Below are 72,089 nucleotides of genomic sequence, written 5' to 3' on the forward strand. Positions count from 1 at the left end.
CAAGCGGAGGTGTACCCCGTCCCGGGCTGCACGACCAGCCCGAGCATCCCCTTCCTGCAGGATGCGGATGAGGCCAGAAGTTTAAATGTGTTCAGAGAGGGATTACACAAATCCATGACCTTCACATCAGGAAACCTTTAACATTGATCATTAGAAATTGGAGGAAATCCCTGGGACACATTGCACTGCACTTGCTCTACTTGTTTTTCACCCTTTCCCAAAGTGCACATGTTGGCCAGAGGCAGATTACCAGCGTCTCCGAGCCTTGGGCTAAGCCAGCACAGCCGGCCCCACCTCCTTCCCCCTTACGGACGGCTGAGAAGGCAGACTAGAGTTACTGCAGCCACTGCCAGGGCAGCAGAAAATAAAAAATGGCATGGAAAGATGTTTAATAGAGTGAAGTTTCCAGAATAATAATTGGAGTCTGGGGCAAAAAGGGACATATGCTTGCCCAAAGCTATATTCATACCTAATAACGCTAAGTGATAAAGAACACGTGAAACATACTGCGTACATTAACAAAAGCACTTCAGCAATTAACTGCTCACCTCTTACAGCAGAATTTGCCTCCTCCATATCCTTTTATTTGTCTTCTTCTCACACTAGAAATCTTTAAAAATGCACTACCAGTTTTTATTCATTTACATAGCTTAAAAAAAACCTTGTTCCCCTCATGAATCATGCAATTTTTTATATTTTTTTTTGCTTTATTCCACCATTTTCCAGCATCAGGTAAGAAGTATTTAAAAAATAAAATAACTGATGATAAACTACCAAGCAGGACACGTGTGGGTCCCAAGTATCTCATCAGATTCAGCTAGCTAGGTAATGAAGTGGAACTGATGACCAGCTTATTGGCCACAATTAGACCAAAGAACAACAGGAATGAAAGAACCTCATACACTGAAAACAGGATAAAATTTATATATGTAATGCAGGCTAGAGAATTAGCCGGAACTATTCCACTCCCAAATCTTCCCAAGGGAAGACTGTCCAAATTGAAATAATATATTACCCAAAACATTGTTGTAATCTTCATTTTCAAACCACTTGGTGGTTGGCTCAACTTTTTCTTTTAGAGTACATCAGACCAGAAGTAAAAATGAGGAATGTATATTTGTCTCAACAAAAGCCAAATGCTCAGTTCCGTAGTTTTTACTCAACAGCAAAGGCTGTCAAAAGGAGACCTACCTGAATGAAGGCTACAAGATGAGGCCCACGGAATTTAAATAACTTCCTTATCTAATAAAATATAAAAACTTATAATAAAATTGTGGCTATAAAAAAATCATAGAATTAATCTATATTGTGTCTTTACAGTTTTGCTTCAATAATAGAAGTAAAATAGATTAAGGTTTTAAAAGCAGTAATTCTGTTGCTCTAAGATTTGGGTCTTGCATTTTTATGCCTCGATTAAGAATTTCCTTAATTTGCTCGGTTCAGGTATGCCCCAGTCTCGTAGGCTGGCCATACAAAGACAGAATTAATTCAGAAGTGTTTTAATAAACCTCAGAAACTTTTTACAAACCTTACAGATAAAACGTGAGTCCACAAAGTTTAGTTCAGGCTTCAAACCCTGCCAAGCTGAGGCTGAGACGGCATCTGCTGCTGCGGGCTCCCTGTCTGCCAGGCAGGCGCAGGAGAGCGTTTTCTCACACGGAGGGATGCTCGGATCAAGAATCTCGGTCGTGCCAACATCGAGTCCAGCAGCTCGACTTGTGCAGAATCGAGATTTCAGATGCAGTATGCCCAAGAGAAACCTCCTAGGAGGCTTCAAGTTGGGCGAAAAAAAAGAAGGAAAAGATTATGCACAATAAGGGAGCAGAAGAAAATCACAGACCTAATTTAAACTGGGGTTACCTTTGCATCAGACACCATGAAGAAGGTGTACTGGGACCCGAGTGATGGATGAGATGCGAAGAGGAAGCGCAGACGCAGCAGCCCAGGAGCCGGAGTGAGCAGCGCAGAGATGGGAGGAGTGCGATGCCCAGACCTGCCTCCACGGACGGGAGATGCTCGGCGCCGGCAGCGGGGCCTCCGCGGCAGCAATTCTCATCAGCCAGGCTGCTGTTTGCGCCCCAAACAAAAACCATCAAAGCCTGGACGCTGCTCTCGAAGTGACACAGACCGCCTGACTCTAAGGTTTTCGCCAGATGGGTGTTCGGCAAAGCCGCTTGTGTCAGTTCAAAGGTTGGTATTTCAGAGCGCACGTACCTGATGTGGCTGAACAGAAGCTACACCCGGGACGCGCGTGTAGCCCAGCAGCATTCTGGACACATAAAATAGTAAGTAAAGCAACAGCAAAAACAAACACCTTAGAAAAACAAAGCAAGGTGCCTCTACATAATTCCTGAAAAGGATTTATAACCTATATAAACACGGATCATAAACCCATTGGCAAACAGATACAAGCTATTTCAGAAAGCTGCTTGGTTTGCAGTCAGAACTCAGGACTCTGAACGAGCGCAGGGTGGCAAAGAGATCGACTCCCGCTTCTCAGGACAGAGAATACCGTGGCTCATGAATGTACGAGCTTTTCTTAGCAGAGACTTGATTTTTGATCCTTTTCAATGCTTGGATTCATGTTCAAGGACGGGGCACTCAAGTAATCTTATGAATGCACTTTGTGCTATATGTCCGGATGAAAGATTTTCCTAGAAAAAGAAGCTTACAGCATCTGGCCACTCGGCTTCCATTCAGCACACTACTGAAGGACTTAAATGGAGATATATACTGAGGGGTCACCACCCAAAGTGTAATATGCATGGCAGGGAAGCTTTCAATCACCTGTCATATGGAGTCAAGTTGCTATAAATCTTAGGAACAAGATGGTTTTTTCTTCACTATGTTTTCATGAGAAACAGGTTACTGATAATAACTGGTCTGACACTTCGACCTACTTCGTAGTGAATTTTGCATTAGTATTTTACTATACATACACTGCAGGGATAAAATTTTACTCTCAGAACTGCATGATGGGTCTGAGCTTCAGTAGCCTTTTCTGCTTAGACGCAGAGATCTTACGCTGCTGTCAACGCGAGCTCAACAGCTGTGGGTCAGCACGGTCCCAGCGACGAGACCAGGCTGCAGAACAAGGGCTGGGACTCTAAAGCGTCCCCAACGTCCTCAACTTCTGGCAAGTCCACGTGTCTCCGGATTTTACCTGCGGTTATTTCTTGTCTATCTTTTCCTATTGCGTAAGTCCTTATAAAGCAAGCCTGCTAAGGGAGAACACAATCGAGAAAGAACATGACAACTATCCCAGATTTCTGCAGTCACTGGAAAGATGGCATGCAGGTGACAAGCAAAGAAAAAAAATACTGTCGTTTTACAGGTGGTGAGTTGATAGGGTCAGTTTTCTCTGTTTCAGAGAAAGGAGTTAGCTGCATTTTTCAGCTCCAAATCCAGACGTTAGGAGATGCTCAAGAGTTCAGAAGCAAGTCTTTTTCTTGGGGTACATTCCTGTTGCCCATTGGGTAAGATCAATAGATAACCCAAATGTGAAATAGGTACCTAAAGGGACGTGGCACTAGAGACTCGTCTTGCTAGCAAGAGGTCCTCAGTGCAAACCAGTGGAAAGTTCTATGCAGGGAGACCATTTGTGTTGGGGGAGGGTTTAAAGCACCTGCTATCGAGAACCAGCGAATTACAGCACAAGCATGGTTGTTCTAATGTAATTTCAAAAAATATTCCATCTGTTTCAGAGCAGAAAATGTGGAGGGAAGCCATGTCATCACTATTACTTGTGTTATTTAACCAGTCTACTCTTTCTAATGAAGAACCAGGAGAAATAAAAAAACATTGATCTTTACTTATTGACTTCCTAGTGAGTATAGTTAAAGTTGACACAAATCAATCACAATAAAGTTAAAAGGATAATACAGCATAATATGACCCAAGATTGTCTTGCAAGTTTAATTACCGAAACTGAAAGTTTTAGCATACGTAGAGCAGTGAAGAGAAATGCCCAGCTAACAGTATTCCGATGCACACCGTAAGAACACAAGAGATTCAGAAAGGGCTGCGACAGCCTGTTCCCAGAGAGGTTCCCACACAGAGAAGAGGTCCGCCATGTAGGGCGTTACGTGGGACTTTCAGCCATTTCACTAACTGCGTAAAGATTTTATCAGTTTGGGACAGTTTATTTTTTTTACATCCGAGTATTCGGCATTAGAGCACTGCGGTGCAGCAGGCATTCAGTCAGAAGTCTTTAGCAACAAAGAAAAAATGCACGGAACCATTACATCATACAGCTTTAAAGAGGATCAGTCCGGCATATTAAAACACCGTGGCCAGAACACCCTTTTCTGCCTCAAACCAGATGACACGTTCGCCCACCGCGGGCACTCAGCTGGACGCGTACCTGGAAAAGAACAGTTCTCCTGACTGTGGGCAGTGTAGGATTTACCCGTTCGTTGTGTCACTGCACTTTGTCATTTCAAAAAATATATACTCAGTCTTTTGCTTTTCTGTGGTACAAGGTGATTCACACAGAATAAAGGATTTCCTTTAGAAGGTCATCTCCACCCCTTTGCCCTGTCCCACAGCTTATACACTCCTAGGGACATCAGTGTGAAAGGATGGGGAAATTCTAGGTGCTTATAAACATTTTTAAATGTTTTCGCAGCCAAAGCAGGTAGAAAATATAGAAAAGTGAGGGGAAATAGGTCTCTTTCTAAAGGAATAAACGGCTCTTTGATTTCCTTTTCTCTTGCATTCGTAGCCATTAATTTAAAACTTTCCAGGCATTCTGCAGGCAGTAAAATGGGCCAAAATACTCTTTCCCGTCAAAAGTAAATCTGTTTATAGTTTTGCTTATGAGGCACGCTTTCAAAGATGGTTGGCAAATGGCAAATATATATGCCAATAAAGATCACTCCTGCCTTATGCTGTTTAAACATGGAAAGTAAGAAGAAATAAGAAGTCTTTTGAGACAAGGGAAAGCAATATTAAAATCACAATTAACAAGACAAACCTAGTTTTCCTCACCATCCCTCTGTTATGTGTAATCTACCGCCACTACCTTATTATTAACTTCTTAACAGTACGTGTCCTCTCTGAGAAGAAAATGAGACCTGTTGCAGAAAAGCATACCGGGGGTTTAAGGCCGGGGGAAATGGCACTCTTCTGGTTGTTTCAATGATGACAAAGGTCCCTGCCTTTTGAGATATTTCAGAAACTTTTTTGTAAACTCATTCATACCTATTTTTCAGCATCATCCCTCTTACATTAAGCCTCAAAGGAAATAAAAACCACCGTATAACTAGTTACTGCTTTCATCCAGATCCTTCTCATACCTAAGCAGACAATTCCTTCTCTGCCCTAAAATGGAAAAGAAAAAAAAACCACCAACCCCCAATAGCAAAAATCTGCCTTCAAAGGCAACTTCTTGAGAGCGCCGTGTAACTGCTTTCTGGCTTTGCACTGGCCTTCCTGTTGTAAAGCGGTCGTGGGCATCCAGGAAAAGAGAGCGGAGGAGCCCCAGGCTGCACGGACATGCACACGGACATGGACATGGACACAGACACGTCTGTAAGAGCGCCGTCAAAGCCACGGGTCTCCACCTGCCCTATTGCCTCGTGGTGGCCCTTCGGCTGGGTAACAGGCGGGTTGACGGGGACGTAGAGAAGGTTTGTAACACTATGAGTAGCATGAAGGCAGCATCAAAGCACGAAGGAAAGCGCTGCTTGCTTCCTCTTTAAAAAAGATCCAGGAGACATCAAATGAAATTTGCAACTGTTTGATAAAAAAGAAAAAAAAAACAAACCCAAAAGGAGATGGTTCACGCAGTGTGTAAACAAGCTGCAGAACTCCTCGCTGCAAAACTTTATGAATGCTAATATTTAAATGGTTCAAAAAGCAACTGGAGAAATTAATGGACAAAAACCATATCCATGGCTACTAACAGAGCCGCCAAGCTCACTCTTCTAAGAGCTAAAGCACAGGTTCCTGGAGGCTGGGAGGCTGCTCTGGGGAAGGTCCACGAGACGCTTGCTCCCCACTACCTTCTTTCCCTAGGCATGTGCTACTGGTGACGGTTGGAAAGAGGACACTGAGGCAGAGGGACCCCCTGTAAAGCTGCTCCTATAAATGTATTACATTTACGTTTCAGGCTGGTCTTAGGTCAGGTGAGAAAATCTTTTTTCTTCAGATCTGGAAGAAAATAACCGAACCCAAAGTTTATAAAGCCTGTTTTGCCTGCCTGGACATCTGGGTGGCGCCGATCTTAATTCCCCCGGGAGTAAGCCAAATGGCGCACGTTAGCGCAACACCACCATAGTGCTGCAGACCTGGAGATGAGACGGGAAGAGGAGACGTTAGCTGTTCCCCCTGCTGCCCAAGCTCCAGTGCATTCAAACCACCGAGGAGAGACTTCTGTGCAGTCAGGGATCCAGGTGAGCAATATTTCTCCCACTATAATCTCTCCTCAGGGTTTTCGTTGGGTTTTTTTCCCCTCCCTCTAGGCTCCTCAGGCTGGAAATGAAGGGGACAATAGGGCTTAAAGTTGATTCATGTCGTTCGGAACAAGGACACATTTGGGGAAGATGAAGGGAAATTATGTTGTGCGATTTCTTTTCAGCATTGTCTCCCCTGTTGCCTGGTGATGATGGCACCCTCCAGGGCCCTCAATATCAACCCTTTCAGAAGGACTAAACTGACTCAAACATTGGAATAGAAACGAAAATAAAGGCAACCTTGCCTAAATCTCAAAATGGAAAACATAAAATTATATTAATTGGCTAATGTCATCAAAAACTAATTATCATAGCTATAATTTTCCTAGCCAGCCCTTTTTTCCCCCTACTGATAAATAATAATTATCTATTGGCTACAATAATGTGGTAGTCACAAAAGCACAATCCATTAAGATTTAATTGTAATGCCTACAAGTAAAAGTTTATGCTTTTAGAGGATACCATTAGGATTTGCAGCGTTAGGACCAAGCTCTGTAACCGCTTCCTCAAATGCACGGGGTGAGACAGCCCACCATCGGTGAGATTACCCTGCGGGTAGTTCGGATTTATTGCTGCGGTGGCCTGAGGACACAAAGGAGACAAGGTCCGTGGGCATAGATTCCACCACCAAGGACAGCTGGAAAAACAACCCACCTTCCAGGCACACAAGCCAAGGTTGCCCAAAGGCTTTTCACGGGCAATTTGTCCCAAGCAGCAGGCAGCAAACAGAGCGGTCCCAGGAGCACAAAAGGACTCGGATCCAGGATGACAAACCAGTACGTCCCTTCTCTGGGGAAAACAAATCCACCCAAGCGCCCTAGAGAAGCAGAGACCGGCTCCCCTTTCACTACCAGCTCAGCTGCGCGGAGCAAAGGCTGTGCCCGCCCTTCCCACTGCCTGGCTGGCTGCGCTGGGAAGCAGCAGCAGGCTCCTTCGGGATGATCTCTCTGCTTTCCACTCCCACCCGTAACACAGACTTGTGCAAACGCGCTGGCGCAGGGCAGCTTCCAGAAGTGTTGTCTGAATACAGTAGGTAAAACTAGACTCCTTTGCTACGTACATCCAGAGTATGGTGTTCACAAGCCCTGCCCTTTGGAAATACGGCAGTGAGTAGTGTTGGGGGTGTCAGGTTTTCCCACTGATCCAAACCGACCGTAGCCTAAGAGAAACCGAAACTTCAGCTTTTTGCCATAATGCAAACAGACCTTTAAAATACAAATAGCATTTACAATCAGCTCAAACTTCAGCAGCCAGCGGTGACATTAAAGAAATGCCTGGCAAGAGCAAATGCTGAGTCATAGAAAACTGACAAAATAATATGGGCAGTTATCACCAAAATGCATTATTTATCACTGAAACCCATTGACGCCTGTGCTTACACAGGAACCCTCCTGTGATATTGAAGGCCAAAGTATCTTCTCTCCCTAACAACAGTGTTGTATCTTTGGCAACTCTAGCAGGGACTCAGAAAATCAATAGCACTTCATGAGCAAGGTCTCGGTCTTCTTCTTTTACGAGGATTCTGTCAATGCAAGTGGCCATTACTGTACTTTAAAGGCATGATATAAAATTGCTTCAACAAGATATAAGACACACAGTTTGAAAGAACCTGGTGAGAGTATTTTAGTCAAAGTTAAATAGTTTCATCACGTAATTACTTCTATTGGCACATCTCCAGCTGGATACACTCATGCAGGGTATGCGCTTTCTACGATGGGGTGGGGAAATTGTAAGGGAGGTCTGTCGATTTGATTCAGGTTGATCTAAACAAGGTCAAACTGCTAAAACGGAGCCACAACCAAGCATCCAATACTATTGACAGTAACACAGTAACAACAAAGTTGCTGCCTTTTTTTTTTTTGCCTTTTTTTTTTTTTTCAGCTAAGTGGTCTGAAAGTAGTTTTAGTTTTATAGCTGAAAAATATGTCATCCTGATTTGCAGACTGGTAATTCATTTTCTAAGGACTGTTTAGAATTTATTCAGGGGGAAAAGGAAGCTGTGCTGGTTCCTATAACTGATTCACATTATATGACAAAATTTAACTTTTGTGTTTTATGGGATTTTATGAATTCCACTAAAACCATTAGCTGGTTGTCTCTTTGTGATTAAATTTAACCACTTATGCAATACTTTAAACTGATGACAGTCTCGCCTGTATTTATGTTTTCTTTTGTTTAAAATGTGTGCGCACCAGAAAACTACCACACCGCAGAGAAGAGAAAAAGACACTTACACTGATTCTCTGTGAACGAGAGAGAGCCCCTGTCAGTGCCAAAAAAAGCACCTAAAACTAAAAGGGTTAAAATACTTTCTGCATGGAAAGGGCCACCCACAGCAGAGAAGAGATTTAACGTTATTTCTTTTCCTGAAAAGACTTTTAAAGCGCTAAATACCTTAATTCCCTGACTCAATCCCACTCCCAGGCTTGTCTACACTGTACGCATGCCCGTTTTTTTTTTTCAAGAGTGCTCCCTTCAGTCCAAACCTTCCAGGTTTGGGCAATGGTTCCGTGCAGGACCACTGCCGTTAGCCAGATGAGGTGACCCAGGACTTGTTTGGCCCTTTGAAGCCGAAGGAGCTCTCACGCTGCCTCAACAGGCTCTGCGGCGTCAGGTCACCTGGCCTCATTTTATGCCCCAAAACGGCCCCAAACAGTGACAGCTTTCCTCAGGGTCAGGCTATAAAAATGCTGCTTTAGTGGGTTGAAAACATTATTTCATACTGTTTTAACCGAGAGTACTGGCTACAGCCATGCCGTATCGCCACAGAGGGTCAGATGTTATGCCATTTGGCCGTGAACAGTCTGCAGGAAAACACCCAGGGCAGTGGGGACGTAAGTCACTTCGCACCACTTGGGCTGGCAATCGGAGAACAGTCCTTGATCCCAAGTGAACTGAAACGATTGATATGTTGTATCTACGGAACAAAACCTCTACTTGTATACACATGGGCAGATAATGCAGACATACTATGTAGAGATGAGTTTCGCATATTAAATTGCATTTAAGAAGTTACTTTGATGACTGCGCTTGTCCTCTAATCTAGTTCAGTTGGCTTTTGTTCCAGCTTCACATAAACGAACTGCTTCAAACAGTTTCTTGCTTTTTTTTATTCTGTAATTAGCTGGTCTGAGGTTTAAGACAAGAAATATTTAGTCCTGGAACAAGGACAGAAGTAAAAATGAATACTGTATCACCCAGCAAAGCCAGACATAGGGTTTCCGACCTCCTTAAAAACCCTTTCCCTTTATTTCCAGTGAGACACTCTCATATATATCTCCGCAAGCCATGTCAAGGTCTCTTAGAAATTTTTCTAATACATTCATTATAAGTGCCGTACCTCTCTGTCTCTGAGGCTAAATTCAGTTCCTTTGGACTGAGGACTTAAAGGCTTAAGAATATGATAAACAGTATTGATGACACTTTTAAAAATAATTTTTCTATCTGAAATATTCCCGCTAAAATGTTAACTGCCTAGGTATGATACACATAACAAATCATCGCATCCCTTCTAGGCTGTGGTTTTCCAAACTTCACACTGCCACAGAGCCCTTCGCCACCGCCGAGGCACAGTGATATCCACAGCTACAGTTGACTAAAATGTTCATAAGCAGAATCCAAGCTAAATATCCTATCACAACTTGCATAAGTTGACGACGTGTTCTTGGAGTCTACTGATTCATAAATTGGTAAGTTACATGTATTTGACTTGTCATCTTTTCTTAGAGGCTCCCAAAATACTGATTTTTTAATGCTTTTACTGAAAGGTTTTTGTTTTCATAGTTCCTGTTAATTCATGTCTATAAGGCCTCTGGGATTCTTCTCCTTGATTTCTGTAAGACTATCCCCTCTATTAAAAGGCATTTCAGTTGCTGGTATGGCTCAGGATTATCAGCAAGTGAGCTCTGGCTTGTTGCACCGCCACAGGGAGAGGGGAAAGCGGAAAGAAAATGTCCATTCGCATAGCAAAAAGCACCAAAGGGAAAGGTCCACCCCATGTCTACATTCCAGCATCCCCAGAGAGAGAGGCAGACGTGCTGCAACCACCCTCTGGACCCGCCTTACTCCTGTAGCACCGCTCGTACAGCCTGGTGGATGGTGATTACGGGATGGACTTGCTGCCATACCCCAGCTATGCACAAGGATCATCTAAACAGTACACTACATAGTGCGTTTGGCTCATAAAAATAAAATAAAATTTAAAATTCCAGGTATTTATCCCACTTCCCATTCATTTCAGGTGTTACTAACCTCTGCGCTTTGTCCCCCTACTCTTCACTTAACAACCCCTTAAACTTTTGAATCCTCGGGTGAGAATTTGAAATCATACCTGAACATCTCTAAGTGCTGTTTTCCAGGCGCTACAAGAGCACAACATGTTAAATAACTAGCCATTAATGTCAAAAAATCAAGCTTTACCATACATTTTTGGCATTAATTTTATAAGTGCCATAAAACAAGCTTTTTACTGGGTAGTTTTGGTATATAATTTCTTCCACAAGAAGAACAGTTTCTGTATAGTTAACGCATGTGGCAGGGTAAGGAAGCATAAAAACAACATCACTGTAAAATTCATACTAAATGATGGAAATAATAACTAGAGTATGTGTAATTTGAGTAGCAGCCTGAAACAACAGGCGGAGAGTCGAGCAGTGCAAAACCAGACAAACTGCGAAGGAAAAGTGGTCAAACCCTGAGACCTGAGCGGAAGAAGAGGAGGTGCGCATTTTGTATCTTTTTTTTTTTTTCCCAGTCAAAAATCCACTCGCCACGAAGAATAACAGTTGAAGGAATTCCCATGGGACTAATGAAGGAGAGTGTTTGGATGCTGAGCTATAAGGTGTGCGGCAGCTCGTAGGAAGGGGGCGAGCTAGCTGGCGGAGGAGGCGTGCGGGAGCGCGCGCCCAGGTACGAGGGCTGCTCGCAGAGGGAGGCGATGGACATCTGTGCATCTTAGAGCGGGACCAAGCCCTGTAATTTGCAAAGTAGAACAGCACAATGTTATTTAGCACAGGTGTCCCCGTAATTGTGGTGCTGCGAGAAATCAGTGCTCAATGGCCCACAGCTTCACCCTTCCACCGGTATAACGTGACAAGTAGTCTGCGATACAGGAGAAAGAAAAGTCAGAATCAGAACAATCCACGGCACAAAAAGCATTTTTAGCTACATGCTGACTCTCCTGTGTGACAAATATTTATTCAAGTGGTGCCGTTTCTGTTCAAAACCAAGTTTCCTCAATCTGGGAAACAGATAATAAATTTAACACCTCTACAATTTCATACTCGTGTAGCAGGAGCCATCTTAAAATGCTTCTGTTTCTTTCAGAAGTAATTATGTTCCCCACATAAAAAGGTATATGACAGACCAATATAATCTTTCAGGCTTTTTCATTCCAACTACTGCAGTTTTAGAAACAATGAAATTCCTTTCTGAGGACAAATGGCATGAATAAGTCAAACAGTAATTTTAAGCGGCAGCGTGAACATCAGCAGCAAGGCAAGCCCTCTGTATTCCAGTTCTACCCTTGCACAAAAATATGTGAACCCGCAAAACTCCAGACTGAGGGAGAGTGAAAACCCTCACGCCCAAGGGAAGTAATACTTCTGCCGTAAATCTACAGGTAGAGATCTCACAAAAAGAGGAAAATTTGTCTACTCCTCCCCTGCAGGATTTTCTTTTCCCTTTCCACCACTTATACAGCGACTTGAGAAAGTCAAAATAAAATATTTTAAAAGATTAAAAAGAAGTAAATGTGCTCTTCAGGAGATCGACTTGTCCACATACGCATTAGTAACTTCCGATGGATTCACTGATGCTCCAGTAAATTAAATAAGAAACAAGAGACAATCAAGTCCAATATCCAGCTGCATTCATTACTGCCTATCATCTGGCACCTGGGCACTGACCAACACCCAACAGCCTAGGTTCCACGGGGCACTTACGTTTCCAAAATATTCCAGGACCAGGAGAGCAAACAGTTTTCATCGCTCATCACCCACAGAAACCGTGCCTCGAATGTGGTGAGCTGAGCGCGCCTGCACAGCGGCAGTGTGCGCACACCACCGCGGGCCTGGAAACTGCCAGAAGGTGTTTGCTCTGTGAGGCAACTCCGTGCCAATCCCCTCCACCCGTCCAGACAAAAGCAGAATGAATGAGAACCGTGCTCTGAAAAGCCCTCCCGGGAGCTCCCGTTGAGCTGCGGGAAGATGGTCCGAAACCGGTAGAGGCCACCTATCTCCAGCGAGAGTCCCCAGGAGGTTCCACGGAGGATTTGGGGCTATCACCACCTGGCCTTTCTGACGTGAGGATGGGCAGAAACATCAAAGCCGTCACCCTAAAAGCTACCAAAAAAAAGCTCTTTATTGGAAATTCAGAAACAGTTAAAAATTCAAAACCTAATGACGGTTCTAAGCTTTCATATTAGTTCTGGTTCTAAACTATGGCTGTTAGGGCTACGTACAGATATTACTGCCCTTAAACCCATGTCAACTATATGGCTGGAAATACAATCCAATTGCCATCTTCATAAAGTGTGCCTTCAGCTAGAAAAACACTCAAACAAGAGACGATAAATGCCAGCAGGGAGCTTGCTCTGGGTTTAAGGACAAGAGGAGACACACGCATACAAACACCTTTAATGCCTAACACACAAAAAGAATATTCAAAAACCTCAGTAGCTTTTAAACGTAAAGAAAATGAGAAGGAAAACCCAAAAGTGAATCTGTTTAGTTTGAAAACATGCGGCATTCTACAATACAGGCAAACAGCCAGTTTATTGTGCATTAAAACAGCACAGTCTTTAAAAGGTTTTTATTGCGATTTTTTCTGAAAAAAAAAAGGTACCGTATTTGCTCTGTATGTTCTCATCCTCTCAGATTTCTGAATAATTCTCCTCTAACAGCAATTGGGCCCTGCTATGCAGATCAATTAAGAACCAACACTATCATTATAAAACCCCACACAGAAGAGCAACGTGGGGTTTTGCAGCAAGTGTGTAATTGTGCGGGCCTCAAAGATGCATAAAAGGCAACCATAGGGAAGCTGACCATGCATTTCTTGTTAAAGACGACAACAAAATTATCCAAATTCTCTCTTAAAATTAACAGCCAAACATTCAGTTTAAAATATCAAAGGAGAGTTAATGAGATACTTTTTCAAAATCGATAATTCAGATTTTTTCAATAAGTTTCCTATTAGCATTCCCCCATCCCCCTAAATACCATTATTTTTTCCCAGCTGTATAAATAGTCTTAGAGAGTATGGCCTGAATGAATGCACCGTTCAGAAAACAACATAATTACAGCCATTTCCAGCAAACTGGGTGCCAAAAAAGTTACAAATTAATTGAAGGTTAGCACTGAAAATTAAATCCTAGTCAGCTTGAAGTCATTTTTTAGGCTAGTTTATTTAAAATTAAATAGGAAGTTCAGTCTTCCAGTGTTCCATCAGCTTAGAGGTTTTTAAGGTTCCGCCGAACAAGTGGTTTGTTCTGTTCCCCCATGTGAAAAAAATGCTTTTCTCCCTGTGGGCATTTCTTGTTCTCAGCCTGCTTCCCGGGCTCTCCAAACGGAGAGATAACAGAACTTCTGGGTCCTTCCCCCTCCTCCTGGCCACGGACTCTCCCCAGAAGACAGCAAACCTGCTCGCCTTGACCCTAGTCATTAGTAAGTTCACCCCTTCAGTCTCACAACCACGCGCCCCTCCTTTTGGCCCTTTGTGTTGCCCTTTTATACGTATCTCCAAAACGTACCGGCTAAAAGTTTTTACTAGTGTAGAAAAAGGAAGGAAGCAGAAAGCGTGACTTTAGGATAAGCACCCAGTTTTAGGTATTTCAGATCTTTCCATGGAGTCCAAACACGAAAAAAATAGCAAGAAGAAAAGATACAATGTGCCAGCATCAAGAAGCTCCATTAAAGGCCCACAGTTAAGTCAGAGGGCCCAATAATAACAACAATAACGTTCAGAAAACCTCTTCCATCCATCCAACCTGGAAGCAGGTACGGAGCCGTTAGCCAACTTGTTTCTTTGATCATCCTTTTGTGGAAGCACAGTATCTGGAGATGAAGAATCAGGTGGATTTTCGTGCTGTGGGCATACATCAGAGACGGGCTGACATTTAAAATTTTAAATTAATTCCCAGAATTATCTGGAAACGTATTCTTATTTTACATGAAATCCCAAAAGCTGTTTCTACCTTTGCTTGAAAGCACTGCCCACATGTGTCTTGCTTTTGCACACTAGCCATGTTAGGCAAAACATTCAAAAAAGATCTCAGCAATTAAACTCGCGTTTTGGTGTTTTGCCTGAAAGAGATACAAACATGCCCATGTTGAGAGGTAAAATCCAGGAGGCTTTCCAGCATATTGAAACTAATCTTTTGGTCCAAGGAGGATGATCCTCTGTTTAGCTCCCTTCTTCTCTCCTGAATCAAAGCACCTCCCTGAGGAGACATCCTCTCCTGGTTAGATTTTTCCGCTCCCTTTGGGAACCTGCTAAGCCCGCCTCATCCTAAATGAATTTCAGCTTTCATCTCCCAGCTCCCAGGAAACTGCCGTACCCACCAAGCTGTACCCATCCTTCCTCCTGTTCGGCAACTAAGTAACAGAAAAGCGAGAAAGTCCCCTGAAAGAAAAATTAGCAAAAGAGACCAAAAAGACAGTTACTGAGTGGTTGAGGCATTCCCGTGAGAAGGAAGAGGCCAGGGTCTGGGCGTCTACTTTATGGGCTTTTAATTCTTGTCTATCAAATGTCTAATATTAAAGGCATAACAGCAGAGGGCAGAGAATCCCTCTCCATCCTCGCTCCTCCCTCGGTGCCCAAACCACGCCACAACGCAGTCACGTCCTACTTGAACGCCCAGCTGGCACTGCTAACATTGCCAACACTACAACGGTAAGGATCTCAGCATCAAAACTGACAAGGAAGGCAAAAAAAAATATTAAAAAAAATCATATTTGTTTCCTGAGTGAGTGAATATTACTCCAATATTCAATTGAAATATTTTTCTTGAGCATAATTAGCCTTTTAGGCATTTAAAAAGATAATTGGGGAAGCTTTAGGTCAAAAGGCAGTTGCACAGAAAGCCTGAATTTTGAAAACATTCCTGGCAAGTATTTTCTGACATATTCTCAGCCTCTTCATTCTCTGTTTTTGTTGTTCTTTTTTTATCCATGAAGGGTATATAAAGGGCATCTAAAACTTTAGTCAATAGATCCATTATTATGATTGGCTGAAAACCATAAAACGCATCCATCAAGCCATTGTGTTGCATCTTGTGTTAAATTATGGTGATAAATAGTCCTTTTTTCATGACGTCACCTACTAATCTATTCAGAAATCCATTCAGCGCTGCCATTGTGCATCACTCACGCTCATGCCAGCTCGCTGAAAAATCCTCCACACGGCACGGCCCTGCAAGACTGCGCGTTACTCTGCGGAGACAAATATTTTCTGTTGCTTTTATGTCCTATTGTGAAACAATTGTTTTTCTGGTTCCCAGCGTTACCCCAAGCGTGCAGTAATGTCCTCAGCTATCAGCTTTGGGCATTGTAGCTCATGTACTTTTAATTGTTTACAACTTACATCAGAACTGGATTGAGTCCATTTGTACTCATATTGTTTTATCACTACAAGATGATACATTTTGCCACCTTCTTCTAGGTCAAAATTGAATCCTATTGAGAGTCTTTGAACAGAGAACTAATATTCACAGGAGCTGAGCTGGGGACGTATAGCAATTTTATTATTATGTTTGGGATTTTGCTTTGAATTTAGACAAATCTTTCTTGTATAATTAGATTTCATAACACTTGAATTACAGCTTACAAAAACAACAACGAACAAGAATAAAAATATTTGGCTAAAATTACTTTAAATCAAACGATTGCCTATGAAAACAAAGAACATTACCAGCTTTAGGTTTTTTTCATGTTTCCTTATTATTATACATCCATCTTATCTTTTGTTTAAATAAACTGTCTTTTTCTTCCCTCATTTGGCAAAGAACAGAAAAGACAGGAAAAGTCGGGGCCAGCTTTTATAAGATACTGCTCTTACATTTTGGCACTAACTGAAGAAAATTAGGGATGTATTCTAAGGATTGCAGAAATACCTTGCATTTACAATCCTCATTTAAAATTAAAAAAAAAAAGAAACCAGAATTGGGCTTATTTCCTACTTCTAACATCTATGTGAAATACATGGGAACAGTACGATGTGAAGGAGCAGTGTCAAAAGCAAGAACCAACAGCAAAACCACCGTACCGTTTCAGACTCATGTCATCTTCTTTTCTTGTTATTATCAGCAGCACAACATAAAAACAAAACTCGAGACAGCATATAGCACCTCTTCGTACACAGAACACCCAAGGATCTGCATCACTTAAGGCACAGAAAGCAGCTACTTTTTTTTCTGCCCTCTCTCTTTGGTGTTTCCAGCCCTACTAAATGTTGAATTAAGCCTGAGGGAAGTTGGCTTCAGCTCAAGATCTGAACAAAAACCTAACTGATGTGGTAATGATTCTTCTCATCGCCCCTCTGGAGGAGGAAGGGACCCACAGCCAGGCACAAAGAGTGGGTGCTCTTATCAGCTGGGCCTTCCTCACAGCTGTAGCTGAGCACCGCCCTTTCATGCCCGTGGGGTTTTGCGGGTGGTGATGCTGGAGAAAGCCTGCCACGTGTTACTTTTCCTCCTCCTGCAGGTTGCAGAACTTCCACATCTCATCACTCGAAAACATAAAGAAGGCGGGAAAGAGGCAGAACAGTCTGTGCCCACCCAGGGTCCAGGAGCCTCAGTGCCACCTGCCAGAAAGCAGCTCTAACTTAGCTATGACCGTGCCCCCTCTTTTACAAATCCACGACGCTCCGGGAGCAGTCCAATCCCACCTGCGGCACCGGGTTTCCTACCTCCTGCTCCACCGATGAAACATGTCTCCAAACAATTAGCGGGAGAAAGTAAAGTTCCTTCACCTGCACTGCTGTAACATAAGGACAGGAGGAACTGCCTCCAGAGACACACCAACCTTTTATACACACCACTTTTTGCAGCACCATCAAAAACGCACTGCAAGAAATGGCTTGGTTCCTTTCTTTGTGCATAGTCTTCCTTGTTATTAAGGTACTGGTTCGAAAAGGTTTGGGGAAAAAAAGCTGAAAAGTGAAAATTATCATTCTAATATTTAGAAGAAGGGATTTAGCCTTCTGAATCATCCCCAAATGATTATGCAGAACTATACTTAAACCTAAAGCTCACCAATACACTAAATCCTTGTAATAGAATCCGCAGAGCTACTTAGCAGAAGAGAATAATGCCTCGTGCCCCTTCTTCTCTCATTCCTGTTGTAGCTCTAACCTCCGCCCTATGTCATTACTTTTACTGGCAAAACGATGAAAGAAGGCACTGCACAGTTAATAAATTGTGTCAGATTGGAGGGACTAAATACCTAAATATGTCTGAGCATGCAGCAAAAAGATTTGAGGTGGGAGAAGGAATTTTACTTCTAGAACCCCTAGAAAGCCATGGAAATTTAGAAATACAGCTGAAGTACTTTTGGGGAATGCAAATTGTCAACATGATTTTCAAATCCTTTTCAAATTCAAATTCCAGCTTCTGTTGAGAGCTGATGTACAGTACATAAGGTACGCTTTGGGTAGCGTCAGCTAGGAACATTTATAGAAACTTTCTTTTTTTTTCATCCATTGAAAAAGTAAAGCCTGAGTATGATACATTCAAAGATGATTTGCAAAATTTTGGCTTTTGCTTATGTAAGCAGAGTGTCAGCTGAAACTCCCCACGAAAGATACTCGTGAGACTTGAAACTTGGAAACTCTCTTGAAGGGGCTGACCAGAACCAACATGTGGAAAAGATCCAGGCTGGGTGAACAACTGGGATTTGATACAAAGCAGAAATAACGCAAACATTTTCTGCGTGTTTGATTATCTCTCAATTTATATCGTCAATCGAAACCGGAGGTCTAAACGCTGAGACCAAATGGGGAATAAAAGGTGGGGTTTGAGGCAGTATCAATCCAAGAGCAGGGACGCGTCCGACACCTCTGCAATGACCTGTCACTGTGCACAGTCGTCGCCACAACCGTACCAACCTGTATTTTGAGAATGGCATCCAGGGCCTAATTTTCAGGGGCACTTAGCACTTGCTGGTCTTGGGCAGGGGGTTCAAATAGGGCTCGGACTGTACAGAGAAATTAGCCACAAAATTTAAGCAGCCTTTTACATCACACCTTTGTATTTTGTACCTCTGAAACCTGATTATAACGCTGTTTAGTTCTTCCCTGCTTCATAAGGGTAATAGCTGCTGATGACTGAGGCAATAAACAGTGTCTTGAAGAGTGTCACATGAAAAAACAGTAATTTTACATTCTCAAAACACTATATAGACATTACCTTATTGAGTGTTATTTACAGCTACTTGCAGCAGCGGATAGCTAGGCTTTACTTTTCCAAGAGATGTACTATTGCTCTATGAAATGAAGTACACTTGTCTTATTCCACTGACTTCTGAGGGACTATTTCTGGGAGGCAAGAGAGATATTTATCCCGTCGCCTGCTGCCCACTGCATTTACCTGCTAAGTGTCTATAGTACCAGGTGATAGCATCTATAGTACTAGGTGATAATGTGCTATTCTCTTTTCAACAATCCAGAGTGCAATGGAATACACCATTAATTCTGATAGGTCCACGAGGACACCTTTGAAAATGTTTTAAAAGATAGATTAGTGTCTCATCAAGGCAGAGATTAAGTGAAAATACTTTCAGATTTGTCACGCAGCGTTGTATCTGTTGGGTTATTTATTATTTCATAGCACACGCAACGTGATAGATCAAACACACTTTAGAGACTCCTCGGAGATACGAATGCCTTTTAGTATATTTAAACATACTGGCCAGCGAAACTGCAGCTTGGCATTCTACTTTCTTCCTAAGACAACAAAGAGATTGTCACTGCCTATGGAGACAACGCGGTTCCTTGACTAAGTGGGCCGCATGTGTTGGTTAAGAAATCTAAATTCTCCCTTCTTCCCCTGGCTAGACGAGGCCTTCGGCTGCAGAGCAGCCATCCTACGCACCGTCCTGCACCACCCGCACCTCTCCTGAAGTTTAAGCGTTAGACCTGAGTTTGAGATGTTGTCTTCCGGCACCTTTAATTGCACCGCATTGGGCAAACACTGAACGCCCAGATGGAGCTGGCCACCGGCGCTGCACGGACAGAGCAGACAGCGACGCAGTGGGAAAAGAACTTACTTTTCCCTTCTCTCTTCTTCATATGATTTCACATAAGCAAATATGGGAAGTAATACCGCAGCATATTGTTCGCAATATGCTCTCTTGGCCATAGGGAAAGGAAACAGTTCGGTGATTCTTTTAAAAGCAGTTAGCATGACGTATAGTCTTTATACTTTGCTTAGATGATGCCTTCCTTCTGCTCATCTTATTTATTTAGGTTTCAAGTCCTCTTAGCAAGAGTGGTCCTCTCAAATACGTTTTGAAAATCCAGCAAGTAGAGAGTTTTACTGTAAAATAATTAAGACATTATTAACATTCATCCTTACAGCTTCTCACTCCCCTAATTTCCTTGACAAAACGCTCTGCTGAAAACACTAAGTTGAACGTTCCGTATCGTAACACTTGCCTTTCTCCAGGTACTTTGTCTATACAGGACAATTAAAGAACATCAGAATGACAGGGATTATCAAAGGCAAAAGATAATATCATATTCAAAGAACAAAAATAGGATATGAGACCTCAAAATATCTTTACACAAATATCGAAGTTAAAAAAAAGGAAAGGGAGGAGTTAAAAAGAAATTACTAAGTCACAAAAGGCTTTTTTCCCATGCCCTTCAGATCATTCATAGCATTCTGATTTGAAAAGAGGATGACTGAAAGAGAGCAGGAGGTTGTCTAAAATTTTACATTGGAAGCAAACAGGCACAGACAATGAGAGAATACGCGTGCTGAAAACTGTGGTTCTCTACTAAGAAATGTTAATGTACAAGTCAAGCCTGCAGAAGGAGAAATGGCCATAAACAACAGAGGGAGAATGTAGATGTGACAGACAGAGAGATGCCAGGCAACAATCAAAGAAAACTGATGCATAACCCAGTTATTCAGACATACAGTATAACTCCTATTATCCTCCCGTTATTACGAGGAGAGTGGCATGTGCCGGAAAGTCATACACAATGTCCCAGGACACACTTGAAACACAGCAGAGAAGCTCTTGACTTCAAGGATCCTATATTCAGTCTCCAGCGAAGACACAGGGTGGGATATTACAGATCTAAAGAATATCATATAGTTAAAAGCTGTCAGAGGAGAAAAGGGGAGATGGGCTGTCTTGAGAGATAAGCTGAAACATAGGCTCTCCACAGAAATATGCAGAAATTAGGACTTAACAAGGTTCCCACACAGAAGAGGACTACAGATCTGACGGACAATACTTGTGTTCCTATATTTACTGCTTAAAGACGCATATTTTCTCGCAAATGCTTTTATCCTAGTTAAATAAGCTTTACTTCTGGAAGGAGAACATCTAGTGACTTAGCCATTACCCCTAACCAATCTGAAAGGGGAGCAGACTGGGTCGGCCTTGCTGGGGTGATAAACGTGCAGGTTCGCTTTTCGCCCAGTTCGCCAATGGCGACCTCGGCCACGCTGCATTGTTTCAATTACAGCCTACTTAAAAATGGACACACTTCTTTCAAAAATAAGTAAAGACTAAGCAGTGTCATTTGTAGCGTAAGACAGAATGGAGTTCTCCTCCAGCAAGAGATTTGCGAGGGCTGAGATGCTGGCGAAGGATGCGTTAAGTCAGTGTATTGTCAAGTATGAGCTGCTTCTCTTCTACTTTTCAAAGCAATCCTTTTGTTACTCTTTTGTGTTTTTATTAATCTCTTACAAATTGGATTCCAACAAAACCTCCAGCTTCTTTTCCCAATCTTTGTCCATGTAGGATGACTTCTTGCTTTTAATGGCTAATCGAGTCGCTTATTTCCGGTTCTGACCTCACACTGCCGTTTTGGGATTAATTCTACCTGCGAGCCAAGCTACACCCGACAAAGCCCTAGGTAACTGATGCGTGCCCTGAACGAAGGGCCAGCATTTCCAGCGTCCTCTTGAGGCTTGTTGGTAGAAATACACAGGGCGAGCACCCTTCGCTGGTCGGTAGCAAGAGGCAGGAAAAGTTTAATGCCCCATTTCCAGCACCCATTCTCACCAATGCCTTGTCCAAACCTGAATCCCAAAAGAAGTGAAAGAGAGAATTTTTTATTTCCCCAGAATCACAAGCTAATATATTCCCCCGTGAAGATGGAGGAAAGAGGGATACATATTTCAGTCTGATACCTCCACAGCACTTTGTAAAAACAAACCAATTTCTCTGAGAGAGTTGTCATTCGGCAGCTATTTCCCAACCTTGCCTTTATTCCAAACCCACTTCAGGTACTGTACTTTACACCTCTACACGCAGGTTAAAATATTTTACAACAGCTATGTTTCAACAGCAGAATACAGTCACTCAGTAGACAAAGATGTGCTCAGAGCTTCATGAATACATTCAGCAGTTAGGAATTGGGGAGAGAGGAGCACAGGGAAATGGATTTAGTGTTTGCATTCATTTCTGGGCATGAAACATTTTTCTCTCATTTAAAGAACTGTATTTGACTAGTTTGACATGTTGAAGATCCAGCTGGAGAGCAGCACCAGATGAGACCATGCTTACCAGCAACAGGAAAGTGTCTCCAGTGCACGTTTCCTTGCCAGTGGTTTCTAGGAAGTGACAGGCTGCGCGGGGATCCGCGCCTCAGCTGCTCCAGCGCGCTCCGGCTGCACTCCGGCACTTGAGAAGGCACACGCTGCTCAACCAGCCCAATTGCTGAGCAGATCAGCGCTATAATAGCGAACGGGGGGAAAACCTTCACAGAAGGGTTGGAAGGATGGCAGCAGAGCCCTCCCCGCACATAAAATACTGTCGACGCTAAGGGCTGTGTTGCCCTGGGCAGCGATACTGACCACTCTGTTACGTACACAGGACTGATGAGATGCTTTGACTACAGCTGTGGGCATAAATTTAGTAGTGCCGGGGAGTATTCCCGGGCACCAAGACAAGATGGGCTACGCTTACGTTACCAGCACTCCCTCCAGCCCGGCTTGGCACTGGGTCAACCGCTGCTCTCCCAAACAACTCCCGGGTGCGGTGCAGGACTTACTGGAGGGTAGGTGCCATTCCCACTTGGCAATTTACAATAGCACAGAGGCAGCTCAACTGTCTAAAGGTCACAGAAATTAAGAGGATTACACATTTATGTACAGACAGATACACTTGTAACTACACGCGTAAGCAAGATTCCCATAAAAGAGAAGACTGAATGCATGGGTCTGAAACTTAAGAAGGCAACTTCCCATACCCAGGACCCACTCTCCTCTTTAAATACATAGTTTAAAAATTCAGAATGATATTCAAGGATAAAACCAGCCTCTTTTGGGTGTCCACGACACATAGAGTCTCCATCATACAAAGATACAATGTCCATCACTGGGACAGTGATTTCTAACTTTGGACATCTGACTTCCACTGGGCAATTCAGAGTGGGAGTTTCATGTAGGTAACTCTGAACTGTCCTCTGGAGGAGCCTCTCTCTCTGCCCACGGAACATTCATTGATTAATAGGTCCATATCTCTAACCCAAATACCTAAATTCAGTGCTTAAAATTAAGCAGATTCAACATTCACCGGGGTTCACATTGAGTTATCTAGACAGTTGATAGCTTTCCACAAACACATACTTCATTGGATCATTCTGCTGTTCAGTAGTCTTGATAAATGGAAAGCTTCAGCCAAATAAGAGATGCCCTTCCCCTTTTCCAGGTCTTTGTTTTATAGGGGAAAAATGTAGATACAGGTTCTAATTCTATTCCTTATCAAGAACTTCCGGTGGAAAACTTCAAAGAAGAGTTTCACAATGAAGTCACCAATTGTCCTGGTTCGAGCTACAACAGAACCAATTTTCTTTGCAGTAATTTTACTTTTCAGTTTAGTCTCTTCTAACTAACTGCACTTTCTGAAATTAAGCACATATTCTTCAGACAGTGACTGTTTCTAGCAGATCAGGTCTGATGCTTGTAGTGGATACCAAGGGATGGGATGCAGGGGGGCTCCTGCTTATGCTTATTGCTATAACACCCACGGTCAGCTCACTTTGTGATGTGCCCCGTTGGAGGGTCAGAAGCGGAAGAATGTAAAGGGGTCGCACCTGTGAGGAGACGCAGACAGGGCAGGTGACCCAAAACCGACCAGCAGGGTATTCAACGTCATCGTCATCCTGGGAGATCAATATCATTTTGTATATATTGTATATATGTCATTGTTTTCTTATCAGTATTATTACCTTTTCTTTTCATTATTATTCGATTAAAGTAGTTTTAGTATTGTTTTCAACCCCTAAGTCTCTCCCTTCTCTTGGGAAAGGAAAGAGAGGTTAAAAAGAGCATCTGTCCTTCGTTTGGTGGCCAGCCCAGCCCAAACCACTACACCAACGTCTAACGCCCATATTCCCCAGCCGCTGAACATAGTCTTTCTTTTGCCGTGAGCCATTTTGTCCTTCCCTATTATATCGAAGCTCTTCCTTGACTCCCTACGAGCTGTTGCAAGCCTCTGTCATTTCCGATTAAGCTGGCTGCCCAGAGCCGGCGAGGATTGGCACTGGTCTGCACGTACGTCTGCTCGTGGCGAGGTCCAGCAGGCACTTCAGCATCAGAGCTTCCGCACGAGGCGGCTAGTGGTAAGTCTGGGGCCAGAGGCCAACAGCAAGAGAAAGATGCTCATCAGCTTTCACAGACTAGTCCCGTCTTTTCACCTCTGATTAGTCAGCTCTTAAACATCTTGGCTGGAGAATGCCACTCACTGCCTGTCTGACTGAGGAGGGGGGTAACGCTGCTAGTGTCAGGGGACAATAGATGCTCCTGTGTTTCTGCCTCGTCTCTGAATAATACTGACTGCCATTGATACAGTCGCTGGTGTCGTCTTTTGCTCAGCTGCCTTGGGTCAGCAGCTGCTCACTAGTTTGATAAGAAGCGAGCTTCGACGTGTCTACAGATCACAAGGAAAAGCAAGGCCACAAGCCTCCTCTGCTGAAGCTGAGTGTCAGTAGCAGCTCCTTTAGTTAAAATATATTTGTATAACGCACAGAAGTACATAACTGTTGGGTTGAACCGGAAATTGCTTTCTCCCTATGGAAGCTAAGATTTCCAAAAAACCAAATAATTCCTCAAGACAGAGCAGTGAGAAAACTTGCCATGTACCAACCTGGAACTATCTCACTAGTACAGAAGAATTATCTTACAGATTGTATGGATTCTTTCCAAGCTGTATTACATTTTGCTTCTTTCTAGGTTTTAAATTATTTTAATGAAGTATTTCTAAATGGTTTAAAAATCAGACAGCTAGTGGTACGTTTACCAAATCTCGAATTGGCAAATTGGTAACAGATTTCCCTGCACGGCAGATAAGCTTTAGAGGACAGTAACGGCAAAGCAGAAACAATTCACCAGAAATAAATAAATGAATAAATAAATAAATGCAACGTGGACAAGCAGTCAGAATCTCTGTCAAAGATGTATGGTGCCTTGGGTATAAATCAGTGTAGCTCCACTGCCTTTAATGACATGAGGCCAGTTTAAGACAGCTTGACACCCAGCTCCGTTTGGGCTGTTAGCAGTACCATCAAAGACATAATCAGCTGCTCTCTGCTGTTTGCCTACCTGCTGGCGCCAAACCTATACTCTTCATCTGCGCCTAAAAATAACTTCAGGTAACCCAGAAAAGAAAGTAAATGTACCTAAAAAGTCTTCGTGTTTTTGTTTGAAGCGAGGCAAATGAAACTAGATTGTTTGTTGTGGTGGGGTTTTTCCCCCCCAAAAAAACCAAACAGCAGAAGTGTTTTAAATTATTTTTCTATAAAAAGAGAAAAGGCTCAAAATTTTGAACTTTTTCATTATAATTTTTAAGACATCGCAATTCTTCAATAACACTGGCTGGATAATGCTTCTGAGATGATCTGACCAGCTATTTCTGACTGCAAATGAGGGGACGTGATTAGATCCTAAGTGGCTTAAGACCTGGCTGCTTCGGAAATCTCTTCTCTTCTATTGTCATATCAACAAAGATCAGCAAAACTGCTACACTTGGAATCCCTCTCATATAAACAACAGGAATTGTTTTAGCTTTGTGTTCTACACAGACAATCCTCAATTTTGGAATTTTATCCTTTCTGATTCAAAGACCCACTTTATTAACCTTCTGGGGGTGCAGCAAAGACTATCTGTTTTCATTAAGTAATTCAAGAAGTGGGCAGCTGAAGGCCAAAGAGTCTGGGTTATTATTGCTATGATTACTTTGAAAGAGTATTACTTATTTGATAGTGCTTGCTGACGCATTCTTACTTGTTGTATTGTTACATAAAGGTGCTCAGAAAATAGCATAGCCTTCTTCTAAATATTGAATAAATCAAACCAAACAGCAGTATGTTAAGGGAGGGCAAAGGCAGGGACCGGCACCAGGGAGGCTACTGACGAAGACCTGGCACTATCCTGAAATTAACTGTCATTATATGAACTGACAAACAAAGCAAACTGCACGGCGACCCCCAAATTTTTGTCTTACTGGGATACGCTCCTTGTGGTTTTATTTCTGATCACCAATACAAATGGCTTAGATTTTGTTACTAAAAGGGTTGCCAAACTTTGAAAACGAACATTCACTCCATAAAATACAGACAGAAGAAAACAGAAAATTACCGAGGCCAGAGCCTCTTGGGCCCTACGGAACCACGGGCGGAATTCATCTTTGCTGAAATGACCCAGCTTTGGAAAGTCTCGTGGAAGAATGGTATGTTGAATTATAGATTGTAACGTCTCCTCCCAGACACTGTGTTCTTGAAAAGGTGTCCTTCTCCCTCTCTCCCCAATTCACAGCCACGTTCTCTGACATCTCTGTCCCAGCGGAAACCCTAGTTGTGTTTCGGGTTCGCTTTGGCATATGAAGTATTCACCGCTTCACCTTAAAGAAAATTTTGCTCACATTTCACGTTTTCCCTATATTCAGAGGTTGAACCTCTGCTTCGAACCAGGCTGTGTATCGAGAGCCGTGCCTCGGCTTCGCGGTGAGTTACAAGCGTGTGCCATTGCAGCTGCGGTTCCTTCAGATGGTGGCACCACCACCTCAGACCAAGGCACAGCCCATTTGACATCACCAGGAAAGCCATTTGATGCCCACGTTAACACCTCCTTTTTGTACGATGTCATTTGACGAAAACACAGGGGCAAATGGTGGGCGAACTACGCGGGTTAGAAAATACCAATTCTGCACATTTGTTAGGAGCCTTTTAAAAGAAAATGTGCCATTATAAGATAATAGCTGTGTCTAAGGTTCATAAAGGAACATAAAGAAGTGAGGCGTTCAAATTACGTCCCTCACTTCTACTGTTTCTGCTTAACCGGTCGTCTATCCAAGACTACCCAATCTTGTGAGGTGTATTTCAGCGCCGCAGAAACGACTGGCAATAGCAGCAATGAGAGAGCAACAATGACAGCCTGTCCCCAATGAATATTCCCCCATAATAAAACCACACTTACAATCTGTGCTCCTCCCGTTTTTTCTCAAGGCATCATGAATCTAATACTCAACTACTGTAAATCACTGTAGCTCTGCAGTGATCGCCAATTTAAAACAGATAAGGATCGGTCAATGAGTCTTTAATGAGAGCTGGTTTATCACTATTGTTCTTATGCAACTGTTACACAGAAACGCCAGAGGAAGAAAACGCTGAAAAAGCCAACCCATGTAGAAAACCACAAAAAATATCACCTAAAAAACTGTCACATGGCAAAAGCCCGAGACCCTAATCTAGTGCCCGGGTACCTTGCTGCTGCAGGACGGCACCTGGGAAGCCGCAGGGCTCCGCGGGGAACGCACAGACTGTACACTCTCCTTGCGTTTTGAACTCCGTTGGAGGGCCCCGTATCATCGATCTGAACAAATAAATAGGTCTGGAAATACCACGTGCAGACCTGGGGAAATCTCTGTTTCCTCTTCTACAGCCACAGAAGATCTCACAAGCGGCACAACCAAAAGAGATCCCTCCGTGAGCGGGGGAAGCGGGATTTAGGGAACCTGCACAGCCCTGGGATGCAAACTCAGAATAACAAAGACATCGAACAGTTCCATGCGATATCTAAGAATATTTGTCTGTCCTGCTTCTCCCACTTTCCCCTTTCCAACCAGGATTCTGTGCCTTGTCAGGTATTTCCGCAGCAGAAGGGAGAAGCGGCAGCCGCCGGTGAGCCGTGGGGTGAGCGCGGCTGGAGGCGCAGCACGAGGAGCCCCTGCGGTACCGGAGCTCCGGTGGGAACGGGCTCGCTCTGCGCCCGGGCACTTCTTGCTCTGACTTGGTTGTATTTTTCCTAACCGCTGCTGCTAGATCTGCACGTGAGCAGCTCGTACCGTCGTAATTGCTAGACGGAGGGATCGGTATGCTTCCCCTCACCCACATCCATTGCGCTATGCAAATGGCTCCTGTCCCTAATTTCTGGAGCCGTGCATTAAGTTTTGAGGCAACTCACCGCTCACCAGTAGCATATGTGCATCTTTGAAAAGACACATTTTTTTTCCCCAAAGATCTTCCCACTGGTTGGCTATGTATTTAAATAAGAAATACAAATACGATAAGTATAGAGGATGAATTCAATTTTACTATGGTAATTGTGTTCCTTACGTTTTAAAAAAATGGGTAGGGCTCAAGGAAACGTCTTTCAAAATAGCGTTACAAACCTACAGGGGCTTATAGATAAAATCACGTGTACAATTTCACGTTAAGTAATAAAGAGTTAATGGTAATTAAAAAAACACACGACTTTGGTAATTGCTGAATCATTCTTTTAATTCAGCGCTTACATTTACAATGGTAGATTTTTTAATTTCACAGAAGCTTTGCTTGTTATTAAACATTTCCGAGAAGGTTTACAGCCATAAATTGTGGATTTTTCTGTATACAGCAATTCTATTGTTATGATTTAACCTAAAGAATACTAAATTAAAATTGATTTACTAAATAGGGTAAGGATAGCACACTTATTCAAGATTTCAACCCTATTTCATGCTTAGACAGGCAGATCTTAATTATACACAAAAGAATACAAATGTTATTAGCATGATAATAATTATTTAGAAGTCGTCCTCTTTAAAAAAAAATTAAAGCAGCATTGTCATTCCTGCAGCCACATTTTTCACCGGCATGACAGCTACGCTAGTCATAGATATGTTCAAAGAACATATACAATATTCAAAGCCGTGCAGCCGACATGTTATCAGGATAAGCTAGAGTAGGTACTGCCAGGAACGCACTGCACACTAATCATCATGTCCTACCCATGGTACTACATGCAAATACAATCCTTTGTGACATTTTGTCAAATATTTTGAGGTTTCTATACTTATCGTTTTTCCCTTTGCGCTCATTAACATACAGCCACCCAGAAACTGGAGTCACGAATTGTTTGCACTTCAGTTCTTCGCAAGGATAACGCCATGACAAATTAATGAAAGGGAAATTAAAGATTTAAGTATCTCAAAGTCTAGCAGATGAGCGGAAGGGCAGCAAAATTTCAGTTCGTGTTTCCAACCGGCTTTCCTCAGCACCGATGGAGAAAACACAGCGCTTCAGCCTGTATCTCTGCTCTAAAAGACGTAAACATTACATACAGTACCCAGCACATGACATACTCGATAAATCAATTTATAGGCCCCGCGTTTGCCTAGCCTACGCTGCGGGTCAATACTTACTGTCAATGAGCCCATATTCTATCAGATTGAGAAAATGTAAAAATGGTCGAGGACTAAACAGTTGGCTGCCGTACAAGCAATGCATTTCTCAACATTGATTTGCCAGAAGTGTTTCTGTTGTCTTGTTGCTCTAGGCTGGCATTTTTAATTATTTCTGAGACAAATGGATCATTCACACACAGAAAATCTGTAGGGCTTCTTGTCAAATTAATAAAATAATAATGAAAGTAGTCATTTTGGACTGCAAACTGTCAAAATACCTGAGAAGCTCTACGGTAACCCACATGCTTAAGCAAACTAAAATGCTGCTCCGTGTTATTTTAAATCCCACGTACTACGACATAAAATAGATCATATAGCGTCCACTGTATACAATGACATCCACTGTGACAAAACCGACTATGTTTAATGACCTTTTTAAATCTTATACCTAGAGTCCATAAAAGCATTGTAATTCAGTTGTAAAACACACTTTAATAATCAAAATGCAGCTGTTAAAATAGCATTGCTCATAATTCTAACTTCAGGCGATTTTTTTGTTTTTAATGCAGAAGAGCAGACCACAGTTTAAAATTCCTATGAGGTCACTATTGGCCATTACAGTGTTTTTTTGCAACTTAATAATAGATGTTTTAAAGTTTAAGTGCAGCCTCAGGCACTCATAAGCATTTATTACAAATCGCTGGTTGCCTCCCTTATGCAGAGAGGAATAACATTTACATACAGTAGCACAGATTAATAAGATAAAAAATTTGAAAAAGCCGTCAGTCAGGGAGTGAAACCGGTGCTAATAAAGCCCACTATATTCTTCGGAAATATCAAGCCGTCTGTTCCAATATTTTGCCATTCCCCATGAGGTATACAAATCCAAATCAGATAAGACTCAAGCAATGCCAAAGACATGCTGCTCTGCTCTCCAGTGGCATCCAGCTGAATCTTTTATTTATCTTCAGAGCAATTGTACAGTCTCGGCTACTAAAGACTGAAATAAACCCAACATCCCTCGGCTGAAAGTTTCCCAAAACGGGGGCCGCTTCTTCCCTGTGTGCGAAGCCCCGGCCAGTGACGGCAAGGCAGCGCGGGGCGTGCTGTGCTGAGCGGGGAGAAGAGCCGGCGCGGGGCCGCCATGGGGCCGGCGAGCTGGAAAGCACCACGTCTTGCTGGAATTGAACAGGGTGCTCGCACGGAACAGAGCACGGAGGAAATCAAATGGCTTAAGCAAAGGAAATCCAAGTGCTCTTACGCTTTCCTGCTTTCTGTTAGAAAGACAGCTCAGAGGCCAGGCTGCCAAAGGCACGAGGCAAGGTAAAGCGCGAGTCTTGTAAAACAGCACACACAACGTGGCAGTATGATTAAACTGCAAAGGTACTTGTTATAACAAATCACTTTGTAAATCAAATAAACTACAGCATAAAAAAAGAACATAAAATCATTTCTGCACCCTCGTAATGCCAATAATTTTTAAAGTACGGCATTAAGAACAGGAAGTCAGAAGGAAACCAATCAGTAATTTTTAGTAAGATTTCTCCCAAAGACAAAACGCGTTTATTTACACAAGTATTCGTACCGCTCTCCCCCTCAGCAGGGTTGTGAATTGAAGGCAAAAAAGAGATACGCTTTCCTTCTCATTTTTCTTCAAGAACGCTGTCATATTAACGTTGAATAATTACAAAAAATTGTAATACACCGGTGTAATATTACCTTTTGCCAAATTGCATTAATCAAAAAGCGAGCCCACTGCAATCAAGTAATTAAGTGTAAAAAAATTCGGTGTATTTGCATAGCATATCTTCCCGGGATTGTTTGCTGTACTGCAGTGGGTTTCAGTTCCTGGGGTTTTTTTTGTTTTGGTTTAGTTGCAGAGACGCCCAGCAAAAAAGGTACGGAACCGGGAGTAAAAGGGCCGGTGTGTAGCGGTGAAAGAGAAGTGCCCAGGAGCGGAGGAGGCAGGAGAGCCACCTTGCCTGCTCCCAGAACGCACACAATGAAATAAATCCTGCTTGACCTCCTCAGGAAACCAGACCATTGTTCACCAGGAGAAGTAGTAAACACGGCTGCTTAATTATACACAAGCAAGCACGCTGGTACGTCGGGCTTACGATACAAAAATAAGGAGTTTCTTGTTCTGGTGGGTTTCTTCCAGGGGAAAAAAAAAATATTGTATACACAGTAAAGATCATTTCAGGTATATATTAGACTGGGTAAAGTCAGAAAGAGCTCCTTTGTATAATGTCACAAAGCAACCTTTAGTGCTAACAGAATAAAGGCACACACAATTATTTTTATAGTCTTTTGTCTCCCAAGTTTATTTTAGAGGGGAGCAAAGGTTTCTTTTCCAGACCGGCACCTAAACTTGCAGAACCACCGCGCCCAAAAACGAGGAATTGGGAAGGGGCATTTTATTGAAAGAATGGGGATTTTTGCCGATTTTTGTTGTTGTTTGTCGGAAGAGCGTCTGTAAAGCGTGGCTTCTTCCCCCCGTCTATCCCAGGCTGGCTGTGAATAGTGCCCATTTTGAGATTAGGAGATTAGGTTATTCATCACTTGAGATGCTCCCTGCTGTGCTGCTACTATCAGAGCGCAGCCAAATCAAAACATCTCTGGAAGGCATTTCAGAATAATTGAATGCATCATAATTTCCCTATTAATACATATCTCATATTACAGATTATGCATGAAATGTTCGCATTATCTGTTACTTTTTGTTAACGTCTTGCTCCTTGCCAGTAAATTTAATACACAGAGTGAATCAGCATGCCATGATGAAGGGATAGGTTACTGATAGCCATTTTTTCAGGATTCAGTAGAAAATTAAAGTAAATCGATCATTTTATAGCCCCACTGGAATGTCTACAAGGGCATGTTGCTAAGCAAATGGTAATTTAAATGTACTGTGTAATTTTTCTAAGCAATTTACTGAAAGCAGATTTTATTTCTCACTTACTTAATATCAGATGCTCTTTATCTGTTAGTGCATGATGTATCAGTTATAGAAAAATTATTAATCTATGGTTTAATCAAATCGCAAATATACAGTGATTTGACAGCTAGTTGTATACATATTAGGATGTCTTAATTCACATGAATTACAGTAATATCGCTTGCTATTATCTTAAAAGACACAAGATGATTAAATTACATACATAAAAAACACAGTAAATTCCAGGTAAATCAGCATAAATCCTAAAGAAACAGTAATCTAGCTGTCTATTATATTTCACAAAAAACAGTAATACTTGTCATTTACATTCTATTTTACCTTTTGCACGAATAGATCTACTCTTTCAAAAGTTATCTAGCAAGTGAAGATACGGCACCCGTTACGGCACCTATAGAATCCACCAGAATTAAGAATGAAATTGTGGAAACGAATATTGGGATGGGATTAAAAAAAAGTCATGAATGTTTCAAGGCGATTAATTACCGGCTGGATGGGAGCTGTGCCCAATTTATATATTCAGTGCACATATACTGCTTTTAACAAAGAATATTTAACATATACCTCAGGTAACTCGTAGCCCTCATTTAGGCAAAATGCCAGTTGGCTTTCAGTGCAAATTTCGCCTCAAAGGCAGAAGGATTTGGTTCAGTAGAGTATTTTAACTTTAAGAACGATTCCAAGTATGTGAACAGTTTAAAAAACAAATCGGGCCACAGAAAATAATCTCCCCCCCACCCCCCCATCCCCTGAAATGTGCTTGATGACAGCCTTCATTTTTATGAAATACAAAGAAGTCTCCATTTATCCTTCAGGTTCCTTAGAATGAATGTAGGGTCCTCCTACTGCTGATGCACAAAATGTATTATTGTCATTAATGAAAAAGTTAATGGGCCATTTTCTTATGTATCAATTTACATTTTACAATTTGAGTATACAAATGATATGTACAGCAGAGAGCTGATTATTTTTGCTCAAGGAAATAGTTTTAATGTGTTTTATGGACATCAAATGTTGTGAATAATGATGCATCCACAGAATGCAAATAGGATGACAGTTCTTGTGCTGTGATCAACAGTCCTTGGATAAAAGGTCTGCAGTGACAATAATATTCTATGGAGGGCCTGAACAGTAAAAAATGGGAAACAAGAGGATACCATGATGTTCAAAATGTACATCAGGAGATAGATTGGAAATTGTCACTAACATCATTATTTCACAAGTACAGTGTAATGGCAATTTACAAGTGAAATATACTCCAAAATCCCATTTTATACAGTGGTGCTTCCCAGCAAATGGATCGCCTAGCCTTTTTTAATAGCTTTTTCTCAGGTTGAAACTTCTGGTTTTAACCAAATATGCTTATCTAGTGCATGCCCTGTGGTCCGTGAGGCCAGCACAAATTTATTAGCAGCATCTCCCAGATGTATTAGACTGTTAGTCTCACAAGACAGCCCGTGCAGGTAGGAGTGACCACACTACGTCTCTCCATGCCGTGGCACCCGGAGCGCGGGGCTGTCCTTCTAGAGATTCAGGCTGGCCCCGCTACCGTCTCTGTGAAAGGCCGCTTCTCCTAGAAGAAGAATTTTACTAATTGCCACCAGGAGGTCCCAAAGGGACCGGCTGATCCGTAGGCCTGAAGTGGTCACTACTTTTGGGCCCTAAGCTCGCAGCGATGGAAACGCAGAGAGCTCTGGCTGCTAAAGGAGAGCCGTAGGGCAGCTCTGTCTAGCAGGAGAGCTGAAGCGCACCCCGGTTACGTGTACCACAATGCTCTACCGCATTCACAGGGCGAATTTCATACAGTATATTTGGAAAATATTTGAAAAAGAAGGTACAAGATACATGATCAGACAGAACTAAAGTGTTAAAGTGTTTCCTTCCGTGGCACTGTACTAATTTTCACCAGGATATGTCTGTAGATTGTTACCAGACCTGCAAACTGTTTTCTAGAGTTTCTCGCTATGGCTATAAAAGTAGGTGCAATTATTGCAGTTTTTAAATTACTGCTTATGCTACAGCAATCCATGTTAAAACGCAACACAGGATTTTTATTTCTTCCCCCCCCCCCAACCCAGTGCTGATAAACAAACTGTGCTGTGCCAGCACTCCTCAGGTAGTTTCAGATTTCAAGATATACTACAGTTACAGTGGCCTGTGTAAATCAGTCTTAACCCACGGTATTAGAAACAGAGCTACCCAAAAGATATGCAGTTCATAAAGAACTGGGGGGAAGTAACAGCAGATGTCGTGGTGTGGTTCACCTTTGCTGCACGCGCTGTGTGCAGTGCCCCGCACTGCCTACGTCAGCTGTAACAGAAAACGAGTACCAGGCTCACAGAGATGTTTTAAAAGGTATTTTTAAAAAGTAGAAAGCGTAACTGGTCTGCAAGCATAGCTAAAGCGGCACGAGGCTCCTCTGAGGGCTCAAATGTTGCCAAAAGACAACTATATGTCACATTATAAAAACTACACAATATCTGCATAAAAACACTGCCAAAATACTTCCCGTAGTCTTCCTGAACTACTTGGTGTTGCACCTGCGCATCGTTAAAAGCAAAGAAAACGTAGAGTTATTGGATGTTCATTGCTGCGTGCCGGAATTAGAATCAAGGTGATAACTAAAGAAGTCCATGAGGTGAAACACTGTGTACGGATATAGAGACAGGAACTGGGTTTGGGAAACCTCCAGGAAACTACAGTGGGCAACTTCAAACAGATCTTCTCCACTCTCCAAAATTCAGGCTGACGACACGTAGAGACTCTAGAGCTCTGTCTAGCAATCAGAATCGGGAACACATTTAAGTTGACGCGATTCAAGTGATAAAAACCGGCATGGCAGATTCAGGGCTTTGCTCTCTAGTACCACCTGAGGCTTCTTCTCATTTTGCTTTGGGCATGTCCTGGCTACTCTTACATGGGAACAAGTGTCCCGAGCTCACCGGTGGCACTTGCGGTTTGCACTCCCATAGGCGGGAGGACAGCAAAGCCCGCTGGCCGCCTTTGTTTGCTGCACCGCAGTGGTTTGCACCCAAAAGCTGGGTAGCGCGTGTTTGTCACTACTGATCTCGGGTTTAGGAGACCAACGCTCATTATCCCACCTCTGCAACAGTGGAATTCAGATGAAGTCTATCTGGTCACACAACAACAAAAAAATGGGTTTTAGGCTAGCGCTGGGGAATCTAATTAAGCATGAAGCAAACCATCAGCGTTTTGGATACCAGGGAATCTCTTAGCAAATACTCAGTTTCTGATGTTAACCATTATGCTAAATCTCTATAGTATTTTAACAGCTTTACACACAAAACACTATCCTGGAAGCGTTTTAACTATACTTTCAGATGATCATTTCTACAAAGCCAGTATTACATGAAGTGACGATTCAGTGCCATCACCCTGTTCCTTTAATTAGCATATCTAATTTCTTCCAAATCTCCTTCCAAGAAAACAAAGCTTCTGATGAGAGGCGAAGGGCTCATCTGCACAGCACTAACTCCACCTCCAGTAACCGCCACAAGAAGAGAGAGGGGCGGCTGTCTGCGTTGAGCTCAGGGTGTTTGCTGGAACACACCTACGCTCAGCCCGTCTCCAGTCTGAGAGGGAAACGCTACAAGTTGGTGTCTCACGTGAAACGAACCCGACGATTTCGCCCCGGCTGCAGAGATCTGCTCGGGGCTCTCTGTGCACGGCACTAACGCGACGCAGCCAGGGCAGGGAGAGCAAACCCTGCGCTTCAGAGGCACAGGAAAAATACAGAGAAGAAAAGTAATTCTAGTTAATAAAACAAAACCATAGTTCTCCTGAACTTGAAAGGCACAATCTTCTTTTTTTTTTTTTTTCTGTGAAGTTAGCAATTCATCTCGAAAAATATAACAAATATCCTGCTGCACATTGACATGTGAGCAGGATATTGGAATTTGTAAGCACTTGGAATTTGTAAATAAGAGTAAGATTTACTATATTTTAGGACATGTGCATTGAAATTCAACTTCTCCAAATAATACTAATAATTCTCTTTTTTATCATTCCATATCAAACTGTAACCTAACTGTGCCAAGGAAGCTGAAAAAAACAAGACAATTGGATGAACGGCTTCCTCCAAACAGAAGAGGTTTCCGCCTTTAACTTCAAATTGAGAGCTAATGTTGATCAAATGCTACTCCTGATCCCCCAAACATACACCTCATTAATTATAAATGGAGTGGTATGTAGAAATCCTGTATGTACATATTTCCTCCACAGACATTCAGTATTATGAGGATGTTTGCTTTTAAGCATATGGTGAAGTGTTTTGATGAACAAGGATAAGTACTGGTTTGCCTATGTCGAAATGAATGTCTAAATGTTTTTCTGGACAGCAGGTCACCTTTATGTTTACAAAAATAAAACCAGCATATATCTATTTTCAGTTACCTGTTTCTTGTTGTTTACTATTAACTTCCTAAACAAGATCACAGCATGCTCAATAATAAGGAAAAAATACTATTGTAGATTAAAACTAGTAAAGACAGCATCAGCCTAAATAAAAGCAGGTTTTGGTTGGGTTTTTTTGGTACAAGAAATTATTTGGAGCATAATCTTTCTTGTACCTAACACTCCAAAGATGTTCAGCTGCAAGGTAGAAAGATGGGATTAAAATTAACAAAGATAAACTTGTTATTTAAAAAAGCGAGGAAAAGAGATCATGCGAGTAGCAGGCTTTGGTTGGTACCTCTACTCTAGGAACCCATCACTGAAAGTGAGCAGGCGGAGATGGCCGGATACTTACACGTTAGCCAGCTCCAGGCTGGTTTGCTGACCAGCTGAGAAGTCAAGGACAACGCCAAAGCCCCCAGCAATTCTCGCGCTTTAATAATCAGGACAAAACTCTTGAAGCTTTAGGTCTAAGAAGTGAACGTCCGAGGTGTACCCACAGATCAGCTCTTGTTTGCTGCTGTCCCGCCCAACGCCTAATTCGCTGGAACCTCCCTCCCCCTTCAAAGCCATCTAATTTAAAGTTTTCCCAACGGAGGCGACTGAAAATTGTCAGCTTGTTCTTGGGAGCTCTGAGCAACCTCACCGGAGGAGCTGGTTCCAAACCATTGCTTCTTAAGGAGCCTTAAGAGATGGGCTCCCCTGGAGTAGCACTAGTTTGCACTGGTACCCTGCTTAATCTCCACAGTTGTAGAAGGGGAGTCGTCATTTTTGAACAATGTATTTACTTAATTATGCCAGTGGGTATCATTTTCACATTTTGCTTTTTGTGGAAATCATCTACTTCATTTTAAAGGTGTAAAAACTGAACCTCGTGAAGGTTAAACGGCTTGTCAAGAATTACTGTAATCCTGATTCTGACACTAACTAGCTGTGCCAATTTGGATTTGTCACTTCATTTCTCCAAGCCGCTCCTTCCCCGTTTGTAATGTCACTTCCAAACTTTATTTAGTGGCAAAGTGCTAATGTAAGTGCAAAGTATTACTAATCCTGTGTGCGGCAGACACTGGGATGTAATTCAAGATCTTCTGGCTCCCAGTCCTGTGCTTAACTCTGTAGATCTCGAGATTGCTGAGGACTGTCTTCCCTCCTCCCGTTGTTTAACGTGTGCGATGTCAGACAAAGGGTCGGGGGGGTTCTATTGTGAACGTCCTTCGGGAAAATAGTTCAGCCAGTTTTAAAACTTTCCTTTCTGGATACTCACCGAAAAATAAAAATGCAACTTTTTAACTAGAGAAACAGAACATTAAAATATTTTGGCCTGTCCTGTTCATTAGTATTCTGCATAATTGGCAGTAGGAGTACATAAATACAGACAGAAAGACACAGAAAACCTAAATGGAAATTAAAGGCTGTTGTTTTAATTGGGCTGGGAGGGAAAAAGTAGAAAGACGTGACCTGCAGCTCTGTTGTTTATTAGTTATCATCTTCCTGCCTCAGATGAAAATGACGGTGCAGCCTCCTCACAGATTTTCACATTTCCAGCTATCTCGCAGGGAGCCACATTGATCTTTAAGCACTGAACAAATCAGGATGCCAAGGTACAGCCAGAACCCGGGGCTCATTTGTTCCACACAGGGTTATTGCTACTTTTTGATAGTAAGTTTTAATTGGGTTGTAAACTTCTTCCGTCTCATGTTTTCCTCCTGACCTCCAAGTAACCAAATTAACACGTGCCGTGCATATGGTATGTACCGCTACTGCGCAAATCGGGAAACCAGGTTCTGTGTGTGCTTCCCAAATAACCGGCTGCTTTGGGACCGTGAACTCGCACGAGGCAATGCAGGTACTGATCTCTGGGCAAGATCAGCGGCCAAGCACGGAGCAGGCCCTTCCATTCCTCTGCACAGCTCAGGCATCTCAAATCTATTCTCCCGACCAGATCTATTCTGCAACGTCAGAAGTACCGATGACGTCATTTGCCATTTCTTCTTCAGAAAGCACCTAAAGCGGATCTGGCTTGCTCAGGCAACCGGCAAGCGACCTTCCCCTGCTCTGGGAACGCTGCGGCCGTTCACCCTGTCTGCAGGGCCAACTGTAAGCACAGTGGTGACAACAGTCAATTTCAGCTCTGCCAGAGCATATTTAATTACAGATAACACTATTTACATGTTGAGCCTGACTGATAAAAAAGAAGCGTCGGATGAGGACTGCTTTCCCATGCTTTCATCACAAACGGTTGCAAGTGGACAATAAACACATGATGCAACGCGTTATTTCCTTTTGGTCTGACTTTTATCGGAGGTTCACTTGATTCTCCTTGCTTGAAGCGTGGATCTTTTTCGAGCATTAGTTTCTTTGTATTTAGCGTGGAAGGTACCTACACGCTCTGGCACGGGGCTATGAAAAGAGTCTCCTACAAAGGAGACCGGAAAGTTCTTTCCAGCTTACAACTCTGTCATTTTTTCTTGCCCTTTAGCAGTTAGTTTAACAGAAGAAGAAACAGAACAAAGAAACAACCACCAGTTTGTTATTGGCCATCAGAGCCGCGATTTGTTTCTTTAGTTAAGCAGTCGTATTGATTTCTAGGTCAAAGTCACATTGCATAATTCTACCGTTTTCGGTACAGAAAGAAGAGAGTGGATTTGACCCACCATTTTGTCCTGACAGAGACAGTACAGCTGCGGTACAAATCCACGCGATTTTCTACGCCGCAGCCAGTTTAAGACAGCCCTGCCCGGGGAGCTCAGACACGCTGAAGCAATTCACGGGGTAGATGTGCAGCTCGCTTACACAGCTGTAGCTCCCGGGGGCTTCCTGAAGCGTTGACCAATTTACGCGGCAGAGGATGTGGCTCGTTGTGCGCAGCACACAGAAAAGGCTCAGCCCCGGCTCCGTGCAAGCGAGCAGAGGCAGGATGGCTGGGGCGGGCCCGAGAATCGGGCTGCAGGTCTTTGGGGGATGCTGAGGCTCACACAGGAAAGGTTAGAACCGGCCACTTTCTTGTTTGTTTAACTCCACCAGCTTCCTTATACAAAATCCTATTTACTCTGCTGCTCTTCTGTGGCAAGAAGAGTAAATATTAGCTTAATGTAGAGAATCTAAGTAACACTGAACGGGGAAAAAAAAAATAGCAGGAGAGAAGGTAATAAAATTTGCCTTTAACTCGGATTATTTGCTTTAATTTGATCAGTAATATTTTTTGCTTATTGTGCATCCAGAAGTTGCCAGCAGGAATAGTGCTAGCATTAGGCATTAAACAACCTTCCTCATGAGAGACAGCCAAAATACGGGATAACAGCATTAATACGGCCCCATTTTTACAGATGCTTGCTCATTCTTAACACTGCCCCGCACAGATTGCCTGCCTTGCCCACTGCCCCCCCCATAGCTATGGCAGAGCTGGGGACCCACCTCCAACCCCCTTGGGGTTTTTAAGGTGAACAGAACAGTTGGACCAACAAGCCAGGGGGACCAAAGCACTGCTGATGGCCATTACCTTTCTCTTTTGTGAGTTAACGAGCTTTATTTTTCTTCCGGCTGCCACTGAGGTTATTACAGACCAATAGTTAACGGCAGTGGATTAGAGAGATAAGATTTCTTCAAGGCAGAGAACAGAAAAACTAAAACATGGGAGAACGTGAAGTGACAAGTTAGTATCTTACTGGGAAGTGAGCTGGGATAATTAGTCGTGATGTAATAAAATGAAACCTTGCACCAGAAGCAATAAGGCTGAACTTAACAAAAAGTAAAGAAATAACGTATTTTTCTTTGTTTTGAGATTCGGTGAGCCAAGCCCAGCCACTGAATAAGCAGATGAAAGTGTCAGCAACTTCAATGGATTTGCATGTGCTTAAACCCCTTCCAGCAGTTTGATCGAGTCCCGGTACCTTACCGAAACGGAGGAGTCGGTGCAGCGGCACTCACCGTCAGCACGACTTCTGCCCATCTTAAACGATGGTGAAAAAATGGGGCTTTTAATTTAGAAGCAATGCCAGATTCACTGTCATTCAAACCCGCATTGATAAACCCCTTTCTAAGGCTTTTTTTTTCCTTTCTGTTCAGAAACCTGCCATTTTCACATTTCATACTCCTCGTTCCAGGAATATCTGCCAATCATTTTGATCCTGCCAGCTCTCCTTTATTAATTGATTAACTACTGGAATAATCTACCAGTATTTAACAGACTTCTATGCCCAAACAATTACTCTGAAAAATAAATATATTTAACTGTTTCAACTGAAACCAGAAATTCATGTGCATTGACCACAAAAACATGGGTCTCTGTAAATACTGCAAAGTGCTGCCGAAGGCAATATTCCCAGGGATTTGCGGGGTTTTTTTGTTATTTCGTACTCTATTACAGAATTTGTGGAATACATCATATATTACATTAAATGTGTTAGGTGAAGAAGGCTACAGACCTGGAAAAAATTAACCTGATCTTAGAGTTGAGTGGAATTTACATGTCTACGTTCAAGAAGAAGAACCAGAAGAAACTTGCACAGCCGTTTGCAAGACCCATGCCCCATACTTTTTCTCCCTGTGATGGGTTCTCCCCCTGTCCATATACAGCACACTTCCATTTTAACTACCCACTCCCCACATCTCCCCGAGCCCAAATCTCCTACGGGGCTGAACCTGTGTTTAACCTGCGCCGAGGAGTTCCGTGCAAAGAACAGAACTGCGACTTCTTCATAGACTCAACGCAACAGCCCGGCTGGAAGGGGCCTCAAAAGATCCTCTAGTTCAACCTCTCTTGCATCCAGAAACGCTGCTCTAACTCACCCCTGAAGTAATAACCTTTACCGGGGCGGGGGGGTGGGGGAATCTACCTTCAGTGGCCTTTTCAGACCGAGGAGGGTGAAAGCTGCAGGGCAGCCTTGGCCACTGAAACAGAGGCAGTGACACCTTTCAGAGAAGAGTAAATATTCACAGAAACAGAGTGAGAGAACAATAAGGAGCCTTCTTCTCTGGCCTGGCAAGCCGGGTCATGCTGAAGGAGAAAGAAGACCTGTAGACTAGTTCCTCAGCTCAGCAAGACATATGCATTTTGTCTTAAAATGACAAAGGCATTAACGCTCCATCCTCTTCTTTTTCTGAAAGCATATTCCTTCATTTTCCTCAGATTTGCACCAACAAAAGTACACTGTAGTCTCACCAAACACTGATATTTTGACATTAAACCCCAAACTAATGAAGTTTGCTGTTTTTTAAATATCAATTGAATGCAAGGGATTATTCTCCAGAGCTGCGTTATCGGTGTACGCACGGTCATGTTAAGTAGGAAGACCTAATGACGGAGGTCAGTGAGAGCACAGGGAGGTCAGGTGAACAACTATTTATTTAATGACTCTGAAATGACTAACTATTCATTTTGCAGAACCTCATCCCAATCCTCACTCATGTAAAAGCCAGACAGAAATACTCCAAACCCAGCTTGGGATTTAATCCTTTTTTAAACTAGATATATGCCAAGTTTCTCACAGCTCCGATGCTTACTTTGTAAGATAAAAGTTCACTTCAGATCCACATAAATCAAAATAACTAAGATCCTCTTAGGAAGAAAAATGTAGAATTTCTTATCGCATAGAACAATGTTTAAGCAGTACAGAGTAAGCAAATTCACACATGGGAACAGCTGAAGTCAAGTCTAAATATATACACTTCATTTGAAAATGGTACTTATAATGGAGTTCAGTGGTTTCACAGACTAAAGAGGTAGCATGGGGAGTCTAAAGCACTCCAGGGATTTCAGATGGAATCCCACTGGGGTTTATCGAGTGGGGAATCATAACCTTAAAAGAAGTGAATTTCTAGGCCTTGACTTGCTGAGCAGTGAGGTACCTCTGCGGATGAAGTACCTCACGTAGGAACAAAAAAAAATAAAATAATCCCCGTAGAGAGCTCCACGTAGCGCTGCAAGACGACTGCAAAGCCACGGCACGCCGGCAACCAGACTGGAGATCCACGTTCCCTGATAGCACCTTACTGGAAATAAGGATGCAGTGTCCTAAAGGAAACTGTAGACGCATGCTGCTTTCCTACTCAAGGAATACTACCACATGAGAAGTAATACGATATAGTCAGCAGAGTAGCTGGAAGGAAAATCTCTGGAACCATAGATTTCAGATGTTTCGCTCATTCTAAAATAAAATGCTGTCAGCCCCCGTGCACCAGCTTGATATTCTAGTACTTTCCTCTAGAAATGCGTATTCTCATCTTACTTTACCTGTGGTTCCGTCTTGCTGGAACGGATTTAGAAATGTTACTCTACTAAAGGAATCGACTTTCTGCTTAATTAATATAGCCTGAAGTATTATCTGTATCATTCACATAAAAACTACGATGAGATAAAAGAGAGGCAGCAAATATTGTACGGGCTGTTAGAAGAACCGGTTTCAGGTGCTGTGCATGCTGACGATGGATGGAAGGATGATGAAGAGGTCTAAGAACCGACTCGCGCTGGACACCCCCTTCGGACCAAAGCCTCCAGGAAGAGACCCAAGACCGTGGCATGGCCACGCCTGGGACGCAGGCACCATCAGCCTCCAGTGGCCACCTGAACCCGCTGAAGGGCCACTGAGGTTCCTCCTCTGAATTTTTCTGCCTGCGTGTTTATATTGCAGGGCAAAGTTGTAGCAATTTTAAAAGTAATCATTGCTGAATTCTCATGGCAAAACCCGCACAGGTTACTACCCTGTATTCTTCATTATCGACTTTCATCACAGCGTAACTGTCATTTTATGTTACACGGAAAAAAAGTATTGTCCTATTCATGCCTCTATACAGTTTAGTAGATTCAACTATGACTTATATAGAAAACATATACATGGAAAACAACAGTCTAATAAACGAAGTTCGCCTTAAAGTGGATTCTGTTTAAATTTTCTACCCGCATTAATTATAATTTTCAGTGGAAATGTTTGTGGTTTTTTTTTTAAAAAAGTGGTTTATAATTATATTTTATTTTTAATGAAAACCAGTAATGAAAAACATAAATAGTGTATCCTTTAATGATCAACACACTGACTAATTCCACTAATGCTGAGTAGCATGTGCTGAAATGATGGATTATCTTAAAATATAATTTTACTAGCTCTGCTATGTAATTTGTTAAGCATTTAGTAATAAGTATGTCTAATAAAATATGAAAAAAATATTTAGAAAATGAACCATAATTTTAATATAATTTTAATTAATGGGAGTGCAATTGCAGTGGTTTAAATTACATTCCCAGTGGTAAAAAGCCTTTCAAACCTAATTTGTAAGCCAAGATGGTGGCTTTAATGACTGGCAGCAAAGTTTCTTCAACAGATTTCATGGGGCATGATCCAAAGATAATAGGTTTTCAGCCCAATGACAATCCAATTACAATGCCAATCAAAGCCAACTTCATGCACTCTAATTATCAGATTTAGCTGTCAGTTCAAATACAAACATAACACTTTTATTTAAATAAAAATTTAATTTAGAAAAAAAGAAGACTTCATGTGTGATTTATTGAGACTGCAAGAGCAATCTAACTTATTTCTCGAGTAATATAATAAAATCAGTCTTGTATTAAAAATGTGAAAACTTTTCATTCTCCTGTATGTGCTATGCTGTATTATTCAGGAGTTAATTTAAGCAAAAAAGCATAACATAACATGGCAGCAGATATTTGCAGACTAGAAGTAGGTTAAATAGAGTAGCAGGGTTTCAATGAGACAAAACTCCAAGTGAATAAATGACAAAACCTAATTAGTTTTTTACCAGTAATCAGGAGAAGCTATGTTAAGACCACAGCCATTTATGTAGCTCTACAGCACACATAATCTAATGTGGTTCTCTCTTCTCTGGCTGCTTCTGTCTATAATGAGTGTGTAAATGCATAGCTTTTTTTTATATTCACATGCTTATTTGTAGACGCGCGGAAGAAATACGTAAGTTATAAAACGCACAAAAAATGTTATGTTAAAATAAATTTCATATTCCAAATATAGGCATCTCCCAGCTGAAATAGCCCCACGGTACCTACCAACTGCATCCTCGCCGTTATTCTCTCTCTCTCTCAAAAGTTATTATTTATTAATTAACATAATTATAAGGATCTCAATATAGGAAGGAAAAGCTAGTTCAGGACTCTGTATGCTCTAATACATTACAGCACAATTACCAACTCAGACTTGGCTGAAACAGAGGTAATTTTCCTATAACATATTTAATACATATAAAATCCTGTCTTCCCACAACTAAAAGAAACAGGAAAAAAGAATTACAGAAGGAGCAATTATTATACCATTCTTTCAGAATGTGAACCAATTTCCACTTGCCATTTACTCCCCCTGTTGTATCCCAGCTCCTAAATGTTTGGTAGCTTGTTTGTCACAGCTAGCACACCGAAGATGTTAAGATTCTACAGGCTCTTATCTTCAGTGGATTAAAAAAACCACCCAAATCCACTGCAGATGACAAAAGTGGTTCCCATACTAGGGCTGACAAACCCCAAAGATAACATTATGACAGGCGCAAATGCTAAGAACAGTAACACTCTTATTGACAACCCAAACATCTGAAATTCATTCCTACAGCCTTCACTATATCCAAACACTGAAACTGAATTAAAAATCCAGAATTAAAAAAGTAATCGTAGGCTTGCCTGTACTCACCTTTTGTTTTAATCATTTACATCACTTCTGCTATGACAGTACTCTGTCATAAAAGCCGAGCCATGCCAGCTTCACCTTCCTACTATTTTCCATCATCTAATTCCCAAAACGTTTCGCTCCTCTCCCTCTCTCTCTTTCTGATGTCCATTACATCATTCTTTGCTACTGCAAGGGACTCAACCTCATGACCACTATGTAAGCGCAAAGGAAAAGGATTTCAGGGGCTGTAATGAATGGGAAGTAGAGGTATTGCATTTATATATAATTCTGAGATGATCATCAATCTGAAGATAGAGCTACCAGATCCTTGAACTCCCCATCATTTCTCATGATTTGGGGGTTCTAAATAGCCACATAGTCTTTGCGTTTGAATCCATAATGACTTCAGAGTTCAGCCAACAAAGAAATATAAAATTAAACGGCAGGGCTGAGTTCAGTAGTGTCACATTTCAAATGCTCTCTGGAGATAACCATGCAAAGACAAGCAGCTTCCCCAGTTTTTGGCCTCTTTTTCTCTTCTCTTTGGCAGTCATCTTGCAGTGCCTCTATTTCCGAGCGCCTCTACCAGCAAGTCCCTCCATGAGACGGGACAGGAGGGTCCTGCACGCAAGGACCAGCTACTCAGGTCCAGACCAGCTCTACCTCAGGCAAGTTCAGAAATGGACAGCTACGTTTTGTCAAGGTTATGACATTCCTCTGCTCCCTCCAACCAAAGCTCAAAGTCAAAACCGCAAATCTACCATTTACTGTAGCTGTTTCAACTTGAGTCATTATTATTGTTTGGCTAAGGCATTTGTTTTCTATATTAGTTTTATCTATGTGATTTGTAAGTTAAGAAAAGGAAGGTAATAATGATGTATCTTTTGCACATGGAACACTAAAAAAGAAAAACACAGCATAAATAATATTAACCTCTCGATAGGCTGGTCTGGGGCAGCTCTGAGAGTCCTAGATTGCGTTTGCCTCGCTTGCCAGATGGAACAGTCACATTTCCTGACTTAAATATCACGAGAACAAGAGCCCTAATTTATCATCATCGTTACTACTACTGTTTTCATTACGACTACTTTTATTCTTGAACTCACTCAGGCATCAGTAATTGGAAAGATAATTTTGAAAGCCTATTTAGCAATTTGACCATGCTTACGCACTGCGAATTTAGGAAGTACACAGGAAAATTTTAGAATTCCTTGACTACCTACTGTTCAGGTTTGATTCGTGATGGGGGAAATTGCTCTGAAAACTACTGGCTTTGTTCAAACCTATCTGGCAACACAGCATAAAACATATCCTCAGTAAGGACGTGAGGATACGGTCTAAATGTGCCTGCATCCATTGACATCAATGGGATCTGCAGAAGCTTACACTGAATGGTGAATCTAGCTCAGAAATTTGTTTTGTTATTTGCTATCCAGAATTAAAACATCACTATTAAATGCTTTTTAGATCTGTACTAGTTTATACCAAGACAAACTAAAGAAAACTTTAAAAGTAATATGAAATTATTTTGTTTGTATAAATTCTTCTGCATCATCTAAGACATTTTTTCTGTCACATTACAGTAGAGATGAACGCTTTGGAAACAAGAGCTATTAAAAATGTTTTCCAAGGTAAAGCGTCATGCCAAGAACAAGACTAACGCTCAGCATGGAGTAAGATAAAAGAAAATACAGCAAAACACGCCAGAAAATTATTGGCCTAAACTCTATTAATGGAAATATCCGAAGTGCAATACTTCCCTCATACAGAATCTATACAAAGAATTTGAAGTTTGTTAGAATGATGAATCAGAAACTTACCCATGGATGTTTTATGCCATCCAAACAAAGCTGAGGCATTTTATTTTCTGAAGACAGGTAAAAGCGGACAAACTACTACTCCGGGCGTTTCATCAGAACGTGACCAGCTTGCAAGAGACCGCACAATTGGTTCGTTACGGTTGATCCACTGAGTCATCACGTATGCAAAATGGAAAACCAGATGTATCTAGTTCGCTCGGCGTGGGGACCGGGATAGCCCCTGTTCAAATGGACGCTTACACTGCATTATCGCTGCTCGTTAACAAACTGCCCCCTCGGTTAACTAAATCTTCAAACCTACATACTTCTCTGTGTTCTCAAGGACTACTTCATGTACTACACAGGATGCCAAACTGACAAATTTACGGATTACCAAGCTTTTCCTTCATTTTAAAACCAACATTTGAATTCTGAAAGCAGGCTGACCCGTATTCCTATGTTTTTTATTCCTTGAGGATAATGACCTTTCACAGCATAAGATGACTTTTTATCGGCTTGACCTGGAGAAAAATGACACAGATTTATATTCATACACTCTTTTCTGATTTTGATGTGGATCCAACTCTGCCATCCTTATCCAGGACAGCAGAATTAGGTCTTCAGTGCCTAAACAGTGAAGATCTAGAGCCTGAGGATATCTGCAATACGAATGACAAGTTCTAGACAAGGGTGAACTGGAAAGGGGCGGGGGGGGCTTACTTCATTTCATTAAGATAATGCAGTGGGAAAGGTGAATAAGTGAAAGAGTGCACGTGCATGACAGAAAGAGCTCAGCAAACATCCTTCTTAAATTAGCTGGATCCTCAGTTTTGTGTTACCTTGCTCGCCCTTCAGGACAAGCAGAGAGGCAAAGGAGGTAATCTTTTTTTTTCTTTTTCTTTGTTTTTCAGAAAGTTGTTCTTTGAGGATGCTCGTGGCTAGTAAAGGAAGGTCATTTCTCAATAACGGTGTTCTTTGAAATGAGCAGTGATCATATACAAGCTAACTAGGACACGCTCATGTCTCATCACTTGAGATGCACAAATTTTCCTTTGCTCTTCCCCTCCTCCCGCCTGACGTGGGACATGCAAGGAAAATCGCACTCGCCACTATTTCAGATATCGCTCAGCCACAAGGGACACACCTAGAAGGAGAGGGGAAAGCTGACCGATCGGGAACTGAAGGCATTTGTGGAGAAGGAAAGAAGGTCACTTCCTAGGAACCAGGATTCCTCAGGCTCCAGCACCTCAACTGCTGATTTACCCAGAAGGATCTCAAACGTCTTCACAGAAAGAGACAGTGCAGCATTGGTGTATCGAGTATTGCACAGGCTCTTGAAGTGTCAGAGAAGGAGCAGTATTTGCCAATGGAGCTCCTCATCGTTGCGCAGAAGATACCTGAGAATCCAGGCTTTATCCAAACTGCCACAGTCTGTTGCATCGGGTTTTGAGGTTTCTATCCACACAACTTCCATTTTTGTGGGAAAATGCATCCCATTTCTTGTTATTTCCCACCACCTCCAAAAATCAGAGTAATTTTGTTGACATTGACAGCGTTTTGACAGGGATCAATTTCACTCAATATATAATATTCCTTTTAAAAATTTTGGCACTTGTCTAATTTACAAAGATGAATATTGCTCTATGACGCTGGCGATCCAAGGTGCAAACACCACAGGCAGATGGGATTAATGTCACTCCTCTTGGATAAAGAAACATAGCAGGTCAAGCCTTTCTCTTTTTTTTTTCCCCATATTGTTGCTTGACACTGGAATCTGTGTAAATAGGTTGTAAGTTGTTACTCGCAGCCAAATGAAGTTTGAGGCTTCTAAAACCGACTGGAGGTTTTAGCAGCCTTTCTCCCCCGAAACAGGATTTCGGATTGCACAGGGAAACCCTTCTGTCAGCCCGCTAGCACTGGGCTACTTGTGCTTCGGGTTGAAATCTCCCATGTTGTTAGCAAAACCAAGACGATGGAAATGTAAACATCGTCCTTATTACGTGCTTGTTCCTTCAGCAAAACAGAGCTTTAGCCTTAGCAAGCCATGGCAGTATAACACATTGTAAAAACAGTAACAATAGCAAAAATTATTAAACATTTATCTCTCCCGTGAGTGAACATCTGGCATGTATCAAAATGCTGCCTTGGGGATTTAGCACCAGAACCTTTAAGGTTTTATGCGACAATGCCTAGAGAGGGCAATAATAGAGCATATTCCACATAGGTTTTTTAATCACTGGCCTCTTGAAAATATCAAGAGCAGAAGTTGAACCACATATCACTTTATAAATGAAATGTTAGCATTCTCATTTGCAACACAGGAAAAAAATATCAACTGCATTTTTAATTAACTAAGAAGAAATTTAAAATAAACAGTGGGGGGGAAAATCATACAAAATCTGACATTGCAGATAGCAAACAGATGTGATACAGGTTCTCTTTTTGGATCTTACAGGAAGGACGCTGTGCTAAGGGGAAGGACTTTTCTGACCTAGGAATTTTTCAGCTCACTGCCTCTACAAAGCAGGGAAGCCCAGAGAAAAGCCCCTCAAACGGGCTGTCTCTAGGAGAGAGGCAGACACGCGCACACACGCACAAGCATCACGAGACAGCTCCAGCTCCCACCAAGAACACGCAAAGACTGAAAGTCCTCACAGTCTCGGTGCTACAAGTAACCTCAGAGCTGCCACCTGCAAGAGAACACTGGTTTGCATCATAACCTGGGGAATCCTCCTACACCACCAACACGGCGCTCCCAAACCGCAACATAAACTGGGGGGTCCCATCCGACGACCTGCTGAGAGCGCAAAGCTCATGGGCAGAGCGAGCCTGGCTTGTGTTGGAACCTTCCCATTCCACCTCAGCTCACACACCACATTCCAGAGCACGTAACATATATGGGGGCGTCAAAATTGCATCTTTAATCTTTTCTTTTAAAACATCTTTGGAAAAACATCTGAACCTGTTTCTAAATCTCCCAAGGAGCTGCAAGGCCCTGGCTTGGGAAGAGGGAGAGGAGCGAGTGGGGTGCAGGGTGTAGGATGACGCAAGGCTTTTTTTTGTAGGGACAAGACAAAGATTTATGGAATGCAAGGAAGGAATATGTGTAATGTGAGTGATATTGGGAAGCAACAGAGAAAAAGCTGATAGCGAAGATTAAAGTGCAGGGCCTCCTATGGATCACGTGTTAGGTCAAGATACAAATGTGAGAGGAGAATATAAAAGGGTTCTGTCTGGACTCTTGTTATAGGAAGAAATGATTATACAACTGTGTAGCTGTGTTCTCAAACAGCACTTCCCTCTCTCCCTTTAATAACTACATAGCGGGCTTTTTTATGGAAGAAGAAAAACTTGAAAATTTTGTGATTAATGTTATTGTTAACAAGACTGTCCCAGGGTCACAATCTCATAACTAATCCTGTTAGTTTCTTAAATAGGAAGCACAACAACCAAATAATTTCCGATTCTTTGGGCTTGTTTCTTTACAATATTTTAAGATCCATTAATACTTTTTGTTAAATTTTATTGTGTATGTTAGGATTATAGATTAAAAAAAAGGTTCAGCTATTTACCTTACCTAAGTGGTTTTCTAATGCAGTCGAGGTTCTACACAAGCCCATAACAGACTCTCGTTCTTCGTAAAGGAGCCTAGTTAGTTTGTGCATAGATGTTCAAACAAAAGGTTCTGAAATAGTGCATTTTGGAAAAGACAAAGATACTGAAAAAAACAGAATTATACAGGGACTATAAGTTGGTTGGAACAGCATTTCTGCGTAGCATCAAGGATTCCGCTCGTGAATTCAACCCTGATTAAACCAGTGGCGGATTTGATGCAAGAGGGTGGAGCATGGGAGAGAGCGAAGTATGCCGTCCCGGGGAAGAGGAGGAAGAAAGCAACGAACTGACAGACTCTGATGAAAAATCGACCCCAACGAGGAAATGACATGCAATACACTAGTTTTACGCTGGTTAAAACCAAACCAAGCCAAACCAAACCCAAACTGATATCCTGTAAAAGCTAGGGGCACCTTTGTTGACGAGGAGGACTCGGCGTACGTGGGTATCCCAGGACAGTGCTCTAAAAGGAGAGGTAGCGGTCAGTAGCCTCCACAGCTGAAAGCGGAAAGAGAGACGCTGGCGCGAGACGTGGCTCGGTGTTTCCCAGCCGCAGAAAGGCAGTGCTGCCATTAGCTCTGCAAATAGACTCGGCGATTTCCGCCCTAAGTAACCTAAGTTTAAAACTGTATTTGTAGCATGAAATGAAATTATGATGCCAAAGTAAAATAAACGTCGAGCACACTCAGTCAATCATCTGAATCGTTCTTTATGGCTCTCATTTATATTTGATATTGAATTGCTCACTTTTTAAAATTCAAATAACTCCCTCATCGATCCGGTCCTGAATGATTTTACTGAACGTATCTTTTTAGTATCTAACACACGGTGATTTTGTTCCACATATGTTGTGCACTAGCTGATTCCATCCTAACCTCACAAAACATATTAAGCTTAATAAATATATTTATGAGAATTACTTTGTATAGTCCTTATGCAATCAGCCATGCTGTGTATGATAGCCCAAGACGATGAAAACCCATTGACTTTTTGTAGCAAATTAGTCTACCACCTAATCGGTGAACCCTGCTAAGCTTTTGAATTATGACGAGAACCAGCAGCTCAGTTAGAACACTCAAATGAATTATATCAATTCATAAACTTGTTCATGTCCAGATTTCATTAGCCACACATTAACAGCATTTTATGTTTATTACTGCTCTGACATAATCTATAAATAACTGAAATGCTAATCATAGTGTTCTGCCGGGCATCATCATTTAATCATAAAGAGATACATTATTATAAACTATAATAGATAATAACAAGTCCGGGTCAATGGCCGCATATTAAAAGATCACAATTATATCCTATAAGGGTATGTACCTCATACATTTGGTGACACAAAGGTCCATATCTAATCACTTGCAAATGTTTCCCCTCTGACATACTTACAGTACAAGGTGACACAATTAAGAAAATACGCTTGTAAAACAGGGCAATCTTTGAGCATCAAAGTAAACAGAGAACAATTAATAGCGAGGGAAAACATTATAGCATTTGCCAATGGCGGGTCTCTTTAACTCTTCAGTTCTGGGTTTGTTTTTCTCTACCGAAAGAAATCGCAATCACAACGTCGGGGGAGTTTATCAGACAGGAGAATACTGACTTATTCCTGCAGCAGCTACTGAGCCAGGGCTGCTGACGTTACCTGTTGGGCTAAAAACGCAAACCGAGGGGTTAAGTTGCCTTTCTTTTACAATCCTATCGTCTATTCCCGTGCATTCTGTCAAGGACCTTATCTCATCAAACCCCTGTGATATTCAAATACAGCTGGTACGCTTTCCTTGCGAGAACACCTACTGACTGAAGCTACTCCCACTGTCCATTTTGCAGTCCCCTCGCACCTTCGGCACCCTGACATTACAGCTGCTGCGTTTTTCCCCCAAAACAGACAAATGATCTAGATTAGATATTTAACTTAAGAAGATGACGGCATCATCTTTGTCACTTTGTCAGGTTTTTACTGAGGTAAAACATCCTGGCCAAATACCAGCTACTAAACAAATAATTCTAAACTAGTTCTAAGCGAGAAATGAGTCTGACCCAAGGACCAAGAATTAATTGCAGGTTATTAGACTAAAGATGTTTTCTGTGGGTTTATTTCTTGGTAGGTTTTGTGCTGTTTGGGGGGTTTGGGGTTTGTTTTGGTTTTGGTTTTTTGGTGGTTTTTTTTAAACAGAAAATGAGACTAATTTGAAGCTTTAGTTGAATAGGAAGCAGAGATGTAGGCTGTCATTGCGAGCACTTGCACCTCATAGCTCAGGGTGAACTGAGGGAGATAAAGAAAGGAATGTAAAACACTATGGAAACCAACCTCTGGAGACTTAATATTCTGATCAGCTCACCTCCGAACATCTGGCTCTTAAATGTTCAAGCACAAAAACAAGAGAGCTAATGAAAGCAGTACATATTATCTCTCCCATCAATGTACCTCACAAACACCTGCTAAAATTAAAACAAATTGAATCTTGATTGCTGATTAAGTACCCCTTCTTTAGCTAGATATTCTGTCATTATTTGCCCTGGCGCACAATGCATAAACTGATGAAAAGCTTGCGGTGGGCTGCAGCAGCAAAGGTTGATAAAAGACGATTGAGACATAGATGCATGTAAACTGCAGCGCATTAACTTTAGGTATTCTAGCCCTCAAAAAGTTAGTTTTAGATTTTTTTTCCTCATTTCCAGGGCAAAAATTAATTTCATTTAAAAGGCAAAGCACCCAGAGTGAACACGTCTTTCCTCCGGCAGGTTCCCATCCCAGGGAAGAGCTGATGGAGGGACCTCGCAGCACTCACTAACGCCGCTGCCCAGCTACTGAGCGGAAAAACCTCGCCGAACGGCACTGCTGCGCCTGCTCTGCTTTTTAGGCATTAGCACGTATGTGTGAAGACTTTCAAGCATTTATACATGTACGGCCATGAAAAAAGACCACAAAAGCTGTTCAGGAACGTACGGCCTCTATTTATCCTAAATAGATGCTTAGGCAACGGCAAGAGAAAGGTTACGGAGTTTACTGCCAATAAACTAGGGGAACGCTCTGCTTGCACACTTCAGGCAGGATAAAAACATCCATTAGGATTTTCATCACACCGATATAAATACCCTCCTACGCGAACACTAATGACAGATGTGTGGCTAATCTACCATGTTAACTTCATTTGAGAAGTTGTGGTTTTGTTCAAACTTTATTAGTTAAACTTGAATTGATCCCAACGCATTTTAAGTCAGCATTTAATCTACTTTAAGTATGTTTCCAGGTATCATAAACTCTTCAGACATCACTGTGTTTACTATATATATATGTATTCATGTAAATTTCACTGTTAAAATAATCAACTTTAAACTCACAGTTCTCCGACAATCAAAAAAGAAAAAAACCAGCAACGTGACAGTGTGTAAATCCTTCTTAACAATAGCATCTACAAAACCTGTTTCTTGACTGACAATAAGGTCATAACAGCACATATGTTTGGCATATGTATTTCATCAATGGTGATTATAAAGTGAACCAAGAATTAGCTTCAAAATGATGGGTTACTTAAAGATCTGGAGGAGGACATTTAAACAAAAGAAAAGAAATGTCCTGAACCACTTACTATAGCTCGACTTTTTTTTTTTTCCCCCCTTATTGCGTTCTAAATTATTTAAATATACTATTAGACATCATATTGGAAAAAAACAGATGTTTTCTAATTATGAACTGATTTTACAGTGTGATGGTGTCACATATTTAAATTACAAATACACATTTTTAGCATTCCAGCTGTGCTTTACAAGAGTTTAATTTGCTTCTTGTGATATGTCACATTGCACCTGCCTTTTAAAACTCCTATAAATGTAAAACATTAGCCAAGCACAAGTATTAAGACATGCTGATGAATTCTAAAGATTTTTAACATCTTATAGAAGATTAAATTTATATAAAGATTTCATAATGAACCAGCTAAATGTTTATTTAAAGTAACATCTACAAATATTTTTGAGAAGTTCGGAATGGGACTGATGACTGTGTGTACGTACACCGGCAGCGCAGAGAATGAAATCTGTGCCGCTCTGCTCCTTCCTTACGCGAGGCATTCCGCAGTACTCGGTGGACTGACGAGGCTAAATACTGCTAATCCAGTAAGATTTGGTGGGAAGTCAGCTATGCTGTCGGCCCCTGCACACACGCAGCCACGGCCATCGGTTGCGGTATGGCCAACGGGAGCGGTGCTGGCCGCAGCACAAGAGCTATTCATATTCTCTCAAAACCAGTCCGTCAGTTTGGAGCTTTCCAGCTGACGGGACGAGACGTAAACAGCAGAAATACCCGCCTAATGTCTCGTGTGAGATACATCAGAACTATTTGCACTGGCACTGGCTGGCCATACGAATTTGAATTTGCCATGTTATCCCCAGAGTGCTCCCCGTTGGTTGACACTTACCGCTCACACAAACCGCGCGTGGGTACCTGTCACTCCCTGCACACAGAATCCAACCTACGGTGAAGGCCATCAATAGCTAAATAAGAATAGGGAGACTGTCAATGACAATGCTGTTGATCACCTACGATGATATTATATTTCTGGGAATAAAAGAGCAATAGTTTCTAGGAGAACAGATTCTAAACTTTGAAGTAATTAGCTTGTGATTCGCAGCAACGTGACGACACGGCGGGAGTACACGCAGCTATTTATCGCCTTGTACGCTCCCTAGAAATAACAGTTACTGGGTTAGATTTGTATGCAGGTATAAAAAGAGAGAGTACAAACACCTCGTGGAGAAAATGTAACGCTGTTGGCGCGCTTTTTAAGCCTGGTCATCTAACAACAAAGAAGAAACTTTTGAAGCGCTCACCTTCTTGTAATTACAAAGATGTATTAAAGAATTTTGTAGACAAACATAGATGCTCCTTTAGAGCTGGTGACTAACTGCACGCTTTCTAAACACACTCAGGGGCCTACTCATTAACGGGCTAACCCTACCGCAAGTAAATGAAAGAAAACTTTTGCGCCGACATCAACAGGAACGGGGCCAGGCTCAGCCAATGACCTGTAAATCCACCACTGTAATTTGTACGGGATCCACGGCAGCGAGCGGGGCTGGCACAGAAGGCACTGGCGCTACCTGCCCGCCCCCTCGGACCAGCGCTGCCGTTCCCTGTACCACAGCGCAGGAACCATCTCCCCACACCAGGCAGCTCTTGCCTCCGCAACCTCGCCTGGCACCATGCTGCTCGGCGCCCCGCCGGGACGGAAGGGCCAAGGGGAGGGGGAAAGCAGGGCCGGGACAGCCCGACGGGAGACACGGCAGCGCGGCCGTTGTGGCAGTCAAACTCTGTTGTCAGGGATTTTAAAACTTAAGATTTCAGCAGCTACACATAATCATACCTGCAATTCAGAAGCTTCCGTGCGCTTAAATGTGTTTGGGAATAAATGCGAGGGCATTTGGACTACATAAAGTGTTATAAGTCCTTAGGACACGTTTTACAGAGACATTTTCAGGGCAAGGCTGTGTTACAAAACAGAACGTTTCTTCCTCAGGAGACCTTTCAAAGACTCCTACTTGAGTTTTGACATGTGCTTTTTGTTTCAACGCTGCATGATGCAGTAGTCTTTGTCATATACTGCAGTGTCATAAATAGGCAGATAGAGATCATGGATGCTTTGCCAGAGATAAAAAATGGATGCTCTGCAGATCTCAAGATTTTCAACCAGTCATTAGGGAAATTACTTTTGCTTCTCTGCCATGAAGTTCATCGTACGTGCGGCAAATGTTCTCTGCTCTGTGCAGGTTAAGTCATTTTGCAGGAAGCTGAACTTGATGCAATACACGTACTAGAGGCAGAATAACTGATTTACGTGCATCTTTCTGTTGTGTATCACATTAGGAAAAATGATGGAATATTTACCTTGCGTTTTGTCCAATTAATTTTTTTTAGACTAATTGCAGAACTTAGCGTAGTCTGAAAGCAATAATACTTAAACAGAAAATTCTCAAAACTGTCTGAATTTCCCTAGTCTCGTGATTTTCAATTGCCAACAATATTTTCATTTGTATTAATGTGCCGAGCCAAATTTACTCTATTTAAAATTACTTATGTACATCATATGCTTACAGTAAAATAGGACAAACAAAGCCCATTCCAGTAAGGTGGATCTTTGACTCAAGCTTTACATTTTTATTTCCTTTTTGAAAAGCGTGTTACCCTTTTACCCCACTTTACCTTGATTAAAAAAAAAAATCTGCAGTGGGATTACTTCCTGCCAAAGAAAGCGCGGCTGAGACTCATCTTCATTCTTCCACCAACAGCCAGCAAAGGCATAAGGATGGACCAGATGGGAAGGCGCTGACACTATGTCAGGTGTGACTATAGAGGATGCTGACCCAATTGATTTGCTACCTACATGCTTTACCTACCCCAGCTATAAAACAGAGGAAATATCTTGATGGTATTTAAGATGCATGACCGACAAATGATATTTAGATGCTACTGGACCTAGCCTAATTCCCCACTAAGTCAGAACTTTCTCATTGACTCAGTTTGAAGAAGTGTCAGGTTTATGGTCTTTCACAGGTACAGGGGACCTTTAATTAAGTATTTTCTGTTCCTGTTCTTAAGATAATATAAATGAAATGCAAAAACATGATTATTTTTTGCTCCAGGATTTGCTATGTTAGAGTATCATCCCTAACTCTTCTTTTCCACACTCTGTTATTAACGGAGGAAAAAAGAAATCAAATCTTCAGTCCATGTTCCGGGAACGCTTTGTCTGGGCTTTCATGCTCTTGCTTCCTGTATCACGGAAGTAATATCAAATTGAAAATATTTCTGTTCAGCAACTTCAGCAACTCTAAATTAAGAGACTCTGTAGTTTATTGGCTTTCAATGCTTGAGCAGGTTAAGAATGTGTAAGCAAGAAAGATTTCATTTAGAAAGAGGAGTGAAATGTCCGTGATACCAACAGAGACATTAAGAGAGATTAGGCCATATTCATAAACTGCTGCTCTGCTACGAGATTATCAAAAATAATGAACGCCACTAATTAAAGGAAACAATTTTTGAAATAAAGAAAATTCATTTTTAACTCAGCAATAGCTCGTGGATATAGAATCGTATGATAACCAGCAAAACTGTTTTTACGCTGTTGTACTGAAATAGGCATTGACCACCACTAGCTTTAGAGCAGATGCCCATTAGGTCGTACTCTATGCCTAGTATAACTGTCGTGATATTGGAAAAAACAGCCCACTAAACAGATATTTAAAATTTGGCTTAGAAAATACTTGGAGTTTTCCATGAACCAGAGCGCAGTTGTAATCTCAACAGACATCAGCAACAATTCTCAGACAACAGTGAGAACCGTAATTCAAGATGAATCACGTACCCCAGCAACTACTCAAGAACCATTTAAAATGTGTTAAAGAGAAAATTATGATCCTGTAGGCAAGTAAGGAAAGAATATCAAAAGCATTTTGAAAATTTTTTTTTAAAAAAGTGGTTTGAGGAAGATTTTCTTTCTGCGGCAGAGGTCTGTTTCTGAATAGAGGTATGTCTCTCCCGCTTTTGTTGCCATTTTTCATAGATCATGACTAAAATCTGATTACTTCATTTAACTTTAAATGAGGGGGGGTCAAATTTGATTTTGTAATCTTATTTCCTTTATTTTAAGACAGCTCAACAATTTCTGAATGAAAAGGCCCACGAAACAAAGATGCTTTCAATTTTATCAGCATGTTAGTTACTTTGAAACGTAGCTGGAGAGTGAGGAGATTACCCTTGCGTCATGTCGCTGTACTGCACCCAGCTGGATCACACCCCTTCAGCTGGTCAGCAAACGTGCTGGGTGCTGGCTGTAGTTGCTTCTTAAGAGACCTCAGAAGCACAGCCTACTACTGAAAGTTTAGCCAAAGCATCTACCGAGATAATTTAGCTCTGCACACTTCATTTTAAGTCCATGAAGTAGTCACTCCAGTGAAGTGGTCTCTGCAGAGGTGCTTCAGAAGCGCTCTGCAGCAGGGAAGTGATCCATAGCGTGATCTGCCTGCTGAAGAGCCGGATTCAGGAGGTTTCCCCCGAAAAGGCACCCCTCAATAGCGAGCCAGGCTTGCCATTGATGGAAAGTGGCAGAGAGAGGTGGATGTTGGTAAACCTGCAGGGATTTAACCCTGGGAAGGCCCCCAAATGGATGGAAATTTCCTTCGGTCTGTTACCAACGCTCACCTTGAGCTGTTTGGGAAGGGAAGATCCAAACAATGGTAAAGCTTCATTTCAGGGGGAAAAATGGTATAGGAATTTTCAAAGTTACGAAGTTACGATGAGAAAGATTAATCACTTCACAGTGTGGATGACAAAATGTCAGAAAAAAAAATACAAAATATGTATTATAAATAAAGCCAGAAACTACCAATCTGAGAATTTTTAAAATAGAACACAAAAAGAATAACCTAGAATTTCTAAAGCATTGGTAATATGAACCAATTACTTATTATTTCATTAAAGTGGAGATGGGAAGGACCAATTCCTAACTCTCAGTGTTTGCCTCCTGGGGTCCTAGATAGCTTTTCCTGTCAAATTAAAAGGGGAAAAAAGATAAATAAACATGAGAAATTAAAATTGTCTAGGTCTATGAAGGAGAAAGGAAAAGAAACAAGGAAATAATGTTCCACAATTATTACCGGAGCTAAGAGAAACAAAATTACTTGATCATAAATTCAGGATAATCTGGTTTTCTTTATGAGTTTCCATTTTATTAATGAAAGGAAGGTAACACCTTAGTGTACCCGGATGAATTAAAATGCCTATTTGTAGAAGCAATCCTCCATAGGGGTCTTTAATAGAATCTGCGAACAATTCTGGAGTCAGATAATTTAGCTGTAAAAAGGCAATATTAATAGCTCACCTCTCTCGGTACACAGACCAGTCTGGACAAAAGCAGAAAGAAGGGAATATCGGCATGAAAGACTGCATGGCTTATTTGCATTACCATAACTTCCACGCGGCCAAGCAGCTTTCCATGAAAGCAGCTCTCGAAAAAGGGGAGAAAGTCGACAAGTAAATTGTCTGTCAGCCTTGTTTATCAAACTCAGCATACGCAGAGAGCGAGCTTGGAACAGAAGAGTATTAAACACCTGAAAAGACTGGCTTTTAGTTACTTAAAAACTGCAGCAAGTCTAGTTTCAAGCAAACTTGTCTCAGGCAGCACCGGCACGGAGGGGCAGGTGCTCGGCCGGCGTAAGCCACCCCATTTCCAGCACCCCCCTCGGCTGAGCTGTTTATCCCGGCTGAGGATCTGCTCCCGAGGCTCTGCGCGTCGGCTCCGCTCCGCTATAATCTAACAGCCTCTGCTCAGACTTTGGGGGATTTCTTTTGTGGTGTTTTGTTCTACGCCTGATATGTGGTCTGCTCCTGCGGTTTGCGCGGAGTTGGAATACAATACTCTCTCCAAGTCTGCAGCGCAATACAGTGGGATGCTATTGCACAGATATTTTTTTTCATCTCATTATTCTGAAAAGCAAAAAAAGTATCTTCTCAAATATAATTGTTCAAACACTTCAACTTAACTCCTCAGCGGGATTAAATACACCTGAAAAACTATCCAGGTATTTTATCTGCACCAGCTCTTGAAATAAAGTTCCCATAAGTTTTCACGGTCTTTGTCCTGAAAAATGTATGTACATCACAAATGTAACTTACTCCAATGATCTATCATACTGAAAAAGACAATGGCTTTAACACTGCAAAATATTTATTTACTTCCTAATTTTAAAAAGGATTTTCTCATTTTTTTAATCTATAGAAAGAGAATATATAAAATATATAAAATATCTTCTCTCACTTATTTTGAACAAATCTGACAAAGATGCTGCTCAGGAAAATTCCAATCAGACCTTATTAACTGCAGTTAAATTCCACACATGGCAGACAGTCTCTGTGAATAGAAATATGAAGGGAAAAAAAAAAAAAAAGATGAGAGGAAACAGTTCAGCCTATCCATGGGTACCTGCTACTGCCTGTCCTGGGAAAGCAGGATAATTTCACTCTTCGGAAAATCAGGCTTTTTGTTCTTTGGGGTTTAAGATGGTACCAGTGCTCTCATTTCATAGAAGAGGGCTGCGAGAGGCAGAAAATTTCTTTACATCAGCCCCTGGCAATCTTCACATTTCGTAAAGATCAAAATGGTGATTGGTGTTGAATCACGAGAAGAACCACAAAACCCACGTGTTTACTACGGAACTGTAAGAAGAGCTGCTTGGAAAGTTCCAACAGAAACTACAGAAAATTGACTTTTTAAACTCACTCAAGTTGTTTTTGATGATGAACTGGTGTTATGAGCAAGACTGGAAGAAAAGTATTATCAAAACCATAAATATTCTAGCCTGCCAAGTTTTCTGTTGCATATAATTCTGGTTCATTCCCCTCATTCCTCATCTTTTCTACAGACCGAGCCCTCCAATAAGATTTCGTCTCGCATGAGGAGAGTGCCCCTCTCGACTTAGAACAGGGGGGCGGGGGGAAGAGCTAGAGCAAGAGCAGAAGAGCGCACACCCCAATACTCGAGAGAGCGACATAGCACCCGAGGAAAGTGAGCCTACTTGAGACCACCACACGTTATCTGCAACTCCCTGCAGCTCTCATGGCAATATAATGAATTACATTAACTGAAACACATTTTTTTTCTCATTAAATACTTAGATTTTCGCTTAAAAAAAATTCTCGCAACCTACTAAAAGGAATATCCAAACTTCGTCTTCTAAGCACATCTATTCACAAGGTAAAATATAGGACACTGCCCTAACCAGACATCCAAACAATGGTTCCACTAGCGTAAGAATGGTATGGATGACAACGAAGATCCGACTTCAAAAGAGGTATCACTACAAATAAGTCCTCAAAACCTGTGCGTGATCTTTAATGTGTACTTCTGGATCTTCTTAGTTCACAAATGTTATTCGACTTTGCCACAGGAAAAGAAATTCTACCATTCTCAGTAAGAGTTTAGTCCAAAGGAAAACAAACCAAATTTGGCAGATTATGACAAATCTAGTTTTCTTCTCCGGGAGAGGTGAAGGTGACAAGTAAGGCTTAATCCACGCTGAAATGACTTTCGGGAAAGTGTTCTGTTACTATTGCAATGCAACCAGCGAACAAAGCCTAACTCCCTCCTGAATTCCAGCATCCAGGCTATAGAGAGCTACTACCAAGCTGCAATATGATGGATCCATTTTCACGAACAGGCAGGTAAGCAATAAGTCTAGGCCTTTTTCTTTCTTTCTTTCTTCTTAATATCTATTCAGTCTTGTTATTGGGCTATTATATTTTGCTGTTGCAATTTAAACCTTTTATCGGAAATAAATCTTTGAGTTCTATTATCTTGTAACAATTCTGTAGGGACATGCATTTCAAAAAGCTGAAAGATAAAAATGGGAATGGAAAGAGCCTTTTTGCAGGCCACCATTAAAGTTTCCATGCTGCTACGTTGCAACTATAATAGAGTATCTTTAATAATAATTCATTACTATTCCATAACAAGCAAAGAATACATTATGCTATATTCATCAAGAATTCTGTTTCGCTAACTTTTAAAAATCATTCATTTGAAATTGCATATTATTTTAGTGCCATCTTGGAGCTGATTTATAATGACTTCAAGTTTATTGATAGTTTCTCATTCGCATGAGACCTCATGAAATCTGCAAATCCTGTTGGTTCTTTCTTAGATCTACTTTTAGCCAACAGAGGGTTACTAACCTACTAGTGAAAAACACTTGATGCGATGCGAGTGGGCACTGGCTTTGGGATTTTGGAAGGTAATATTCCAAGAGAGGAAGATAGGGAAGAAATAAATGAAATAAATGAAATGAATGAAAGTGGTTGTGAAATGTGGTGGAAACCTGCAGAATTGCAGAAACATGAGGAATCTGTTTCTCCCTGAGCCAGCATCAATGATTCATTAGCCACTTGCTAAAACTCAATAATCAGTTCATGAATTGCTGAGTTCAACCATTACGAAAACAATATACAGAATCAGTAAATAATGGCCTCTGATGAATCTGCTGCACTGTATTCCTTTTGGAAGAAAAACAATAGAAAGATCCAGAATAAATGTAGAAAAGGGACGCAAATGAACCCAATAAATCATACGGTGGCCTAACTTTGTGCTGCATATATGAATTTACTCCGTGCACCCAACTTCTTTATAAGCTCTGCATACCTAGTTTTATAAAACTGAGTTCATTTTCATAAACTGAATTTCAGATTCTGTTGTAACATGCTAATTCTCAGAATGAAAAGTAAAACTTCGGGGCTATGGGGGAGGGGATTTTTATTTTTTTTAAACATGCTTGAAGTCAGAAAATTCTATGTTGAACAACAATGGTAGAAGCAATTTTTCACGTGCAGCAATAGGTTCTCGGTGGCACGTCTCAGAAGAAATCTCTTGGGGCTCAAGATCTGTGCATGTCATTGGTAACACCCACATAGAAAATGAAGCCTCAATCGACTTCATCGCAAAAAACCAAACCCCACCGCTAAGAATATCTAAGCATTGTTTTGAAGTGATGATTAACGAGATCATTTTTAGAGTTCTAGTATTAGTTACAGACACGTATGCCAAATCTAAATTTGATATATATAGTAAGGGATTTCTTTAAAATGCCGGACTGGAAGATAATGAGTTTCACAAATTTCTCCAGCACTCGGGAGAATGCAGGATCTTCACAGAATCTCAGGACCGATGCATCTTTCTTTCTCTGAATTGAAACCCTCGCTGCCTCTGTTTTTTAAGTTTAAACTTGGAGGTTTGCTTCTGTGAATGGGGTTCCAAAGGAAATAAAAAAACCCTTCAGTCCCATCCAGTGTGTAGTTTGAAAAATTTAGCTTCCCTAAGGTCTTAACAAAAGGAAATTCTACTTGTGGGAAGAGATGATTAATCCGAGACGCTCCGGTGTGCTGTATGTTGTAATGATGAAAAGGATGCTCAACAGGTCTAAGCCTTTCGAAGGGAGGGTCTCACTCATCTTTGCCAAGGTGTGGTTCATGGAGCATCTTTAGCTCTTGACATAGCAGAGGGCACCTCAGAATAATACAGCCTCTCTCCAGGGAACAAAATGCATTTCCAAGCCTTTGCTTTATCAGGTTAACGTTTGACAAGCTTGCTTCAATGCTCTCATTCTCCCCAAGTATCTCGGATGAGGAGGACAGAAAAAGTTTGTGGCAGAGAAAGACAGAAGGAAAAGAAATTCAAGATTTTCAAAACAGGGTGCCAAAAAGCACACTTTCTCTCCTTGCAGCAGACATCAGGTAATGAGTACGACTGGATGTACCGTGGATTATTCTAGAAGCTTGGGCTAAAGAAAATGAGTTTTTCTCAGCTCCTCTACACAAAGACATACACAAAATCTTCTGAAATCTTATCGCTTAGGTGTATGGGCTGAAAATTGAGTAATGCTTAAATCCTAGTGCTCCACGGAGCCAACAGAAGTCTGTTAGTCCACCTTTGGCAATGCATTAATTTCCCTACTATTGAACTATTATTTACGTGATACCACAGACGTGCACAAACCTTTAAAGGAAACTAAAGGTGTAGCCCCTCTCCAGAAGATCTGCCGTTCTAAGTTCATCCTAATATCGATACAAATAATGGAACACACTTTTGCTCTCTAAAATGGCAGTCAAAGCAAATTGGGCATTCTGAGCTGGGCTCTGGCAGCCTTTTGTATTGCTTTCATTAGAGTGTCAGACTCTAAAAAAATAATGTGACAAAGGAAGGGTGGCTGGTGAGCTGGCAATCATACAACGTCTAAAGATCTGAGCTCTTCTGTAATGATCATATGTGATTTACAGAATCAAAGGGTCAAATTCTGCCCTCAATTACGCACCTATTGCTAGGTGGTACACCACCACATGGCACGTGAATTAGAGAGATTATTATATTTCTAAAGAAACAGAAAAATGGTCTGCAGCGTTCAAAGTAACAAATTCAGTGTTGATGCTATATTAAATAACAACATATAAATGTACAAAAATATCAATGCATCTTCAGCGCTTTTTTGTTATAGATATAGTTGGAGCAATATAACTGCTGCAGTCTCTGTTTCCAGTCTAATATTCTGTGTTTCTAACATTTTTCTAGCCTAATATTCTGCGTAGGAATATGCTCCACGAGCCAAACTTTGGAAAAGAAAGAACCGGCGTTGTTTCAGTCTGCTTGAAGACGGAAGCGCCGGCCAAGTTTGTCGGTAGTTCCCCAGCTCTGCTGTATCTAACAGCCCTGCCCCTCCGACGTTATCACGTACAAGAGTTTCCATAAATGCTCGTTTCTGTTGCCTCGCTTAGCTAACGCCTACACCCTCTAAAAAAGAATTAACGCAATTTATTCCTCAGGAAAATTTATCAGACGCTCAAGTTACTTAATTCAGGACAAAGTCCCTCGTACTCTCAGGAACCAGCAAGACTACAGATTCCCTTTGCTGGCTCCTGCTTTTTGTTACATGGTCACCGTCCTGTAACCCCAAACGTGCCAAACTCGCCGAGTTTCTCCACTGACGGCAGCGGGATTTCATTCAGGGACCCTGACGTAAGGAGAAGAGGAGCCGAAAGTCAGAGAAAGCGAAGTCTCAGCTGGCTGAAGGCATTTCTGTTATGCTTTTTATGTAAACACATGACCAGGAAGAGAAAATTACTGTTGATAAAAACAGCTTCTCACCCACACTTTGTGAAATAGCTTGTACACTGTCTTTTAGGAAAATGCATTCAATCACTTTCTCCAAAGGCATATGTACATGCATACGCATACATATACAGCTTAAGAGGAGAAGGCTGTCGTAGCCAAAATTTGTATAGAAACAAATTTCCTTTAATGATTACTTTGACTACAGGCTTTTGATTTTCCCCAACACCTACCTGCATTTGATTCTGACCCGAAAAGGCCAGTCTCCTGCAAGAACCAGCAAAGAATGCGGGCATTAGAGGAAATGCCGCACAAACAGAAGGAAACTCTGACAGACGGACACACAGATTTTCATCTTAATCGCACGCTTTTAGGCCTTCAAAGCGTGTTTCAAAATTATCGGTGTATTATACCACTTGTTTTGAAATACAATTAATATTTATTGTATAAATTCATCTGCTTTCCAAAAGAATAATATTTGTGTAATTATTTGTAAATAAATGTAATGACTTTTTTACTTTAAGCTAGAAATAAATTCTGACTTTCCATTCGGACAAACGCCACATAGATAAAGTCAGGGACAGTTGCAAAAGCAATCTAATCAACAAATGGAATTGCAAACAGGAGGAAAGAACGGGCAAAGAAATTAAGTACCGAGCAGGACTATTACAGAACAGCTCCATTGATCTGGATGTGCCACAGAAACACCGTTGCCCCAACCACTCTGTGTCTCTTTCATCTAACTAGAATAAACTACGCCGTGATTTATGTTGTAAGCGCTGTGTTTCCTTGTCATTTCAAAAGAACAGAATTTTCTGGATCTTCCTTTTCTTAGTTAATACACATGCACACACTCACACAAAACATATGTTAATAACTTCAGACCACAAATTTAATTTATCTCAGCTTTCCACCTGACATCATTTCTTGTCATGTGGCGCATACCCATCCGTAAACAAAATGGGGATTCATTACCATAGCAACAGAGAGTGTGACTTTGATCAGCTTCAATGATTATTTGTAGGCACACACGTTTACAGATATCAAAATCCTAAGTGAAGGCTGATTACCTTTTTTTTTTTTGAAAAAAAAATGAAAGCAGTTAAGTTGGTTTATATGTATGAGAAAGAATGCATGCTAAAGACACGAAAAAATACCTCTGAATGGAAAACGAAGCTACTGGCCATTAGCCCCGTGTCACTTCCAGTTACTTGTGAATATACGTATTCCTAATAGGAATAATTGGATGTACGCGTCCTGTGACCAATAAAGTGTTTTCTTTTTGTTCCCTGGCAGATGCGATGCTGAGGGCTGCGCATGCAGGTGTGCTGGGGCTGGCTCGGGTGGGATGAGACGAGGTGGGAGCCTGTAGCTTGACAGAGAAAAAAAATCTGAACAATGCGTTGAAAAAGACTACAGTCAGAGCTGCGCAGGACCAGCTGTTTTTTTCTAATTAGAATAACAAAAATAGCACATGCTAAAATGTTTTTTTCTCAGAAGCAATGAATGCTTTAGGAACTATAAGGAAAGAGCTCTAAAACCTATTTAAATGAAGGAATGTTTCAGGAGCCATATGGAGAAGAAAAAGAAAAGGCGAAAGTAGAGAAATGTTTTATTTTTAGCTAAATCTGAAGCGTTTCAATTCTTCATCCAACGTTACACAGAAATTATCTTACTTTTAAGCTTCCAAAAACGTCAGTGCTGATGCTGCCTGTTGTATCATAGCTTAAACAAGAGATTTTGAAATACTTTGTGCATTTCCGTGATGCGTTCCTGCCACAGATTGTAGCTTCCATTCTATGCCCTGAACATGCATTGAGACATATTACTTCTGAGATATCTGTGTTCCAGTAATGTTTGATAGCTGCACATAATGAAGTATGTGACAAACACTCAAAACACCCACTGTAGCATCAGTCTTTTTTCTTATTCTCTTTTTCCTTTTTCCTTTTTTTTTTTCCCTCTCCCCTTTTTCCTGAAGCACTGATGATTCAAAACTTTGAATACTGGAATAACATTTGTAACAGCTACGGCGTTCTGGACATCTGCACTGTTAGAGTACTTTAGAATAAAGTCACATGGCCATAGGGAAATTTCACAGCATTAAAATCACAGTGACTTGCCAAGGTGTATAACTCGTTTGTTTTCAGCTGTGCTTCTCATGAATAATTACCAAGCGGGCATATCCTAAAGCTAGCACAAGCTGTCATTTCACCAGAAATATTCAATATTTAAAACAGAATTTAGAATTTAGAATTTCATAAACGAAAATAATTACAGCACAGGCAAAATAGCACAGTTCAAGTGCTGTCACGTACGTCTTGCCTTTCTACGAGCCCCGCCAGAATCAACACGTTAGAGTCATATTAAATTATTTTTACAACGTCAGGAAAACGATGCAAATGCAGGAGGAATTGCAATTCTTCCCCCCCTCCCCCCCCCCCCAAGAACTAATACTTTTGCTAGCATTTTACTGACTGTTCCCTTACCAAGCACAGAAAGAGAAAACACGGTATGATCCAGAGACTTCCATTAGTTTCAGTCCAGTTTGATGAAAAATGCTCCACGTATTCTTCCCCAGCGCCGCGCGTGTGAGCGAGAGCCAACAGCAGGGCAGAGCCGGCCGGGAAGGGCGAGAGGCAGCAATAAGATGAACGGGCAGGAGATGGGATGCGCTTTCCCTCGAAGCCTTCCTTGGACCCCTTGCCCCCCAGGCGGGTCCCTAACTCTGCTGAACCCATGGGAGACTCTCTGGGGAATGAGCACTCAGCCACCCGCGTCCCACCTCTCCCGCACACCCACGGCACCGCAGAAGTGGCTGCCGCCAACAAATAGCCAGCTAGGAGGGACCGGAGCCCCGCTGGCCCACCAACAACCCCGGCTGCTTCCAGGCCAGTTGTGACTCCTCGGCTGTGCCAGCGGAGATCCGGCCACGAGCCTGGGGCTTCTGGCTTCGCATTCCAGAGGGCACAAAAAAAGGGAGATTGTGAGCCGAGAGAAGGGCGCGCCTTCCTCTCGCACAAGGCTTAATATTGGCACGTTATTATAATATTAAGAAAATCTTTATTGGAGCTTGAATAATGCCCTGAAATACATATTGTGCTGGTTAATAAATTACATTTTCAAATGAGAGAGATTTTATCACCAAAACATCTCATGATTAATTTCTAATGTGAAGCTTATGGCCCTAACTTAAAACATTTGATTTTGCATTAGTGTTCAAAGGTTGAGCACTTAGTAAAGTTTTTATAAGAAACTCGCTGAATTTTTTTCCCCATATTGAAAAAAGAAAAACCAACCACTAACCTGTTAATCCACTATAACTTCATAACCTCAATTACAGCTCTTGAGATGAAGGTGATTAAAAATAAGTATTTTCCCCCACTTTCAAAGAGCAGGTCATACCTTCCAAAGAAATTCTGTTTAAAATTTTTCAACGATACATTAATGGCAATAATTAGAATTGGTCAGAAATGTTCCACAAGACACGTTTCCCATTTTCTAACCAGTTCTACCTATAACTATTTGGAGTTTTAACATTGCGAGTAGTACCACTGTAATAAGTAGGGTTATTTCTATAGGAAGTAAGAGGGGATAAAATAAAACTCTATGTGCTAAGATAAAAAGCTAGTAAAAAAGCCAGGGCATTAAAATTAGCAAGTCACAGCGTCCAAACCGAAGCATGGACCAGGAGGCCAAACTTCCGCTGTAATGAAATTTTTTTTAAATTAATAATTTATATTAATCCGCATTTTACTGAAGTTGGCCCACTGCTAAGATGTGGGGCACACCATTTTCTAGTATGTTTGATGAATTTACTGGTTTTGCTTGTGAGCAGGCCGTGATCCATCCAAACACACTCCGAAATGGCTGAGAGAATCAATAAGGTGAGGGTGCCAGAGTGCAACAGGCAAGGCTGCAACTCAGCCTCTCCGTTTTTCTGGGTGCGTTCAAGCCTCGAGCATCGAGATCTAATTCTTTAGCTGATGATTCCCAAGATCAACTCAGCATTGTAAATATGCATGCTTATACATTCAGCATTCATTTTGTTAATATTCTCAAGAAATTAATCAACATTTTGCTTTTCTAACTAGTAGCCTCTATAGTCAAATACTACAAATACTACATTATTCACAAAAAAACTGAAAAGAACAAAAAAGAAACAAAGGAAATTGAAATGCAAACAAAAATATGTACTATTTAATCCTACCGTTTACCAGAATCTGTGTTTAATTCTAACCACAAAAATTATTGCAGACTAATGATACAGAAAGCCCTCTGAAGTGACTGAATACGTTTCCTTGTATTATTTGTCAAGCACATTTTGGGTTAGCCTAAAAACACAGCAGCTGTAAACTGTTTGCGGAGGAAAAGTCCACGGGAGCCACCCACCATCGGGGCTGTTCACGGTCTTCGGCCCGATGGTGAGATAAAATTCAAAATACAGTTATTTGTGTATTCAGTAGCTTTATGATTCCTGCATCGAATTTATGTTCTTTTCTGGTAACTAAATAAATTAATTGTTGCTGTAAGAAACACTGTACCTTACTGAGATCCTAAAATCAGGGGAAAAATGAGAAACATTCTCCCAAATCTCTCTCGTCAACCCCAACTTTCTAGTGGATTTCCTTTTTCCCTGCAGTGCTTCTCCAAATTGTGTTTGTGGCTGGTATTTCCTCCCCTGCCTTCTTCCCATGGGGAGCTGGAGCTCCACCTTCTACTCTTCCATTTGCGATCCCTTTTAATAACTTCATCTTCAACAAAAAAGAATTTTGCCATTGTCTTTAGGGGAACAAGAAGAGATTTGCAGTGAGCTAAGCTGTATAGGTTTTTGTCTCCTTTTAATCAGGATGTTGGTTGCACAATTCAATGCTGATTGTGTAATCAGAAAGCAAGTAGAAACAGAACACAAATGAATTACTATGGAAAAATTGTCCTCATAATGGGGTCATGAAGCATAGAGATATACATTTATAATACTCTGTCAAATTACATTATGCGAGGAAATAAATTACGTTAAGAGAAAGTATGTTTTAATTACAAGCACAATACTTCTTCAAATTGGGGAAAAATTGCTAACCCCTTTTTTATTACTATGATATAAATTTAGCATCAATATGCACAGAAGTGCCTGCACAGGGCAGACATCCCCTGCTGTTAAGGAGCGTGTGTGTGTGCGCGCACGCAAAATTTAGGACCGTGAGATTTTCCAATTATTATTTTTCCGTAGTTTTTTTCCTGACCATCAATGTGTAAAATAAAGAGAGCTAAGTAGTAAGACAACAGTAGTTTGTGTATCACGTACATGACAACAGTTATACTGCGGTCGCACTAAGTGTGTTGCAGATACAGTAGATTATTTAAATCACAGAAAATAGAACACAGAATAAAGAGAGAATGCATAAGGTTTGGGGGGGGCTTTTTTAGCCTTTCTTTTTTGATCCTAACAAACCTTTAAAGAACAGCATCCTGGTGAGAAAGAGGATGTTGTTAGGATACACTGTCCACCTTGTAATTGCAAATTAAGGTTGAATAGGTGCGTAGGCAAAGACAAACTTTGTATAACCCATTGCAAAGCATGGCATAATATAACAGGTGTTAGACATGCCGGTCTGTTAGATGAATCTAGAGATGTCCTCAGTCTTTTCAAAGCGTTATTTTTCCGTCGGTATGTTTTGGCTACAAATGCAGTGCCAGTCACTCTAAGTGTTGAGCATAAAGCAGAGGAGAGTGCTCTGCTCTCCGCCTGTCTGGGCACTACCGAGCGTGAAGCCACAGCTACCTAACGCAGTCCCAGCTGCCAGAGGCCCACCCGGGCTGCAGGTGTGGCCCTCCCCCCAGCCCCCGTTTTCGGGGGTAACAGCACGTAGCTTTGAAAAGACACGGGAATAAGAAGCTCTGAAAATACTCAGCTTTTGCTTCAACAGTCCTGTAAATAACAGTCCTGCCAATACCCCGAGTGCAAGAGTACATTCGTAAGGAGGAGGAAAACACATGGCAAAGAGGAAATTTGGTCGTGTCATTCTCTAACTAAAATTTAATTTTACTTATTAAACTCTTGCTTAAAAAAAAAAAAAAAAAACATTAAAAAAACTCATTGCCAGCTTTCAGACGTGTACCTTATTCACCCAAAGCTTTTCTGGATACACTACAACATCTTTCTTACCACAAGGTGGCATCTTCTTATTTTTATATAAAACATCTGAATATTTACATAATTTGAATAATTTTCTACACCTGAACGTTTCTAATTTTTTTTATGACAGCCATTTAACATCTGTGCAGATACCTAGCAATGATGTTAGACTTCACCTCGCAAACGCTGGGGGAAGGAGCTGCTGCTGCTTTTCACACCCGGTTTTACAGACGTTACACACGCGCCGGACCCCTCCACTAAAAAACACGCTGACGAGATGTATATGAACATGCAAAAAGCCCTTCGAAGTCCGGGGCAACCCAAATGAAGAATTTACAACACATGTTAAAAACACGGAGCTTTCTCCCCAAAGCACCTATTGAAAGAGCACCTTAACCTGAGTAATCTGACCAGTTTCTCAGCACGCAGGTATTTTAAAATATAACACAGAAATCCACTAAAGCCGAGGAACTTTACACACCAGACTCTATACACATAGCTCAAACCAGTTCCTCAAACAGAGAAAAACACATGAACAGCATCAGCAGGTGTTTTTTTTTCAAATCTGCCCAGATCACTAGTAATATAACCCA

Source organism: Larus michahellis, chromosome 3 (assembly GCF_964199755.1).
Source record: "Larus michahellis chromosome 3, bLarMic1.1, whole genome shotgun sequence".
NCBI lineage: Eukaryota > Metazoa > Chordata > Aves > Charadriiformes > Laridae > Larus > Larus michahellis.